Source organism: Eschscholzia californica, unplaced genomic scaffold, assembly GCF_041429995.1.
Source record: "Eschscholzia californica isolate CP2 unplaced genomic scaffold, dmEscCali1.0.p SCAF_4, whole genome shotgun sequence".
Lineage (NCBI taxonomy): Eukaryota > Viridiplantae > Streptophyta > Magnoliopsida > Ranunculales > Papaveraceae > Eschscholzia > Eschscholzia californica.
In genome coordinates this window covers 29,081,290-29,153,378 of record NW_028238461.1, presented here as the reverse complement: position 1 = coordinate 29,153,378, position 72,089 = coordinate 29,081,290, and the positions used below count along the sequence as shown (strand labels likewise).

Genomic DNA, 72,089 nt, shown 5'->3' with positions numbered 1-72,089 from the left:
GACTTAGTCATTCTAAATCTTGTAAGAGTATACAAGAGTACAATTAATCGTAGAAAACAATGTTGGACATGAAAGTCTGCGATTAGTGTGATTAGAATGGACATAAGACTTGATTGTGGAGGAGTTTTAGAAACAAATCCAAAATCGAGAAGTGGATCTGGATGACTAAAGAATATGATGAGATCATGAGTTCGATAGTCATCGGTCTTCCAAAACACAAAGTCTAATACGTAGCTGCCAAACCACTAAAAACCTAAAAGCTATAGTGAATAATTGAGTCCATCCGGATATGGACATCATTTTAGAAGGAGTTCTAAAATTATCAATTATTCCAATGTCTAAAGCGTGTTAGACATAGGTTCTTCAAGAAGAAGAACGGGGTTTTCCTGCCAAACATCGGAACACAATGAGATTGTTGCTCTCGATGGTGTCTTCATTAAAAGGAGGGTCCTTCTAAGAAGACAAGTGGGAGGAAAAATCGAATGGGATTCGATAAAGAGCAACAAGAGGAAGTAAGGAGTTACTTGCCTTAAAACGAAAGAGAGTAAGAGTTACTCGACTTAAAACGAAAGAGAGTAAGAGTTACTCGTCTTACGTGACAAGGGATGTCGACTTGAATGGTTCAAGGGACGATCGCCTAGAAACTTCTTAAGGAGTTAAGAAGGTTGCTAAAAAACCCCAATGAGTCTTGGGAAGATTCAAAAGAACTATAGCAGAAACCACTCTGAAATTGGATCGGAAATCCAAAGAGATAAGAGTAAGAATGGTTGAATCTTGTGAGACAAGAAGGTAAGTGGGAGTGAAACAAGAGTTGTTTCAGGGGTCCTGTATGTGGGAGACATACAAGAAAGGACAAGAAGACGAGGGTGAATTAACCATGGGCATCAAAAGTCTATGGAGATAGACCTTAGATGATAAAGACTCGTTCAAAAGGAGTTTTGGAGAGGTCTGAATAAGAAATTCTCTTGGAGAGAAATTCTACCCAACTCCCGTGATAAACACAGGAGAGACACTTATGTTAGGAAACATAAGAACGATCATGAGATGATTGTTGTTTACCCGTACATCTAAAAAGTACTTGGAGTACGAAAAGATGTCGTCGCCCATACAAGTCAGAAGATTGAAGAAAGTCATAAAAGTAATCTTCCGAAAACAAAGATAGGAATCTTTTAGGAAGGGCTAACAGATGGGAAAGAGTTTTCCATGTTGGGAGTCGTTACTTAACTCTACTAGATAATAAAGTAAAATTAGAACTTGGGAAGTACTAATTTCAGTGGGAGAAAACTGATAATATCATAACAGCTTACGAAGAGTTCGAAAGCAAGATAATTACAAAGCGAAGTGAAAAGGAAACTAAACTGTCACCTTAGAACGATCATGAGATGCTCGGGTCTAAGGAATTAGGATCCAGGAGGAGAATCCTAAAAAGACTTGTAAAATTGAGAACGTGAAGGAGTTCACGCGGGTGCTCAAATTTTACAAACTCTTGTTATCCGAAATAAACTGGGTTTATTTCGTCATCTAAATAGTGGTTTAGAATTTAGACGACAGTCCAAAAGGATGGAGTGTTCCAGGTAGGTTTATTAGATACGTGATCTAATGAAAGAAACCCTACTAAGTGAACATGGAAGCACATCATCCTACTATCCCTAGTCCAGGTCATTAGTTGGACAATAATGACTTATGAAGACTAGCATGAGTGATTGACAAGATAGCGCTGTTTCTTGGGCTATGGGAATAGGAGTATTCAAAGGTCAACTTCATGGGTGTATAGTTGATACACTGGAAACCCGCCGAATGAGAGTACTTCAAGAGTTGAAGTTATAAGATGTCATAACTCTCATTTAAGCAAATTGGAGAGATTCCTCAAAACATGAGTACTCACTCAGTTTATGGAAGGAATGTCGAACTTTGGTACCGTCAAACGCCATCCGTAAAAAGTGGTTATAAAAGCGGCATACTGGGGGAGACAGGATAGACATGAAATTGAGTGGGAGTACAAGAATGGATTATGTTTTCCTGAGTAAAATCGGGATAAAGTATCTCCGGGCCACTTGATGAGAAACAACTGAAAAATGCATGGCCGTGCTCAAACGGATTAAGAGTTAATCGTTTGGATTGGAAGTTGTTCTCGGGATCAAGAGAGTCTGATAAATATGACATATCAGATGAGATACGAAAAAAACATGGGAATCGAGCATTGCACTTGTTCTAAGTACAAGTGGGAGACTGAAGGATATGGTGCCTGAAGTCTGAAGGAATGGTATCCTTCCGAAGGAGTGTCCTTCGACCAAGGATGCAATGCGTGCAATTTGGCTATTTGATGCACCCGAAAAGGTTGCACACCCAAGCGGAGGTATCAAGTAGTAATCCGGCAAAGCCGGGATCGATCCAAGGATAGGAAGGTAGTTTGGATATCGAAGGGTCTTATCCCTCGGTCTAGGTATCACAAACTAACTTAGACTAAAAAGGAGAAGAACAAAGATAAACGGGGGGTTTTGATCGAATAAGGTGATAAGAGAATAAAGCAAACAAGTAAAATAAGCTAAACTAAACAATAAAAGTAAATGGGCGAGAGAGATTCGAGAGAAGAGTCGGAGGAACAAGAGTCGGGAGACGGTAAGACTCGATTCGGGCAACAAATAAGTGAGAGAGGTGTCGAAGTCCGGGAATCCATAATGATAAACCTACGACTATATGTAGTCCGATTTGATGTGTCGAGGTACAACCGATATTCGACTCCTAAAGTGATGTCTATAAGCACTACGTATATCCGGAGATCATACTTAGTCAAACAAACATCATAATCGATTAATCCCGAGTCATCGAAAGTGTCGTCTAGTCGCCTAACTATGTGAAGTGCATGACAAGACACATGAAATTATGACTTAGACTACGATCGATATCGAATACTTCGTTTCGTCTATTAACTATGCGAAGTGCTTGACAAGACACATGAAAATACGATCAAAACGATAATCGAATTAAATGAACATCAATTCATAATCAAAACATCAAATCATATTAAACATAATCACGAATTCATCACATTTCATCTCATATAAGCGACACACTAAAGTTAGCTAACATGGCGATTGAATAAGAAATGGAAAGGAAATGGTGAGAGATTCCCCCTTTTTCGATGTGGTTCGAGGCTAAGATCGTCGGAAAATATGAGTCTTTAAGGTTCAGCCGATCTCCCCTTAGCAAATTCTGGGTTCCCCATAGCGACCACCATCATCTTCTCCATTTAGAACACAACCTCCATTAAAGCTAAACCCTAGCTTTCTCTCTCTAGAAAACTTCAACCAAAATCAAATCAAACCATATGGGAAGCAAGACCATGACATAGGGAGTAAAAGCCCTAACTTTTCCGGCCAAGAAAGTGGCCGGAAAAGTGAAGAAAGGTCCGGCCAAAACAAGAAGAATCCGGCCAACAAATCAAGTAGATCCGGCCACATAGGTGCTGTCCCAGCCGTCCCTAGTGCGTCCCGAGCAAACCCGAGCTGCTGCTTGCTCCCGGGCTGCTGCCAATGGCCGTGAGTGAAGCTTCCTTCCCGTGCCTTTCATGGAACTGCTCGGGCTGTAGCTGCTGCTCCGGCCTGTTCCGTCCCGGTTGCTGGAAGCTAACACGAGCTGCTGTCCCGAGCATAGAGCACCAACCCGAGCTGCTAACATGGCCGCCCCCTTGCTGTCCCGTCCGTGCTGCTCAGCAGCTTCTCCCGAGCAGCTCGAGCTGCTGCCGTGCAGCCCGAGCTGCTGCCGGCCAAGGCTAGGCCGGCCTTGCCTTGGCCGGCACTCCTCCTTCTCCTTCTTCTCTTTTTCTCTCTCTCAAACTCTACTAAGTGATGAAGAACCCTAGCCCCTTGCCTCCTTCTCTCTCTCTTCTTGGTTGTTGAATGATGAAGGAAGAAGATGAATAGTGTATTTGACTCAAACCCTAGACATAGTCAACCTTGACTTTGACTCAAAATTGAGTCCATTGGGTGCCTCCAAAATCTCTTCCTTCTTTCATCTTCTTTGGGCTTGGGTTTTAGACTTCACTTGGAAATCAAGAGGGTGCCTTCTAGAATTATAACCAAAGGAGGGTGCCTTCATAGAATCCTTGTTTTAAGACCGAACCTCGACTTCTTTCTTTCACAACTTCCACGTCCGAACTCGGAATTGACTTCCGTTTTCACCGTTGGGCTCGTCTTTGACTCCTCTTCTCATATGATTTGCTTGAAGTCTTTTTCTCTCATTTTGGGCACATGAAATGATAGTGATAATTCGCCCCCTTTATTCCGATTCCATGTTTAGCTCCAAATATGGTACCTAAACAAGAAAAACACATAAAATATTATTGATAACACTCGAAAATGACTAATTAGTCTAAGTTAGGCTCTCCAAATGTGACATTTTCGTGTCACATCAACATCCCCAAACTTAAACTTTGCTAGTCCTTGAGCAAACAAATTAAAATGAAAGCCTAACTCACTTTCGGAGGAATCCCGGTTGCATTTAGCATATGCAACAAGCCGTTAAACCCCTAGGTTACCCCTAGTGGACGAGTGTGGTCTCGTGAGGGTTTCCATTGATGATACCCACAAACATCGAGTTCAAATGCATAAGGGTTCAAAATCCAAATCATAGATAAGCATGGTTCAAATAGTAAAGGGTTTAAGCATGTCAAAACATAATGAATCAAGTAAACAAGTTCATGTGAAAGCTAAAGACCTCTTCACTAATGAACTTACCCTAAAGTGCAAGTGTTAAACCATAATAAGCAACATCTATGTTCCGAAGTCACAAAGCCTTAATCCCTAGTTTAGTACATTTTGCCTCGACTTTGGCCTCACGGACATACACTCCAAATATGAAATCACTCAAGAATGGTTCGCTCGTATGTGTGAGTGTGATCACTAAACATGGACTCAACACATAAAAAGGGGTGAGGACAACATTTTGGAACGAATGATCTCCTAGAAGGAATTAGCCACTAAATGGAGTGGGGAAGCTCACTCGCCCTTCTCACCTATTCTACCCTCTAAGGATGCCTTCCAAAGGTTGACGGATACAAAAGATGGATGAGATGGTGGATTCCCGAGAATGTCGACCTCTTCATGATGAACCTCTCAAGCATCTTCACATTTGTTTCTTGCTTCGAATACTTATTCATGAAAACAAACACCAACATATATATACACTCACATCACAACACATAAGAGCTAACACATGCTCAAACATACTCATATACAACTTTATTTCATTCATTCTTTCTTTCTCTTTTCCTTCTTTTTTTTCACTTCTTTTTTTTCTTTATTATTTTTCTTCATTCCTTTTTTTTTTTTCTTTTCTTTTTCTCATAACATAAAATCACACAAAACAAAACAATTTCAACTCACACAATACTATATTCTTGCAATCAACTTTCTTTTCGTATTTGCTTTGGAAATTCTTCGTTCTTTTCTTCTCATGTCTTCATTCTCGGGATATAAGATGATAGATGGTGATGGAGTATCCGCCTTCCTCTAGTTAGCATTCTCATTGGGTTTCATAGACTACAAGGGCAAGGTTAATTCGCTATCCTAATGTCACTCCTAATGGCTAAGGAAGTTGAGCACACGAGATCAAATGAGCTCTTTTATAAGTTACGAGGTTGAGTAGCTCTTCATTCTACTCGGAGTTAGCGCGGAAGAGTACACTCGAAGGACATTTTAGGCTTTGAGCTCTCACATGGGTTAAGTCTCCACTAATGACTACTCTAGGTCTCTTAGAGTTGTTTCTTCTTCACTAAGATGTTACTCCCATAGCATAACACAAACACTCAAGGACTCGACTTTCATGCAAAGACCATTAGCAATCACAAAACCCATCAACTCGATACATATGCATCAACATTCTTAAAACTATCACTATAATCACATGCAAACCTACTCAAAATGTTCAAAATTTTTCAAATTTTGGCTAATTTGAACCCCTTTGTCTTTGAAACCCATGGTCATGCATTGGTTATGGTCATATCCCGCATCCCCAAACTTAAAACTAACATTGTCCTCAATGTTCTAAGCATACACTCACCAAAAGATAAAGAGGCACATCAATTTAAAGAGAAGAGTGGAGAGATATTACCATAACCGAAGGAGATAAAGGATGATACTACCAAGGCTCATGTATAAAGAGGTTCCAAGTTGATGTCAAGCTCGCGCCATCCCCAAACTTGGAACAAACCACGCCTTAGAAGTAAAACATATAAGAGATGCTCCTAAAATATCACCAAATATCATGAGAGTGAAGCACATAAAAACATGACCATATAAAGTCTACCACTAACGCGGGTATACACGATTGCATTGAGCTATGCAATTAGCCTTTGATTCTCTTGTTTTCACACAAGAGCACGAGTTATGTCTCGCGGAGGGTTTCCAGAGATGATACCCACAAACATCAAGACCCATCTTAATCGGCTAACGATCATATAGTAAAAGCCGAAAGATTTGGGGATCAACCCAAAAAAAACTATATACAAAAGCTAAAAGTCTCACAAAAATATCAATCCAAAGAAGTGCACGTGAGACAAAAACCGAAAAGAGGCCATCCCCAAATTTAGTGGATGCACGGTCCACTAAGTAAGCATGAATGCTAGGGGCGACGACTAAAAAGTCGTCAAAAGGATCGACATAGAAGTGAAGGGTCAGGAAGTCGGTCGAAGGTAAAAAGTCAAACTCAAGCTTAGTGGATAAAACATCCACTAAGTCCCTAGACATGCTAGGGAAGACGTCCGAAGTGTCCCAAAAGGGGTCAACGACCGAGTCTGAGATCATGTGGAAGGTCGAACTAGACTCTAAGGGTAAGGCAATAGGCTTGGGGACCAAGTCAAGGTCCGTAATTTCCTTAGGTAAATGGTCTGATAAACTATCCATTATGTCTCTAACTACTATGTCATCGACGTCCTTAAAGGCATCGGGAGCCTCAAAGTTAGGCATAACACCTTCCATTCTACATAACTCATCCAAGTAATCACAAGTGCTAAAAATTGGAAAGTTCAATAACGTGTGATCCCCAAACTTGCTAATAGAGCTATCATCCTGAACATTACAATCTAATGTAGTCCGATCATGGTGAGATGACAATGGTCGAGGGAGTGAGCAACAAGGGTCATCGGTCAATTCCATCTCAAAAGGTCTATCAGGAGCTTCTTCGACATTTAACTTAAGACTAGAGTCAGGTGTATTACCCTCACCATCATTCATAGTCTCTTCTTGAGTTTGGGGTGCGCAAACCCCTTCCTCGTCGATGATAGGCTCCGACTCAATTCTATCAACAATATTGAGAATCCATTCCGTGATCTCTTTTATTTCTCGATTGAATCTAGTTTGATACTCTAAAACTAATTGGAGAGTCTCTTCAGACATCTCCTCGTAATAAGGCATATGAGTATAACTAGACGAAGACTCTCGCGGAACACGGTTCATGGGACAATACTCGGTCAAATGGTCTAAGCTCGCACAAATAGCACAAACCGGGCTAATGGTCTCCATGGTCTTTTCTTCACTACCTTCATGTAAATACCTAGACTCGACTCTTTGAGTGGAATCATCGAGTCGGGAATTGTCATCACTAAGTGAACCGTTCATATATGCTTGTCGATAGTCACGAAGACTTCGACGTGGTCGATCAATACTAATAGAACTACGGTCCTCATCAAATGACAAATTCATACATGAAGGTGTGGTCATCTCAAATTCTTGTCGATAGTCTCGAAGACTCTTACGGGGCTGATTACCCTCATGCTCATAATCCCTAAAACCATATTCATGACGAGTCTGACCGACTCCATACATCCGTCGATATTCACCCATGGTTATCCTAGGTCGGTCAGGCTCAACTCGCCTATTCCTATCACTAGTCGGAACATTCCTATGTAAACTTGAGTAGTCCTGATGACTTGTAGATGGTCGACTAGTGTTGGAAAGGGTTCGCATAAGGTCATTCTCATCAAATGACCAACTTGCCATGATATCACAATATTCAAGGATACTAACACACAATCGCAAAAATGGGATAAAACACTTATAGAACTAAACAATCACACACAAGTAAAAAGGATGAGATAGAATGCGATACTATCGAGTGCTCCTCTCGTTTCGTTCGTCTTTCTTCTTAAGCTTCTCGAATCCTTTCTTTTCCTTCGCCTTTATGTCACTTTTGGCTCTTTTCTCGAAAACGGTACCTAAAAAGAAGATAAAAAACTACAAAAATAAATAAAGAGAAAACGTCTAAGAAAGCAACTAACACAAGACTAATGAACAAAACAACAAACGCTATCCTAACTACCAAACCTATCCCCGGCAGCGGCGCCAAAAACTTGATGCACCCGAAAAGGTTGCACACCCAAGCGGAGGTATCAAGTAGTAATCCGGCAAAGCCGGGATCGATCCAAGGATAGGAAGGTAGTTTGGATATCGAAGGGTCTTATCCCTCGGTCTAGGTATCACAAACTAACTTAGACTAAAAAGGAGAAGAACAAAGATAAACGGGGGGTTTTGATCGAATAAGGTGATAAGAGAATAAAGCAAACAAGTAAAATAAGCTAAACTAAACAATAAAAGTAAATGGGCGAGAGAGATTCGAGAGAAGAGTCGGAGGAACAAGAGTCGGGAGACGGTAAGACTCGATTCGGGCAACAAATAAGTGAGAGAGGTGTCGAAGTCCGGGAATCCATAATGATAAACCTACGACTATATGTAGTCCGATTTGATGTGTCGAGGTACAACCGATATTCGACTCCTAAAGTGATGTCTATAAGCACTATGTATATCCGGAGATCATACTTAGTCAAACAAACATCATAATCGATTAATCCCGAGTCATCGAAAGTGTCGTCTAGTCGCCTAACTATGTGAAGTGCATGACAAGACACATGAAATTATGACTTAGACTACGATCGATATCGAATACTTCGTTTCGTCTATTAACTATGCGAAGTGCTTGACAAGACACATGAAAATACGATCAAAACGATAATCGAATTAAATGAACATCAATTCATAATCAAAACATCAAATCATATTAAACATAATCACGAATTCATCACATTTCATCTCATATAAGCGACACACTAAAGTTAGCTAACATGGCGATTGAATAAGAAATGGAAAGGAAATGGTGAGAGATTCCCCCTTTTTCGATGTGGTTCGAGGCTAAGATCGTCGGAAAATATGAGTCTTTAAGGTTCAGCCAATCTCCCCTTAGCAAATTCTGGGTTCCCCATAGCGACCACCATCATCTTCTCCATTTAGAACACAACCTCCATTAAAGCTAAACCCTAGCTTTCTCTCTCTAGAAAACTTCAACCAAAATCAAATCAAACCATATGGGAAGCAAGACCATGACATAGGGAGTAAAAGCCCTAACTTTTCCGGCCAAGAAAGTGGCCGGAAAAGTGAAGAAAGGTCCGGCCAAAACAAGAAGAATCCGGCCAACAAATCAAGTAGATCCGGCCACATAGGTGCTGTCCCAGCCGTCCCTAGTGCGTCCCGAGCAAACCCGAGCTGCTGCTTGCTCCCGGGCTGCTGCCAATGGCCGTGAGTGAAGCTTCCTTCCCGTGCCTTTCATGGAACTGCTCGGGCTGTAGCTGCTGCTCCGGCCTGTTCCGTCCCGGTTGCTGGAAGCTAACACGAGCTGCTGTCCCGAGCATAGAGCACCAACCCGAGCTGCTAACATGGCCGCCCCCTTGCTGTCCCGTCCGTGCTGCTCAGCAGCTTCTCCCGAGCAGCTCGAGCTGCTGCCGTGCAGCCCGAGCTGCTGCCGGCCAAGGCTAGGCCGGCCTTGCCTTGGCCGGCACTCCTCCTTCTCCTTCTTCTCTTTTTCTCTCTCTCAAACTCTACTAAGTGATGAAGAACCCTAGCCCCTTGCCTCCTTCTCTCTCTCTTCTTGGTTGTTGAATGATGAAGGAAGAAGATGAATAGTGTATTTGACTCAAACCCTAGACATAGTCAACCTTGACTTTGACTCAAAATTGAGTCCATTGGGTGCCTCCAAAATCTCTTCCTTCTTTCATCTTCTTTGGGCTTGGGTTTTAGACTTCACTTGGAAATCAAGAGGGTGCCTTCTAGAATTATAACCAAAGGAGGGTGCCTTCATAGAATCCTTGTTTTAAGACCGAACCTCGACTTCTTTCTTTCACAACTTCCACGTCCGAACTCGGAATTGACTTCCGTTTTCACCGTTGGGCTCGTCTTTGACTCCTCTTCTCATATGATTTGCTTGAAGTCTTTTTCTCTCATTTTGGGCACATGAAATGATAGTGATAATTCGCCCCCTTTATTCCGATTCCATGTTTAGCTCCAAATATGGTACCTAAACAAGAAAAACACATAAAATATTATTGATAACACTCGAAAATGACTAATTAGTCTAAGTTAGGCTCTCCAAATGTGACATTTTCGTGTCACATCACTATTAGGATCTTAATGACCTTATTCGGAAGATCATTAGTCCGGTCCAATTAGGGGTCGTAATGCTTAGCTAGAAGCCAACTACGATCGTCGAATCAAGAGTTGATTCGCGGCTAACATAGACCGGATCCTACAAGGGTTACACAACAGAATAATGATTTGAACAGAGAGAATTGACTAGATGGATAATGGCAAATAAGTGGATTGGATCCGTTATTGGTAAGCCCAGAAAGATTCGGAGAAGTCCGAAAGAGATAAACATGTCCGGGCCCAAAAGGGAGGCCCGGAATGGCTTTAGGGAAGCCGGCCATGTGATGGCCGGCCAAGGCAATAGGGCCGGCCATGTGATGGCCGGCTAGGCCCTAAGTGGGCCGGCCAAGGAAGCCCATAAAGGGCTATGTTGGCCGGCCACACTTAAGTGACCCAATGGAGGGTATTTTGGGTGTTGCCTAATAATTAGGTTTATGGAATCCTAGTTTGAGTCTAATACCTCTTCTAGGGAATTCTATATATACCTAATTATACAACCTAAAGAAGGAGGCAATTTCAGAAGAGAAATTCCCAAGTCTGAAAGAGTTTCAGAATATACATCTCAGAGAGAGAGAGAAAAGGAGTTTTCTCATATATCTAGTCAAGAAGAAGGAGTTCTTCATCTCAACCTTCAAGAAGGTCCTAGCTGACTGAAAGGAGGGAGTTCAAGTCATTATTCGGTGTCTCAAGTAGAGGAGCTACACTTGGAGCTCTTATCTTCCGAATACTGATCGGAATTTAGTTCGTGGGAAAGCGATTAAGAGGTAATCTTCTTTCCAATCTAGTTCATTGGTATGTTCATGTATAGATCCTGGAATTAGTGTTAAACATATGATGTTTGAGATTCCGCTACCAACACTAATAGACAATTAGGTGTATGAGATACACTAGGTTATTCCCCTACAGTAGCTTCATTGGCGAAAGATCGGGGTATGGTTTGGTGTATAACGTGTTGTTAAAACAATGGAAATCGAGAAGGGACTTGCAGCTCACGGTGCATGGCAATTCAGCTTACGTTATAAAGTTCTCTTCGTCGGATGATAGACGGAGAGCATTGGAACATGGGCCGGTATTTATTGCGGGGAGACTCTTTGTAGTCCAACAATGGAAACACAATGTTGAACAAGAGCTTCAAGAATTGAAAACTATACCTTTTTTGGGTCTGCTTTTGGAATATTCCACTATTACTTTGGAACACGATAGGGGTATCTTATACTGCTAGTGTGGTGGGTGTCCCTCTCATGCAAGACAGTCGTATGGAATCAAAAGAGAGGATGGCATTTGCACGTGTGTGTGTGGAGGTTAAAGCTGATACTTGTTTACCGGATGAAGTAGATATCCAAGTTAGAGATGGGTTATTAGAATACACTGTTCAGGTGAAAGTGGAGTACTCGTGGAAGCCAGAGAGATGTAAAGGTTACAAAGTGTTCGGCCATGAAGATTTGAAATGTCCAAAACAGCCACGACAGACTGGAAATAGTGTTGTCCACTCAAATCAACCGAAAGGGGCCGACCAACCAGCTCGTTTCCAAAAGAAACAATCTGGTCCGAAGAGTATGACTCCTTTGACAAAAGAAAATCACTCAAATGGGCAGCAATATGGTACACTAAATGTGAAGGGGACTGGGAATGGTCGATTGGCAGGTGGTAGGAAACGACATTCAACATAGGTTCCGGAAAATCAGATAAGCTAAATCAACCTCGTAGGAAGATGGCGAAGAAAGCTATGTATCCCCATTAATCTACTGTTTCGACTGGCGTTCTCTCACGTAACACTTTATCCATTTTGTCTAATGTTGATGGTGCTGATTTCGATGACCCCAACCGAGAGCAAGAAGAGGAGGCTTTGGGAAGGGATCATAACTACCACGAGGAAGGAAACCTTTCTTTGCATAGCCCACGAACTGCTACAGATCCTGACCAAAATACTATGGGTATAGAGAGAAACTTGGAGACCTCCTCGGAGGTCGAAACAACCTCCCAATAGTTTTTATGATTAACTTAGCATGTAGGAATGTGGCTATTTCGGGAGGTTGGATTTGGATTGGCTGGGACCCTAATAGGGTTGATTTTACTGTGTCCCATGTTGGGGGGCAAGTTATTGCAAGTTGTGTTCGGTTTACAGATTACCCGGGTTTCCATTTGGTAGTGGTGTACGGAAGTAATAGTACTTTTCATCGCCGGGAGCTTTGGAGGGACCTTGAGTTTCTTATGACGGGTTTTGAGGCTCCGCGGCTAGCCAATGAGAAGAGGGGTGGTAATAACTCACCATCTCAAGGTTCCAATGAGATGTTTGACTATGTTACCGATTTGGGACTGTTCGATTGCTCATATACAGGTTGCTTCTATACTTGGTCTAACAGGCAGACGGGAGTTGCGAACATTGGTTCCAAGATTGATCGGGCTCTTATTAATAGTAGTTGGCTGACTTCTTTTCCTCTAGCTAAAGCAGATTTTCCACCGACTGGGGATTCAGATCACTTTCCTATTATTATACCACTTGCTGCACCCAACATACACCGACGTACTCCATTTTGGTTTTTTAATGCCTGGACAGAGGATCCCACGTTCCACGCTCTTGTTGCTGATGTATGGAATGTGTCAGTACGGGGTAATCCGATGTTTCGTATGGTGACAAAGCTCAAAGTTTTGAAGGCTCGGCTGAATGAATGAAAGAAAGTTCGGTTCAATGGGGTGACGAACCAAGTAACCGTTAACCGGATTTTTTTACATTCAGTGCAGGTTCAATTGCAGGGAGACCCAGCAAACCCGGTGTTACGGAGGCAAGAGAGAGTAGCTACTGGAAACTATAGTAACGTTGTTCGGGCTGAACCACAATCCTCCGACGACGAGCTAAAGTTGACTGGCTTACTCTCGATGACAGCAATACAACTTACTTTCACAATTCTATCAAACAGCAGAAGTCTCGGAATGCTATTACTCGACTCACTAGGGAGGATAGTTCGGTGGTCGAGGATCCAGCGGAGATAGCTAATATATGTGTGGACTTCTATCGGGATTTATTTGGTCGGGAGGATGAGGATAATGAAGCATTAGATCCCATACCTAATTTTCTCACGTTCGCTTGCGGATGCCGAAGGAGCTATTCTCATTACGAGGGTGACTAGAGATGAGATTTTTGCTACCTTACAGATTATTGGTTCTGATCGATTGCCTGGGCCGGATGGGTTCTCTTCCCTTTTTTTTAAGGCGTGTTGGAAGATCGTTGAAGATGACTTTGTGGAGGCTATTCAGAGATTCTCCAGCACAGGAAAACTTCTCAAAGAGGTAAACTCTACCTTTTTGACTCTTATTCCTAAAATAGATAATGCTTCTTCAATGTCAGATTTCATACCGATATCTTGTTGTAATGTGTTGTATAAAAGCATTACCAAGATTCTTACTATACGGCTGAAGAGAGTTATTTATTCGATGATCAGTCCGAACCAATCAGCCTTCATTTCTGGCTGTACAATTCAGGATAATATCATGCTAGCCCATGAGATTGTTCGGAATTACCACTGACCAGACGTCTCGGCTAGGTGTACGATTAAGATTGACCTTAAGAAGGCGTATGACACAGTCCGCTGGTCTTCACTATTCTCAATCCTTAGTAAGTTTCATTTTCCAAGGACATTCATAGAATGGATACGAGTCTGTGTTACTACGTCTAAGTTCTCGATTATGGTTAATGGTGAAGCCCATGGTTATTTTGATGAGAAGCGAGGTCTACGATAAGGTTGTCCGATTTCTCTATATCTGTTTGTGTTAATGATGGAGGTATTCGCGATTCTTATTGATCGAGAGGAAAGAGCAGGTCGGTTTCTGCTACACCCTAAGTGTCGAGTTCTGAAAGTTACTCACCTTTGTTTCGCCGACGATCTTAGGTCTTCTTTCGAGGAGACGCGGGTTCGACTCAATCTCTAAAAGGTGTGTTAACTGGTTTTCATCGGGCGACGGGGTTGCAGGCTAATGTGTTCAAGAGTACGGTTTTCTTTGCTGGTCTTTCGGCCCAAGGTCAGAGTGATATAACTAGTATTCTGGAATTCGGTACTGGTTCTCTTCCTATCCGATACTTGGGTTGCCTCTTATATCGTCTCGTCTCACCTATAGTCACTGTATTCCGCTGATTGATAAAATCAAGGGACGAATCCAACTTTGGAAAAGTCAATTTATATCGTTCGCGGGGCGAGTTCTCCTCGTAAAGGTGGTTTTGAACAGTATGTTACTATATTGGGCAGCAATGTTCGTTATTCCCAAGAGAGTAATAAATGACATCAACTCCATCTTCAGCAAGTTCTTGTGGTCTAGTGTGGATATGGGGAGTAAGAGAGCTCCCATTGGATGGGAAAGCCTTTGTTACCCCACTGATGAAGGGGGACTTGGTTTTCGTAATATCGAGGTGTCGTTCGAGGCATCAAACCTTTGCCATATATAGGATTTGATTAGGGAAAAGAGGACCTTGTGGGCTGATGGGTGAGAAATAATCTTTTCAAAAATCAGCATTTTTGGACTCTTTCAGCTTCGAGTAACAGTTCTTGGTGTTAGCGTCGGATTCTAGCTAGCAGGCCCACAGCTCAGCGACTCTTGAGTACTTCTTTGGGCGATGGTCTGGATACTACTTTCAGGACTGGCTTATGGCATCCTCGAGGTCTTCTTTATGATGCTTTCGATGAGGGGTATAGAAATGATTCCAACCTACATTTAGATGTACGGGTCTCTCAGTTTATTGGGCAGTCGGGCTGGGCTTTTCCTACTCATACTGCAGCTATGTTATGGACTATCGCAGTCGAGGCTAGAGAGGTGGTGGTAGATAGTACTGTCAGAGATGAGGTAATCTGGATGCCTAGCCAAAATGGAGAATTTACTCTCACGTATGAAGCAATTCGACCCAGAGGAACTCGATTGAGCTGGACTTCCTTAGTATGGTCACTGGGTGGTATACTCAAACATTGCTTTATCACGTGGCTTGCCTTCCGAAGACGCCTCAAAACTAGACCTCTTCTGGCTACTTGGGGTATGGTCATAGACACTACATGTGTGTTATGTAGGGGAGACGAAGAAACGGATTTCCACCTATTCTTTGGTTGTTCGGCTACAAAGAATATATAGGAACCGCTATTACTTAAGATGGGATTTCAGAGAGTATGTGTTGTTGATTGGGAAGAGGAGTTACAGTGGTGTCTTAACCACTTTGGTGGGCCTTCTATTGCTGCTAGGGTGGGTCGTCTGCTTATGAATGCCTATGTCTATCATATTTGGAAGGAGCGGAATAACAGGGTATTTAGAAACAATGTCATCTCCCCGGGGCTGATTGTCCACACCATTGTGATGAAGTGCGGATCAAGCTGAATACTGTTAACAAACGGTTTGAAGATACCGAGGAGAATCGGAAGACCATCTATTGGGTTTTGTACATATCTAATACATACTAATAATCTAACTAGTGTTGTAAGCGGGATCTCAAACATCATATGTTTAACACTAATTAACCAGGATCATATGCATGAACTAATAATGAACTAGAAACTGAAAGTAGAATGCCTGGATTCGCTTTCCCACGAACTAGATTCCATTAACTTTATCCTGAAGAAGATGAGAGCTTCATATGTAGCTCCTCTACTTGAGACACCCGAGTAAATAACTTGATCTCCCTTCTTTGTTGTCAGCTCGAACTCCATTGAAGGTTGAGAAAGAAGAACTATTCTTCTTCTGACTCCATAAATAGATTGGGAGCTTTTTCTCTAAAATCATCTCTCTCCATAAGCTTTATATTGTGAGAGAGATGAAGTTTTCTCTTGAGAAAAATCCACACCTTTTCTGAACATAGAACTGGTCCTTATATAGGCATTACCTTAGTAGAGTCCTACTCAAATAAGGAATCCTAAAAAGTCCCTCAGAAAAGATAAGCACAAGAGGAGTTTAATTCCTCTAGGATTCCCAAATTAGGGAAATACCCTAATTAGGGTTTCCCCTTAGTGTGGCCGGCCATAACAGCCCCTTATGGGCTTGTTTTGGCCGGCCCACTTCTCTTATATGACCGGCCAGGGGAATCCCTTTAAGGGATTCCCTTCCCGGCCCAAAACTGTGCTTTTTCCCTTTTCGGACTTCTCTTTCGAGCCCGATTCTTTTCTATCTTTTAAGCACTATCAGACTGGATCACATCCATCTATAGGCAAGCTCCTGCGAGTCAACTCTCTCTTATCAAGCTACCACTCTTTGGTGTAACCCGTTGTAGGATCCAATCTATGTTAGCAGCGGATTACCGAAGTGATCCGACGATCGTAAGCGGCTTCTAGCTAAGCATTACGACCCCTAATTAGACCGGACTTAGATAATCTTCCGGATAAAGTTATCATCATCCTAACTGACAAGTTGTACGCATTGCCACCTTGGTCGAAGGACACTCCTTCAGAAGGACATCTCCTTCAGACCGAAGGACTATATCCTTCAGTCTCCCACTTGTACTTAGAACAAGTGTAATGCTCGATTCCCATGTCACTTCGCATCTCATCTGATACGTCATATCTTTTCAGACTTTCTTGACCTGGAGAACTACTGCAAAGCTAATGATTAACTATTAATCCATTAAAGTACGGTCGTACATTTTCAGTTGCTTCTCCTCAAGTGGCCCAGAGATACTAAACCTAACCTTGTTAGGAGGACATAATTCAGTCTTGTACTCCCACTTAACTTCATGTTTATCATGTCATTCCCGATAATCCGCTTTTATAACCTCCTTTTACGACGCGGCGTTTGGCGGTACCAAAGTTTGACATTCCTTACATAAGATGAGTGGAGCACTCATGTTTAAGGAATCTCTCCAATCTTGCCTATGAGAGTTCATGACGTATTTCATTACTCATGAAGAACTCTCGTGTTGGGTTATCCAGTGTATATTTCCAATCATACACCCACGTAATTGACTTAAATTCCCTTCCTTTGATATTCAGATTGCTAGAGAAGTATACCCGTCGAAGAGAATTTACACAAGTAGAAGTGAATATGAATCGAGTGATAGTTTTGATGTTGTTCGGTTCTGTAACTTAACAAGAGAGGAGGCTAAAGGATCTAGGATTGGTTGGTGAGCAAGGAGATATCATATTTTGGGAGACCAAGTAAGATTGTCCTTCGGGACATGGCCATCCGAGGGACCATAAGAAGATCTCGAGTTCGAGACCATGATGACATTTTAAGTTAGTAACAAATGTATTTCAGTTCTGTTATTGTACCAATTTATGTAACTTCTAAACTTAAGGTGGTCAACTATATGATATTTAACATTCAAAACATAACCACTTATAAGCTATCTTGAGCTACTTAAGTTCTTTTCTTTCTTGCACTACTTGTGTAACTTCTAAACTTAAGGTAGAGTTTTTATTTCCTAACAGGATAATGGATAATCTGGTTTTGGTTCAATCTACAAACTCTTTCAAGAAAACATGAAAGTCATCTGGGTCAAACAACTTTTTATCGATTCATAAAATAAGTTATAAATACACATTATTTGGTCCCACTTATTCGAACATTTCGTATCACAATATACACATAATTCTTCATCTTCCTCCTCACTATCTGTGGTTGCTACTGATACCCTAGCACCAGTTGGATCAAGAGTTCGGACCACTGTTGAAGCTTTCAGATTTCCCTCCTTCAAGAATGCCTCCACCATTTTATCCCCATTTTATCAAAGAGAAGAGAATGAAAAGAACTTTCCTTCCTTGCAATAATTGTAATTGTACATAACCTTGTATACTTCAATTAAGAATCTAGGGAAACAACTCTGTTGTGTTTGGTTTGAATTCGGCAGTTGCACTTGAATCTATTGTTTCTTTCACCACCTGAGCGAGCTATACATTGTGAACTCTTCTGCATTGCGCAGGTTATAAGGTCCAACATGTTCACCTCCCATTAAAGCTACAAGTCCAGCTACTTGATATGTTTACATTACGCAGTCGGTAGTGTCATGATCTATTTGTTTTAATTGGCAATCATAATAGCTCAATCTATGAAATGGCAAGTCAGACACGTGCATAAAGCTTCTTGTGTGTTTCCCATCACCATAAACTACTGAAGTATGTCTTTGCCATCAAACGGTTAACTTCAAATCTGTGAAATATGGAACTCCAATGAACATCACATTAGAGAAAACTCAACATAAACATCACATTACCAAGAAATACATATATGAACTAATTAGGAAATAATTTGAGACTTTTTTTTTTGATGAAATAATTTGAGACTGATTAAACCATATTCCAGACAAATTAGACCATATTTCAGACCAAGTAACCATATTTCAAAACAATCACACCAAAATTAGGGCAAATTTTAGCCAAATGAACCAATTTGAGCCTATTTCAGACCTTTTCGAGCAAAACCTAGGGCAAAATCTGAGCAAAATCACCTAAATCAAAAGCTAGGGTAAAATCGCCAAAATTAATTGAACCAGTAACCTAACAAAAATCAGTAATCTAACCTAAACAAACATAAATAAATACAACAATGAGCAACCTAACAAAATTACTACTCCAACATAAGAAAATCACTAATCAATAACAGTGGACAGTAGAAGTTAGGGCAAATTCGCACAAGAATAGAGAGAGACATAACCTGAAAAAAAAATAACAAATATATAGAGAGGGATCGGATCGGTTGATTAAGGAACGTCTTAATGATTCAACTCCTTTGAAGAAGAAGAAATAACTTGTTGAAAAAACATGCCGAGTTGTTAGTTGAAGAAGCCCAAAAGGAAGTCGAGTAGTCGACTGAAGAGAGAAGATGACATAGAATGATTTTACCCATTTTTGTAAGGGAAACCCTTGTCTATAGTTAAAGTACTTTTAAGGGACCATTTTTGTAAACCCAGAAAATCCATTCCTCTTTTATCCTCCTAGGAAGCTATGCCCGGTGGCCGCGCCAAGTCAGCGTGCCGGGTTTGGGCCGGGATTGGCACCGGGCATAGCACCATTTGGGATAAGAAATTACTTGTGGGTCCCACGGTGTATTTAGAGGTGCTATTCTTCTTGTGACATTAATTGGCTTTCTCCCTCTAGGACAATAGATGTCACGTGGCCATGAATTTAGTGGTAACTGAGGTTGGTGTTTTGTTTTAATTATTTGATGTCATTGGAAGACAAATATCTAACTCAGGCCTTTATCCAACTTGTTGATTTGGCACCAACAGAAATGGAATTAAAACCAAATGGGAGTTGTAACATGCACTTGCCAGCTAGTTGATTCGGTTTCTTCCACATAGATTACCAACTTGGTTCATGGATTTCACCGTCATTTGTTAACTCGATCTCTTGTGCAAGGTAAATCAGTTCCAAGTTTTTGGAATGCTCCAAATTCCACTTGAGCATCCAAATCCGGGTCGATACCAGCAAAAACATCTCCACCGGTACTTCGGTTTTTCTTGTTAACCAACGAGAAGTTTAGAGATTTGCTCTTTCGAATCGAAGAGAGGAGTTTTACCAAGGTAAGGTAAGACAACTGTCGGGTAGTCTTGGCATAAATTTTTAATGAGGCGGGCTCAGGAGGCAAGGTATTTGTCGGGTTGTCCTAACATAAATTTTTGAATGAGGCGGGCTCATAGGGTAGGACTTCAAATCGAGGCAAGACATCTGCCGGGTTGTCCTGACGTAAATTTTTAAATGAGACGGGCTCATAAAGCAGGACTACAAGCAAGGTATTTACCTGGTTGTCCCGACACAAATTTTAAATCAGATGGGCTCATAAAGCAGGACTACAGGCAAGGTATTTACCTGGTAACCCTGACTTAGGATTTGGATGAGGTGGGCTCATTAAAATGGTGGGACTATCGACCAGGACAAAGTATGTGCCATGTAGTCCCGATACAAAATTTCAATGAGGCAAACTCATTAAAATGGTGGGGCTGTGGATTCGAGGCAAAGTGTGTGTCATGTAGTCCTGACATAAATTTTTTAATGAGGCAGACTCATCAGGCAGGACTACATATCCGGACAAGGTATTTACTGGGTAGTCCTGACATATATTTTTGATGAGGCAGATCCGGAGCTCTTAGCGAGGCGGGCCTAGTGTTCTTGTCAAGGCACGTTTTGATGTCGTCAAAGCAAGGCTTATATGCACTTGGCGAGAGGGTAGGACTACCGATTAAGGCAGGGTGTCTGCCTGTAGTCCCGACCTAAATTTGTTAATGAGGCAGATCCGGAGCTCCTGGCGAGGCGGACCTAGTGCTCTTGGCGAGGCACGTGATGATGTCGTCAAAGCAAGGCTTATATGCACTTGCCGAGAGGGTAGGACTACCGATCAAGGTAGGGTGTCCGCCTGTAGTGCCGACCTAAATTTGTTAATGAGGCAGATCTAGAGCTCCTGGAGAGGTGGATCTAGTGCTCTTGGCGAAGCACGTGATGCAGGGTTGTCAATTAAGGCAAGGCTTATACGCCGAGTGCACTTGACGCAGACTTAGTGAAAGCTACTCAAATCGAGGCAGGATTGTGGAGTAGGGCTACTGACCGAGGCATGGCTTAAAAGCGGAGTGCTTATCGATCTTAGACTTTTAATGAAGCCTGCTGTAATCAAGGAAGGCTTGCAAAGCAGGGCTACAAATCAAGGCAAGGCTTATACGCCGAGTGCTTTTGATCGTGGACTTTTAATGAGGCAGAGCTGGTGTGCTGATCGAGGCACGGGCAAGCTTGTCGTTTCAAGGCAAGGTGAGTTTGCCGAGTGCTCCTGGTGTGGATTTAGCTGTTTTGCCAGGGTGTAGCTCCGCCGATGAATGCCTCATATCCATAAGGGTAAGGGTATTACCCTTTACAAATATATATTGTTTGCCTCTTTTATCCATAAGGGTAAGGGTATTACCCTTTACAGATAGTTTATATCATACCTGCATTGTGTTTGGCGTGGCCAAAGCTTGGAGTGTTTTGGCGAAGCGTGGGTTGCCTTGTTCGAATACCCGAGTCAGTGTATGTTGACTGTCATGGCGTTTTAAATTCGTGGAGGATGACTGTCCATTTGTCCCCCTAGTCTGAGCTTAGAGCTTGAGAAGGTCTAGGGTTAGACTAAATTTCGTGGCGTTGATACCCTTAGCTTGCTTTGCACAGACAAAATATAACTCGAATTGAAACATCATTGTATTTGAAATAGTGTATTACAAGAGGAATAATCATTTGGTACGAGTAGTGTCATTTGACTAAAGAGCCTTTGACATCAAGACTTTTGCATGTACCGACGCGAGTAGAACTAAAGCCTGAAGCAGTGCGAAACTGGCTTGCAGAATTGAGTCGACTTTAAGCAGAGTTGGGGCCTGAAGCGGAGCGGAACTGACTTGCAGAGCTGGGCTGACTTTGGGCAGAGTCAGGGTCTGAAGCAGTGCGGAGCTGGCTCGCAGATCTGGGTCGTAGGCAGAACCGGAATCAGAAGTAGTGTGGATCTAGCTTGCAGAGCTGGTTGTCTTCAAGTGGGGTAGATTCGGAGTTATTTTTATCCTTGTTTATCTCTTGGAGAGATAAAGTGATGTCGTCGACTTTCGCTTTGAAAAGGTGTGGTTGCTTCCTTCTGCTTGTCCCCCAGTCGAAGCTTGGTTTGCATGCACGTCCCTTGTGGGTGGGAGGTCGATGGCATAGCCATCGACCCTCCGACGCCCAACTTAGGTGTCTCGCATTCCAACTGTTGTTGATGTCCAAACCTTTCCGTGAGCGGAGCTTGTATGCTCCCTGTCCCACTACATGGGTGATCAGGTAAGGGCCTTCTCAAGTGGAAGCCAGTTTGCCTGCTCCTGTTTGCTTGGTGTTTTGAAAGACCTTTCGAAGTACCAAATCCCCAACTTTGAAGGATATGATTCAAACATTTTTGTTATAGTGAGAGGTTGCTCTCTGTTGGCAGACAACGTTTCTAATAGCTACCTTGTCTCTTAGTTCATCAATTGTGTCGAGGTTGTGGTTAAGCTCGACCCAATTGCTTTCTTCTTCAGTCCACTAGTACCATGCAGTAGGGACTCCTGTTTCAGCTGGGATTACAGCTTCAGAACCATAAGCTAATGAGAAAGGGGTTTCACCTGTTGGCGTGCGTGCGGTTGTTCGATAAGCCCATAGTACTGCCGGTAGTTGATCTGCCCATGCTCCTTTAGCTTTTTCCAGTTTCTTTTTTAGAGAGTTCATGATAGTTTTGTTAGAAGATTCGGCCTGGCCGTTGGCTTGAGGATACCTTGGGGTTGAGAAGCTAAGCTTTATGCCCCCAGTCTTTGCAAAAGTCTTGAAAGGCGAAGCTAATTAGTTGAGATCCATTGTCGGTGACTATCTCCTTAGGTACTCCAAACCTTCTTCTGGAGTGATGCACTTGAGGTAAGGGTTTGAATACGACCTCCTAAGTAGTTGACCGTCGAGTATACAAAATCTCGCAGCCTTTGCTTTTAGTCTTCTCGCTTCATTTTTGTCTGAGGGAAGGTCGTCATTGGTCAGGTATTTTATGATAGGAGTCATCCAGGTGCCAGCTACGTCTGTAGCTGTTATTTCTGGTTGTGGATTCTTCCAGATGGCTGGCCATTGGAGGAAGACTGGTATGTCCTGAGCTATCTTTGTCTATATGGACGAGCCAAGGTTTGCCAAAGCATCTGCATGCCCATTTTAAGCTCTGGGTACCTGCTCATACTTTATCTCGTGGAAATATTTTTGTATTTCCTTGACATGGTCCAAGTAGGTTGTCATCCTAGCATCTTTGGCTTGGTACGTACCTTGAAGTTGGTTGATCACTAGCTGGGAGTCAGACCTTACATCAAGGGTCTGGATCCCCAATTCTTTTGCCAAGGTCAGACCTGCAATGAAAGCTTCGTACTCTGCCTCATTATTAGTTGCTTTAAATTCGCACCTGATTGCTTGCTGGACTATGTCCCCCTGCGGGGAGGTCAGGATGACAGCAAGACCAGCTCCGTTCATATTACTTGACCCATCCGCGAACAAAGTCCACTTTTGAGGGTCTGGCTCAGTGAGACAGAGCAATTCTTTTTGGGCATGCGCTAGAGAGTCAGGAGTAAAATTGGCAATGAAGTCAGCTAATACCTGGGATTTGATCGTTGTCCTTGGTTGGTATGTGATGTTGTACTCACTTAGTTCGACCGCCACTCAGTCAAACGTCCAGACATGTCTGGCTTGTGCAAGACATTCTTCATTGGAAAGGCAATGACGACCACAATGGAATGACATTGAAAGTAGAGTCTCAACTTTCTAGCGGCCGTCACTAGAGCTAATGCCAACTTTTCTAGTTGACTGTACCGAGTTTCAGCATCAATTAAGGACTTACTGACATATTAGACTGAGAGTTGCTTACCGTCCTCTTCTCTCACCAAGACGGCGCTGACAGCTGTTTCAGACACTGCCCAAATAAATGTAAAGCTGCTCACCTGGCTTGGGTTTTGAAACCAATGGAGGTGAAGTGAGGTACTGCTTCAATTGTTGAAGTGCATCCTCGCATGCCGGTGTCCAATTGAAGTCTTTGGGTTTCTTTAGAGTAGTAAAGAAGAGATGACACTTCTCGGACGACCGAGAAATGAATCGGCTCAGGGCTGCTACCTTTCCTGTTAATTTTTGCACGTCTTTCGCACACTTGGGAGAAGGGATGTTTATTATCGATTGTATCTGGTCCTGATTGGCCTCGATCCCTCTGTATGTGACTACATATCCTAGGAATTTCCCTGAAGATACATCGAATGTACATTTATTTGGATTTAACTTCATGTTATACCTTTTTAGAACCTCAAAGGCCTGCTGCAAGTGGTTGATGTATTGTGCGGCTTCCAAGGATTTGACCAGCATATCATCTATATATACCTCCATTGTGTCGCCAAGCATGTTGGCAAACATCTTGTTCACCAATCTTTGATAAGTAGCTCCTGCATTCTTTAGTCCGAATGGCATAACTTTATAACAAAAAATACCCCTCTCGGTTATGAAAGAGGTTTTTTCTTGATCTTCGGGGTGCATAAGGATTTGATTGTACCCCAAAAAGGCATCCATGAAGCTGAGAAGCTCATGGCCAGCAGTTGCATCTACTAGCATGTCTATATGAGGTAAAGGGAATGAGTCTTTTGGACATGCCTTGTTCAGATCAGTGAAGTCGATGCACACCCTCCATTTCCCATTTTTCTTCTTTACGACCACCACATTGGCTAACCAGTCAGGGTAATGGACTTCCCTGATAAACCCTATGTTTAGTAACTTTTCTACTTCTTCGTTGATTACTTTGTTACGTTCAGGTGCGAACCTTCGCCTCTTTTGTCTAACAGGCGGGTGGTCTGGGTCGACTTGAAACTTATGCGTTATGATGGACGGGTCTATGCCTGTCATGTCAGTGTGTGACCAAGCAAAACAGTTGTGTTGTGTGGTGAGGGAGTCTGTGAGCTCTTTTCGAAGAGCAGGACTCAAATCAGACCCTACCTGTACTTTATGGTCAGGGTAGTCTGGATGGATTTGTACTTCATCCAGCTCCTCTATGCTAGGTTGGTGAGGGTCAGCATTGTGTGGCTGCTTAGTCTGTAATTGCTATAACGGGGTCTTGGGAGATTTCATTGTATTTTTATAACAATTACGAAAGTCCCCTTGGTCTCCTTTAATCTCCCTGACTCCCTTAGGTGTAGGGAACCGTACTACCTGATGGAATGTTGAAGGTACTGCTCTCATTGCGTGGATCCATGGTCTGCCTAGGATCATGTTGTAGGCCGACGGAGAGTCCAGCACCACGAATGTAGTTGGCAAATTGAGTCCTCCAGCATAGACAGGTAGAGATACTTCCCCCAAGGTCTGCTTCTGTTCACCACTAAAGCCAATGAGTACAGTTGATTGACGACATATGCTTGTCTCGTCTAAGCCCATACCCTGTAAAGCATGTAGAAACAATACATTAGCGGATGATCCATTATCAATTAAAATTCTCTTTACCAGAACGTTAGCAATTGTAAGAGATAGGACGAGAGCGTCCTGGTGAGGGTTGACGAGCCCTGTGACTTCGTTGTTTACGAAGCTGATGATCTGATCAGTACAAGCTGGTGAGGGAGCATCAGTTGAGTGCGTTGCAGGTCTATGAGCTATCCTTGCGCTCCTCTTAGCGTCTGAATGGCTGACTCCGCTTACTTCCGAACCTTCACTGATCATCGAGCATGTCCTTGTTGGGATTGACGGCTCTGGCTCCTTCATTTGTTCGTCCCTAAGTGCTAGCGTCCTTTTTCCTTTGTCTGTTAGCAAGTCCGTGAGGTGCTCTCTTTTCAACAGCTCTGCCACCTCCAAGCTCAAGGCTATACAACCTCCAGTGGTATGTCCGCGATCTGAATGAAATTCACACCACTTGGAGTTGTCCTTTTTGTCACTTGGAGTTTTGGTCATACCTGGCCACCTCAAGGTATTGCCCATACCTTTCATCACGGCCACTACCTCGCTGGGTTCAACATTGAGGTTATACTCCTGGAGTCTTGCCTTGGAAAGAACATGGACCTTCTCCTTAGGTCGTCTGGATGGAAAATCTAGAGGTCTTCTGTTCTCCTTCAGATTCAGGCGTCTTGGTGGGGTATGGGTCCCTGTTGCCTCGGTGTTCCAGCCTCCGATCTGGTCTCTTGGATTGTCGATCACTGGGCTGACCGTCGTAGGAATATCCTTTACTTCGGTGGGTCTTATCTTCTTCCCACCTTATCTCCAACCAAGCTCTGGATAGTACGTCATCAAGGGGTTGTACAGTTAGACTTGGTCAGCTCTTTATACAATTCTCCGTCATGTAGGAGCCCCTTCTTGAAGGCGTCTACAACAGTCTCGGTGTTGCAGTATGGAATAGACACTTTTTCCCTGTTGAATCTTCCCACGTACTCTCTAAGAGGTTCGCCTCTCCTCTGTTGTATTCTGTATAAGTCGCCAGACAACTTTTCTATCTTCTCGCTACTGGCGAACTGCTCAACAAAGGTATCGGTAAGTTGTGCGAAAGATGAAGTACAGTTGTTAGGAAGATTAGTGTACCACTGCAGGGTTGGTCCAACGAGGCTTGAGCCGAAGCTCTTACACATGCAGACCTCTCTTTGGTGTCTGGGTATTGCAGCGGTGAACATACGTTGCTTGTAAGAAGCAATGTGGTCAGCTGGGTCAGATGTACCATCATACATCTTCATATTCGGGAAACTAAACTTCTTGGGCATTTCAATAAGAGCGATGGCATCTACAAATGGTGAGTCGGCATAACTTTGGGGCAGACTCTTTTTAAATAGAGTCAGAACCCCAGGTATGCGTGTAAGTAAAACCTCTAGGTCTGCTAGCCTTTTAGCCAAGCTCTGCTCTAGAGAATATCTCTAGGGGAGTACGAGTTTGTAGGGATGTAAGTCCCATTAGCCTGTAACATAGGTATAATATATAAAGGAGGAAGAAAGAGGAGTGAGGCGCAGTCGTGGTCTGCACTGTTGGATGTTGGTTGTCATCCAGGTCTGGTTGAGTGACTGGTCGGCTTGAGGTACCACCTACTGCCGTCCGGGTTGACTACTCTGGAGCTGTCGAGCGAAGGAGGTTGGTTCGCCATGCCCCCTGCTTCAGTGATCCTTTCAGCACGTTCTTCGAGATTCAGCTCTGTCTGTCTAGAGGCAACTAGCCTTCGAGGTGGTACGGCTACAGACAGCTCTGTGATTTTTTCATGTAGTAATTGATTCTCGGCTCTGACCAGGATGTTCTCCTCTTCCAAGGCTTTGTACGTTACGTGTTCTCTTGCATTTGAGCTGTTAGCATTGCAAGTTGGGATGCTACGTCGAGTGGAGTGTTGGCCATCTCCTGTGCCATTGGGATAAACTCAGTAATTAGTTGTCGAGCCCCTCCTTCTAGCGCCAAACTGTGAGGGTAAGAAATCGCGGGTCAAGAAGTCAACTGGACCGAGCCGTTGATCGAAAGTCGAACCTCCAGCTGTTGATATTTTTGCAGGCACCGACGACGTCTTTGGGCTTAACCTGTGACAACAGAGACAAGAACACACGTGACCAGAGCTTAGGCACGGCTCGTAGAGTGACCAGAGCTCGCTCTCTACGGATGACTGACTTGATTGGAGAGTGACTATGACAGCGTATGAGGTCTGTCCTTGAGTAAGGCAACCGTGGAGTGGTTTGCCTTGTCCAGGGGTATGTATCATATAAATAAGTGAAGAGCTTTAAGGGTCTGACCTAGTAATTAATCACGTGGGTGGTATGTTAAGGGTCTGACCCCTAAGAGAGATAAAGTGAGCGAACCCTTGTTGATTGTCACGTGGGTGATGTGGGGAGGTCCTGACCTCTTGAAAGTAAGCGAACCCTTAAAGTAGACGAACCCTTGTTAGAGGTTATAGGAGAGAGAAAGTAGGCAGACGCTTGATAAGCCCTGTACTTGTACTTTCTCGGAAAAGTATGTGTTTGTTTCCTCAAAGGTCCTGCACCTGATAAGATATGCATGTATTTGATAATGTCTTGTATTTGACAAGGCCCTGTACCTTGATAAATGGTGTAGAGCCTCGTATCTTCTGTGCGCAGTATCTTATGAGGTCCTATATATGGATGCAAGGCCGTAATAGTGCCTAGGTGAGAGAAGGAAGGCAAGACTATATGATGATGCGGGACTCTATCAAAAGCCAGACTCTATGAGAGAAAAAATGTGTTGATGATCCTCTGTGTGAGAGAGAAAGTATTGGGTGTGCTCGGTGATCACCAGATGATCCGTATCATCTTCTTCTTGGTCCTTTTATAGTGTTTGTGGTCGACCTTCACCTGTCGTGATCTGTCGCCTTCAATGGGGTCACGCTTGGAGCTGTCACCATTAATACGAATATTGTAGCCCATTAACAGGTATATTCGGGATCTTCAATAATCGTAACGTCTACCAACGGATATGCGAAGGGAGGTCTGCTGGTGAGGACGAACCTCTTCTTCCAGGGCTGGAAGCGGTTACGTATTTCAGCCTGGCGAGGGCGGATCTCTTCCTCCAGGGCTGGAAGTGCTTCTTTACTTTGGCGTTGCTTCCGGGTGCCCGAAGATAAATGGGTCGGGCCCATTAGTCATTAATCACGGACTTTATCACCGTGTAGGCCCATTAATCATGGATTTATAGGGGCGCTCCTGGTGACGTATTTTGGCCCATATAAATATTTGTATCACGAGCACTTGGCAAATCGGCTGACGACCTTGTCTTGTCATATCTCATCCAGAGTACTGCATAGCAATCGATCAAAACATAACTGGTAGGCCTGTCTCACGAGCACACCTCATTGACTAAGTTGAAGCATTAGAAACAGGAGTTTCCAAAAAGCATTTACAATAAGGAAAGCACAACTGGCACCCTAGCTAATTGCTACGAGCACTCCTCCACATGCATATTGAGCCACTTTACTAAATCAGGTGGAAGAGGAAAACTTTGAATAACCATCCCTTGGCATATGGCGGGCCCCATCATTATGTGGGACCCAAAGGCACTTTGGCTTTTTATAAACCCTACATATGCTTTCTAGGTTTTGTTCAACACAAGGAAAGTTTATTGCACAACGTGCCTATACTAACGCTCGCTCAAGTATGTCATAGCGCTCACTCAACAATGCTTGCTCAAATGTACCAATTGTCAGTACACTTGCTCAAGCTATCAAACATATCTACTATCAGTACGCTTGCTTGCACCAGGTACACAAACGGTCATCTCCTTTGTACATTTTTCCAAATTATATTTTTATCAAAATATCTTCGATCAAACAATTGGCACTTCGCCATTCTTAAACTATCTTGGTAGTCAAACATTTTGGGCACATAAACATATTTTACTAACCAATTAATTGGTTGAATCAGTTTTATTTTCGACCGAGTGCACTGATGCGTTTCACCTAAAGTGTGAGTATGCAGTGACTGTAATGATCGTAACAAGATAGATAGAAAGATCCGGATCACCACACTTTGATAAAGTTGCCACCACAATGTGATAAAAGAACCAGTTGAGCTAACACCACACCTGGATAAAGTTGCCACCACAAGATAATAAAGACGCTCGAATCCACCACCAATGGCTCTTCCAAAAACCAGAGGATAAAGGAAAAGATCTAAACAGATTACAAAGTCACAAAAGATTCTTTAATTTCTCAAATTCGTTTCTGATCATTCCATTGATAATAAGCTTCATTGTATAGAGGAAATACAGTAACAGGGGTAATAAAAGCTAGTGTACATGCATAATAACTAGATACACTGGAAACAGCTTAGTTGAATGCATGAATGTAAAAATAAAAGACTAAACTTAATGCAGTTTGACTAAAAACGAGAATAACTCTTCAAGTCTATGAAAATCCACTTTGTAGAGGCCTATAACCCATATTTATTCGCTTATTTGATCCATCTTCAGCAAAGTAACACTCATCCCATTGGTAGGAGTGTTTTCGTGTTGCAGCATCGTTTGCTCCAACCCCGATTGTTCCAGCACCGTTTGCTCCAGCCCTGGTGATTCTAACACCGTTTTTCCCGCATCATGCACTGACGTCAGTCGAAAAATATTTACGGGGTTACTTCCATCACATTCGCTAGACTTTTTCGCTAAATGATTTCTACTTACTATTTAATCCGGTTATATTCTTGTTCTCCATCATTCATGTATCGCCAACCTTTGGGTTGACCACCGATCCCCACTTGTGCCAACACAAATAAAGTAAGACTATCTGCTGGCTTATTTGGTTAATTGATTATTGTGGGGTCCAAAGTACTACAGCTCATCCATAAACCCTAACAATAGAAAAACCAATGTGACTTGGTCAACCGTCCATTCATTGGTGGCATAATCCCTATCAACACAGTGAGAAAGAGAAAATCTTCCTTTAATGTGCTTTTATTTTGTCAACAAACACACGGTTGACCCTAGGTCAACTGGCGCTGACCCGGTTAGCACATAAGTAACTTCGAGTCAGCCGACGTTGACCCAGTCAGCGGTTTGTTGACTTCGGGTCAGCAGCCAATGACCTTGTGTCACGGCCTTTTTGTCCCGTTAGGTCGACCCGGCATATTATGCTCAAAGACACGGGTCGATAGTGCAGAATGTCAAATCCTAACGTGCCGTGCGGCGTCATGTACTCCCTCTTAGTACATAACCAGCCTTCCCGAACATATTCGGAGCATCTCGACTATCAAGTCACCTTGGTTCCCAACCAATAATGCGGCATGACACCAATGTGTCCCAACCTACGAGCATAGCTCGAGCCGTCCCGTATAATGCTTCCTTGAGTCATAGACTCTCGCCCACTATAAAGGATATCAACATATGTGCGGAGCACACCAAACCGCATATGCGGATCTTGCCATCTAGTCTCAAGCATCCGGCACCTTATCATCTCGGCTTACCATCCTGACATTGGGCATAGGAGCATCCATCTCTAATAAGCTACCTCATGCCCAACATAGCACATCAAGGCTTGGCCCCTTGAATAGCTCAATCCTCCTTATGGAATATGCTAGCACGACGCACGCCTCGCCATGGCATGAGAACATGTAACACGTCTTCCAAAGGAACCCGCAGTAACCTATCTCCAGGTACTATCCTGAGCCATTTCCTATGACAAGGGAACCCGTGCAATATGCTTCTCTCGCATACGCTAGGCCGGCCTCATGGGTTGAGCCACGAGGATGCTCACTTTCGTGCATACCATGCTAAGATGGGCGAGCTCCCATCCACGAGGTCTTGGCATATGCTGGATGCATATGAGGAAGAGAGACCACCTCTCCTATAGTGCAAAGTTCTTGTTTAGCCTATTTCCACAAGGAAACATCAATCTTTCAACCAAACATACTCGCTCTTGGCAAGACATGAATGCACCTCCGTGCATGGCTCAAGAAGCTTCTGGCCCCAACGACCTCGTCTTTGGCCCTCCGGCCTATATGCTCTTACGTGCTCTCCTAGCACTCGTCACGTCATATGCATGCTCAAGAATATGCACGTGACATACTCCCCCACTTGTAATGTCGACGTCCTTGTCGACTAAGTTTGGAGTACTTCAATCTTCTGCCCCAACTCCGATGCTACCACTGCACCTTCGTGTCTTCGGCAGACCGCACCTCCGTGCAAACTCAACTACGCAGTCTCGTCGCGCAGGTTCCCCTTCCGGGTTAACTCAATCCTCTGCAATGCATCCTCCGATGCGTTAGGATAATGGTCTTCTCTACCATTCATCCATGCTCAATGTTGCCCTCTGGCCTCAAATGTCGGCTCCCCCTCTGGTTCGCCTCTTCGTTGCAGCCTCTGCCGCTCCTCGAACTCAAGTACCTCACCTCCTCTGCTTCACCTCGAGTTGGCATCTCGATTGTCACCTCTCGCCTCTGCTTTCGTGACCAATCTTGCCATGCGTATCGCAGTGAACTGCGACACAACTCATCACCCTGGTACCTCAACAACCGTTGCCTTCACCCGAGTTAGCATTTCGACGCCACTGCGTCTTGCCATGTGCCCGCAATGTTGCCATCGCAAAGCAACTCGTCTTCAATGTCACTCACCTCTGGATCAGACCCTATGTACCCATGTACTCCATGTTCTGACTCCTTGGTTTGCTTGTTCATTGAGACCCTCATTACGCCCTCCGGCTTCTCACATCAAGTGCACTCTAGTACCTAAGTACCATTACTTGCACCCTTGAGCGTATACCACTTGAACTCTTCGCAATGTCGCCCCTCTCTCGACGACCCTTGCCTCGGTTGTGCCTCTGCACCTGCACCTCTGTGCAACTCAAACAAGCCTCTGCTTGTGCGCCTCCGCGCTTGCGCCTCGTGCGCTCGGCATCCTCCATACCATCCCTTCCTCGGGAATTTATCGTGTTGCCTTCGATGTCCACTGAAACGAGCACGGTAGCTTCTCTCCACGAGAACTACATGGTACCAAACCATCCACCACTGGCATACTCTTGGGAACGTCCTCTTGACTACATCCAGACACACACTTGCCATTTAATCATTGGCGATGCTCCTTAACCCGAGCATCTTGGTAGGCTCGTGTCCCTCTTGAACTCGTCCGAACGTACCACCGCATAAGTTCCAACACATCTCATGCAGCACCATACGGCTTACAACTCGCTTGCAAACTCGACGTCTCCATATGTATCTGACGATATGAACTTAGTCCCAACTATCCTCAGACTTGAACGATGCTTAATGTCACCACGACACATCATTCTGAAATTCCATAACGTGAGCTGATCTCTTCTCAGTCACCACGTACTCATTGCACACTGTAGGCTTGAACTCGGTTCCAACTTACCTCCAATGCATAACTCAAACATGGGCCGATCCACTTCAGATACAACGACCCTCATATTACTTGACGGCTTGAACTCGGTTCCAACTACCATCAGTTTTATCTTGATCTCGTGAATCTGTCATCTAGACTTCACACCAATATGACCATAAGCTTCAATGTTGGTTTCGACTTATAGTACTCATGCGACATACCTCACACAACTGCGCTAGCATATCCATGTCTCATCTCAAGTGAGTTCATTGTCTTTGGAACTCAAATGCGCTTACAATACACCGTGCCGAACTCTATCATGCACCATCCCACATAAGCACAACTTGATCTAGCACCAACTTGCCCAACGATGTACTCTGTCCATCTATCTTACTCTTGACCTCTGTCTTCTGTAAGAAGCTTGAACTCACAACATCACAAGTCACTCGATGCTACCTTCGGCTTAAGCATAAGAGAGTATCCTTCAACACCTTGTTGCCATACCCTGCTCTAATGCTCAAGTATCACTTGGATCAACATAGCTCCACTCTTGGATGCCAATCCAACAAGCTTACTCAGACTAGCTTACCACAAGCTCTCAGGCCGACTCTACTTGCCATCTTGGTACACTTCATACCAAGCATGTTGTCCACTCAAAGGACCCTAACATATGATGTACCCAATGCGCACCAAATCGTACTGAGCATTACTGCACTAAGCTCGCACACGACTCACCGTGCCATTCTTAGTTCATCCCATTTCTGCACTTGTCCTTACCTCTAACGGACTCAAGTATATATGGTACCTTCTTGTACACCAAGTCACCCTAAACTCTTGCCACTGAGCTTGCACATGACTTCTTGTGTCAATACGGTTCCATCTCATATCTAGCATATGTCCTTCGTCTCAAAGGAACATAGACCCAAATATAGCTACCACCGTAGCATCTGTGCACACGACCTATTCCTTCCATCGGAACTCTCGTCGCCTTATGCACTATGCATCCCTTAACAAGGTCCCCTTCTAGCATCATAGCTTCAGAGACCATACCATCTTGAATGCATCTCGCTCTGAAAACCTTCTCTCGGAATCATGCTCTCAACGCAGCTCTTCATACACACTCCAGTATACCACATACCATAGTGGGAGAATCACTAAGCTCTTCGTCACACTCTTCGAGCATAGTTACCATCTCTTGAACCTGCCATCCAGGCTCTAGAAGTATGCTTCCAAACATACCACATGTTCTTAGGCATATCTCCTTGCTTGTCCTCTCAAGCTCCCAAAACATATCCATTTGCCACTATCACTAGGCTCTTGGAACACATCTTGTAAGCTATCAAACTCTAAGTCCATCCGTCACTAGGACCAGAGCAACATACTCACTTGCCTATCCCATAGGCTACAATATCAATTGTCAAATGGGTATCAGGATGTAATATATTTCCAACTTGTACATCTTCATCCTGTAGCTCAGGCTCTGACGTCCATTTCTCATATAGGATCAGAGCTCCATACTCTTAAGTTTGACCAATCAAGCTCTGATACCAATTGTCAAATAGGTATCAGAGTGTAATATATCTTTAGCCTGCACCTCTTCTGGCTCTGATACCAATTGTCACGGCTTTTTTGTACCGTTAGGTCGACCCGACATATTATGCTCAAAGACACGGGTCGATAGTGCGGAATATCAAATCCTAACGTGCCGTGCGGCGTCATGTACTCCCTCCTAGTACATAACCAGCCTTCCCGAACATATTCGGAGCATCTCGACTATCAAGTCACCTTGGTTCCCAACCAATAATGCGGCATGACACCAATGTGTCCCAACCTACGAGCATAGCTCGAGCCGTCCCGTATAACGCTTCCTTGAGTCATAGACCCTCGCCCACTATAAAGGATATCAACATATGTGCGGAGTACACCAAGCCGCATATGCGGATCTTGCCATCTAGTCTCAAGCATCCGGCACCTTATCATCTCGGCTTAGCATCCGGACATTGGGCATAGGAGCATCCATCTCTAATAAGCTACCTCATGCCCAACATAGAACATCAAGGCTTGGCCCCTTGAATAGCTCAATCCTCCTTATGGAATATGCTAGCACGACGCACGCCTCGCCATGGCATGAGAACATGTAACACGTCTTCCAAAGGAACCCGCAGTAACCTATCTCCAGGTACTGTCCGAGCCATTTCCTATGACAAGGGAACCCGTGCAATATGCTTCTCTCGCATACGCTAGGCCGGCCTCATGGGTTGCGCCACGAGGATGCTCACTTTCGTGCATACCATGCTAAGATGGGCGAGCTTCCATCCACGAGGTCTTGGCATATGCTGGATGCATATGAGGAAGAGAAACCACCCCCTCCTATAGTGCAAAGTTCTTGTTTAGCCTATTTCCACAAGGAAACATCAATCTTTCAACCAAGCATACTCGCTCTTGGCAAGACATGAATGCACCTCCGTGCATGGCTCAAGAAGCTTCTGGCCCCAACGACCTCGTCTTTGGCCCTTCGGCCTATATGCTCGTACGTGCTCTCCTAGCACTCGTCACGTCATATGCATGCTCAAGAATATGCACGTGACACTTGGTCACATGTCCCCAACTTTTGTCAGTGTACCGCCACACAACAATATGTCCTACCCAGCAGCCGGCTCCCCCAACATCTCAAGTGATTAGGCGGGGACAGGATTTGAACCTCCAGTCTTCACGTCATGGGCCTGATGGGTCCCATCACAATAGGCAAGAGCATATGCTCATCATGCTTACACAAGTAAATGACCTGGTCAATATGTTCAAAACTCCACTCTTTAGAAGTCAAAAACCACTTTACCTGAAAGTGAAAACCACCATTAATGTCTACACGTCACTACCAGGTGCTTTGGAAAAAAGTCATTTCTAAATTAAGTGTCATCTTTAATAAATGCCATTTTTAAATGTGGCGACTTCTTTCAACATTTTCTAGTTTTCGTACTAAAATACTTTCTGACTTTTACTTCTCTTGATTTTTTTAGGGAATTTCGCTCAAATGTCCCGTTTTGGGGTATAAAAAGCATTTTTGCCCCACCTCAAGAAGTTTTTGCAAAAATACCCCTTTTCTATGTTTTCCGATTTTTCTTGATATCTGAATTTTTTCCTTAATCAGAGAAATAAACCGAGTTCTTCATCTCTCTCTTATTTCCTCTCAACCAAAGTTCGAAATCACTCCTTAAATCAACTATCACTCCAAATTTTTATCTCAATCTAGTCTTAGTTCTCAAATATCTCGGTTGATTTATCTTTCAACTCCTCATTAAGCTAAAGTGGATCCTAAGAAACCTTTGAAGCTCTCACTCTCTCTCAAAGTCAAAATTTTCCAAATCATCAAATCAATCGACCTTATGAAGCTCACACGAAAAGGGGCATTTTTGCAAAAACTTCTTGAGGTGGGGCAAAAATGCTTTTTACACCCCAAAACGGGGAATTTGAGCAAAATTCCCAATTTTTTATATAGACTGAAATATTCTCGTGTCTTCTTTTCTCTTGACCAAAATATTCTCTAGGTTTAAAATGTTTTTCCGGCCGCGTTATTTTTTCTGAACGAGAAATTTTGTTTAGTGTGTCTGTTTCACTGAAATAATTTTTATTACTTATATTAATTATCACAATGTTTATCTGAAAGCCAGCTAAGGTTGCAATACTTATAGTGCGACCCAAAAACCGACCATCTTCATCAGTCAAACCGTCAATCAGTAATTCGGATAATGAAGGAAACTTGAAATCTTCATCAGATCACTCCTATATGCCATCTCTAGATCAATTCAAATTTTTATTTTTTGAAGTTAACCTCATAAAACAATAAGAGTATTACAAGTAGGACCAAAATAAGGATACATCAAAATAATGGCCTAAGTATAAAGGATGAGCAACAAGGGGTAAATGTGTTAAATTAAGGGCTAAAAAACCACACTGCCACACCATGGGCTAAAGAATTGCAACTCCTGGGGACGTGAGAGTAAATAACTTGAAACTTTTCTGCCAGGTCACGTATCTCCACGAGATCTGCCTAGATACGCCATGGGGCACTCTCAACACCGTCTGCTAGAAGGTCTACTAGGGTTTGCGATCTCCTTCTAATATAAAGGAAACTTTCTCTAAAGCTAAAAAAAACCTAGTCTGAAGGCGACAAGCTCACTGTGTAATGGAGATTTTGGGGAGAACACCAAAGTTTGAACACCAATGGTAGATCCATTAGAAGTTCTTGCTACAGCAGCAACTAATGCTTTATCTTCCTTATAGGCTCCATCAACATTTATTTTAATCATGTTCTCTGAGAGGAGATGCCAAAAGTTTACCTGCATGTTAGAATTAGAGGCAAAAGAAGAGAAAGAGATGAGTCGTACCATAATGAATTTTTAGTATTTAGCCATACTCGCCGAAGATCGATGGGGATTTTCCTAAATATCCAGTCGTTTCTCGACTTCCACCATTCCCAAAGCAAAAAGGTGTAAGTTTTCCACTCAAAAATCTCTGTAATACCTTTATTTAACATATTAGTTAGGTTGATTTTTGGATCTATGTCTAGGGATTGTAAGAAAACTTCATCAGTGAGTTGGAGTAGCTCTTGGAAGCATCGACAGGAACCGAAGAGATGCAATATTGTTTCCGTTTCACTCGAGTTGTATAACCGACAAATCTGAGGTACCGTTTGTATTCTGCTTCCCACAATACTTAAGGTAGGTAGAGCATTATGTATTATTTTTCACATAAAATTCTGAATCTTTGGGCTAGATGAAGATAACTTCCAAAATTTCTTCCAAGGAAATGATTGTACAACAGTAGTAAGAGTAGGTAACCTTTTGATATCCGAATAATAAGATTTAGTACTAAATCGACTTGATTCAGTAGGCTTCCAAACAAGTTTATCCTCGGTATGCTCTTCTAAAAGATTAATATCTGTAATCGCATTAACAGTCAAACCTTGGAAGTAGACCTGTAGTAAGCTTTCATTCCATCTACTAGGATTACGAAGAATCAAGTTAGAAACCTTCTTAATATGGGTAGGTAAATCTTGGATAAGAGTTGGAATGTGTCCTTCCACCTCTGGAATCCATGGATCACTATATAGTAATATTGATTCAATTACCATTTCCCAGTTGCCATAATGTATTATCTTTTAAAGTAGACCCAACCTTTAAGAGTGAAGACCAGAATGGCGACTGATTAGACATTGGTTGGACAATCCAAAAATCAGAGTTCCGACAATATTTTGACTTCAATAGTTGTACATATTAACTTAGATTCTGTTAAAAACCTCCATCCCATTTTCGCTATAAGGGACTCATTTACCTCTTCAAGAAAACATATCCCTAACCTACCATACTGTTTAGGACTGCAAATAATCCCCCAATTTATAAAGTGAATTTTATGTTTGGATTGAGCATGTCCCCACTAGAATCATCTTTCAATTTTCTCTAAATTCTTGATAACCTGTTTTGGTAACATTTGAAAAGTAAAATGGTAAGTGCAATAAGTTGAGAATAGATTTAACTAATACTGTCTTCCCTGCTTGAGAAATTAATTTTTCTTTCCAACCTGATAAAGAATTTCAGAATTTTTCTACTAACCAATCATATGTATGAATTCTATTTCCAGGTTCTAAGAGAAAAGCTCCTAGATATTTAGATTGGATGTTCATAAGGGGAGCATTCAGAGAAGAAGTAAAAACAACTCTTATATCCATTGGGACACCTGTACTGAAGAAAAATGAAGATTTCTCAAAATTTACTTTTTGGCCCGAAAATTGAGAGTAATCATGCATCATTTCAAGAATAGCATGTAAGTTAGTAGTAGTACTTGCCTTACCAAATAAGATTAAATCGTCGGCAAACAATAGATGAGTAATAGAGGGGTTGACGGTATTAATCTTATACCTAATGTAATAGTTTTGAGCTTCATAATGTGAAATCAACAGGGAGAGGGATTGGGTGGTGGCGATGAAGAGGTACGGGAAAAGGGGACACCCCTGCCTCAGACCCCTAGTTAACTTGGAGTCCCCATAAAGACGACCATTAATTTGGACCTTTAACCGCGGAGTGGGAATACAATTCAGAACTAGGTCGAGAATACGACCTCTCAAACTTATGGCCTCTAGTATAGTCAGTATAAACCCCCACTCGACCCTATCGTAGGCCTTGGCCATGTCCATTTTTAGGGCAAAGGATCCTTTCTTGGCTTCGAATTTGTGCATAGAGTGCATAAGTTCTTCACTCAAAACTATGTTGTCTAGTATTTGGCACCCGGGACAAAGGCGTTATGGGTCCACATGATGCAACTCTCAAGGGAAGGTTGAAATCTATTGGCCAGAATTTTAGTGATGAACTTATAGATAGAGTTACACAAGGAAATCAGACAAAAATCTGAAGAGGAACTCGGATTCCTGATTTTTGGAATTAAGGCAATTGTAGTTAAACTAATGCAAGGATCGATATAACCTGATGAGAACGCCTCTTGAATATATGTTGTTAACTCATCACCGAATGTCTCCCAGTGATGTTGAAAAAAGATGCATGATAACCTGTCTGGTCCAGGGCTTTTAAGTGAGCCCATCTCCATAACCACCGTCTTTATTTCTTCCAATGAAGGAATCCTTGAGATGTCGTTGATGATTTCGTCCTAAAGTACATTAAAATTGTGTAGAATCTCAATTGGGAGCTGACATAACGATTCCGCCATAAATAACTTCTAAAAAAAATAAGTAAGGTCGTTAACAATTTCATACTCTTTAGTAGAAATAACCCCTGATTGTAAAGTAAGTTGACTAATTCGATTCTTTTGACGACGGCTAGACATTGCCGTATGAAAAGCTTTTGTATTGCGATCACCGTTGAGAGCCCATTTTGACTTAGTTCTTTACTCTGCCTTCAATTTTTCAATTTCCTTTAGATGAAGAATTTGTTCTTGAAGATTGTTTTCAATCAAAAGGGTCAGTTCTGATGGAGCAATAGTTTGTATGTCCACAAGCCGTTTCCGTAAAGTCCACAAGCCGTGTACATGTAGTGTGATTTTCCTGAACCACAGTGGTGATTGAGATGATGATAATAAAGCAATTGCATAAGAGAACCAGAAGAGAAACCTTGATTTTGTTCTTCATTTTCTTTTTTCAAAAGTAGTTATTTGGAGCAGTGAATCCATTTTTGAGGAGGCAATTCTCAAAATTAAAGTTCCTAGAAACTATTAATGGAGGGAGAACAAACTATAAAGGAAGGATAAATGGGTTCCGGCAAAGGGATGAGCAAAAAAACTCAGATATGTACCTAGTTTAAGAGAGAGAGTGACGGTTACAGGGAGAGGTTAGAGAGAGAGAGAACAAACTTTGTTGGAATATTTTCTTATTATTATATTACAATTATATTATATTATAATATAATATATTCTATTATTATATTATATTATGTTATATTATTATATTATATTATATTATATTATATTATTGTACTATATAATTCAAACCTTTATTTTGTGTGTGGTTTATGTTCATGACTTGACTTCTATTTAATTCAAACTTCTTATTCACCAATGTCCCTTCAATTACAATTATCCATATTGTTTTTATTTTATCCAAAATAAGTTGTTCAAGTCCGAAATAGAAGAAAAGTTCAAACGTTGTAAATTTAAGTAGCAACTGTAACGTACTTGAGCAAATACAAAATAAAAAAAAGTTACTAACCGAAAAACAAAAGTCAGAATGCAAATTAGTTGCATCTAGGGATTCTGGCTTTTTCTCAAAAGAAAAAAAAACGATTATGCCAGATTTTCGTCGCAATCTGTTATGCCAATTTTTCGTGGCAGACACACGAAATTAGCTAGTTAGGTGTTCTGATTTACTCTCAACTTTGCCCTCTCATTGTACAGAGTTATCATTGAAGCAAGACTTGCTGAGTTATGTTTTTTGAGAAGCAACAAAAGTTCTTTAGGTTGCACTCCAACTTCTGTCATTTTCCAAACAAGTTCTCGTTCGACCCCTTCAACCGAGAAACAAATGCACAACCTTTGAGATTTTGCGCCAGTGCGTGCTTTTGACGTCCGTTTACTACTTCAACACACCACCTGCCGTATTCCAAACATTTTACTCTGATAGGATAAGGACAATCACACTTTGAAGAACTTGTGAGTCTTTTTTTTGGCGGGGTATGTGTTGGACTTGAATCTTTTTTTCCTTGTGACTTGCATATGTACCATCACTAGAACATCTTAGCAAACTCAACGACCTTTTGCCTTCTTTGTTTTTGTTTCTTCCGGATCTTTTAACTAGGACGAAGAGATTTTTCTTCGCTTTCTCCGTACACCAGTCAACAACTGACTCTCTTGACTCGAAAAATTGTAAAATTAGAGAAATATTTCCTTGAATTCGTACAAATGAAGAATTAAAAAAGTATACGAAGCGTAAGTAAGAGAAGCATACCCTCTCAGTTATGAAGTGTTCACTAAAGTCAAGAAATTCAGCTCTTAAAGGTATGGCCTCGTCTCCAAGCCATGATGTTTGTGAGTCAAATTGGGTGCTCTATAAGACAAATTTAAAGTATAAACAAGTAGGATTGGAAAAAATAGATCATTATGATTTTAAAAGAAATCAAACCAGAATTTCGTGGAAAAACCCCAGAAAAGGTAAGGAATTTTGTAGATTTCCCACGAAATTCTGGGAGTTTCAACTTCCCCACGATTTTTTGCCATGAAATCATTTTGTATTCTTCTAAATAACCTAAACGTAAACACAATCAAATTATAAAAGTTATAGTTTTACCTCATCAATGTCATTAATGCCTATTATAAAAATGCCCGGATGACCTTCTTCAGGTGGAGATTGAGGGGTTTTATGTTTTCCATCCATCTAGGGTTTGATAAAAAAAGCAAGAAAGAAAGAAAGTGGTAGAAACTATAGTTTACCTTTAGTAGCACTGAAAAAATAAGAGTAAGACTAAGAAGCCCGGATGACCTTCTTCAGGTGGAGATTGAGGGGTTTTATGTTTTCCATCCATCTAGGGTTTGATAAAAAAAGCAAGAAAGAAAGAAAGTGGTAGAAACTATAGTTTACCTTTAGTAGCACTGAAAAAATAAGAGTAAGACTAAGAAGAAGGAATAAGAAGAAGAAGAAGAAGAAGAAGAAGAAGAAAGAAGATTAATTAAGAAGAAAAAGAAGAAGAAGAAGAAGAAGAAGAAGATGATGAAGAAGACAGTTTAGGTTTTTAATTTTTAACTATTATTTTTGTTAATAGTCCACAAATTACTAACTATTAGCAGGGGCAGAGCTATGTGTAGACTAACCCAGGCTATAGCCTGGGTCAAGTCTTATAGGCTCCGCTCAAAGATACTAACATTTGTATGAGGTAGCCCGGCTGGATGACGCATTGCCTAGCACACTTGCGACAAGGGTTCGAAACCATCCTCCAACATGATTTATTTTATATTTTTTCACATAGGATTTTTTTAAAGAATAATCCTCGTCTGGTCCTCAACTTATAACGAAGTCCTGACTTTAGCCTTAACACTTAACTAACTGATTTTTGACACTCAATTATGTCTACACTTTTGTTTCGGCGTCCTTCCTCTCTTCTCTTTATCTTTATTTTTCTTCATTCTTTTTGCATCTTTTTTTATTCTATTATCACTTCAACCTCCACCATAAGCCTCTCCCATACTAAGGGAAATTATCGTGGTATGTCTACCATATTTCATTTCAACTACTTGGTAAGACAAAATAGTTGACGCCCTTGATTTGTGTTTTTGTCACAAATGTAACTTCAAATTTTTCTCTCCTCAAACTTTGGGTATGTCTATCGATAGAAAGTAAAAAATTTATTGTAAAATAATAAAATAAGCAATTGTGTTGCACAAAAAATGCCATCATCTTTCACAAGTAGTAATGACTTAAAATTTCATACATAAAACTCTATTTAAGCCAGCCCTGCCTAAGACGAAATCCTAGCTCCGCCCCTCACTATTAATATTAAAATTTTTATTGAGTTGTCCCCTTATTAAATCAAAGCCAACTAAGTCAAACATAGTTGACTTGCACCGTGTCCGAAAATAGTTGTGCATATAAGAAAAACGATTGTCCTCCTATTGACCACCATTCATATGTGAAAATTGTGACTTTCTTTCCATGAGATAATTTTGGTTTTCACATCACATCAACCTCCACCATAAGCCTCTCCCCTACTAAGCGAAATTATCGTGGTATGTCTATCATATTTCATTTCAACTACTTGGTAAGACAAAATAGTTGACGCCCTTGATTTGTGTTTTTGTCACAAATTTAACTTCAATTTTTTTTCGCTCCTCAAACTTTGGGTATGTCTATCGATAGAAAGTAAAAAATTTATTGTAAAATAATAAAATAAGCAATTGTGTTGCACAAAAAATGCCATCATCTTTCACAAGTAGTAATGCCTTAAAATTTCATACAAAAAACTCTATTTAAGTCAGACCTGCCTAAGACGAAATCCTGGCTCCGCCCCTGAATATTAGTATTAAAAATTTGGGTTATTTCCCAAATGGCCCCCAACTTTGTGACCAGCTTCCTGCCTGGCCCCCTACTTTAGCAATAATTCCCATATGGCCCCCTTTTTCCGTTATCTTTAACGGTCCGTTACTCTCTCTCCTCCATCTCATTTTCTCTCTCTGCCAAGTCACCTATCACGCCACATCATCATCTTCTCCGACATAAGTCGTCGGCGGCGACCTTCAAAATTTTTTTTATTCTCTCTCTCTCTGAAATTTTTTTTTTTTTCATTTCCTCTCACATCTCTCTCTCTCTAAACTCCGGTGAATGGAAACCCCCTTCGCCGGAGTTTAGAGAGAGAGAGAGATATGAAAGGGAAAAAAAAAGGAATTTTTTTTAGAGAGAGAGAATAAAAAAAAATTTAAGGTCGCCGGCCGGAAATTTGACTTGCCGACGACCTATGCCGGAGAAAATGATGATGTGGCGTGATAGGTGACTTGGCAGAGAGAGAAAATGAGATGGAGGAGAGAGAGTAACGGACCGTTAAAGATAACGGAAAAAGGGGGCCATATGGGAATTATTGCTAAAGTAGGGGGCCAGGCAGGAAGTTGGTCACAAAGTTGGGGGCCATTTGGGAAATAACCCTAAAAATTTTATGGAGTTGTCCCCTTATTAAATCAAAGTCAACTAAGTCGAGCATAGTTGACTCGCAGCGGGTCCGAAAATAGTTGTTCTACTTATCTGCTCGATGTATCGACTGTTACATCAGTTGTATTTGTGGACGAGGTCATGAGATGTTGCATGTATCGTTGTGAGGTAATCGGTATATATGTTTTTCATTCTCGTTGATGCTTATATTTGGTTTTTATTATTAGATGAGGTGACAAACTATCTGTAGGGAGCCGCTTAATTGTCAAAACATGTTTAATTTTCTAAGAAATTAACTTCTTAGGTATACATCATTTATATTTAGTTTGTTTTCTCAGCTGAGGTCAAAGAGATGCTTGTTGGGTGGAGCTCAAGACAGGTGCGGATGACGTTCTTGAATGCCTAATTTTCAGGAAGTACAGTCACAAATTTTGTCGATCTTGCATCAGATTTGAGGAAGGCCTAATTTACTAATGTATGTTCATTTAATTCGACATGCCGATTCCATCAATAGATGATAGTTCTATGCGTAGTACCTGCCTTTAGGTTACATCTAACACATTCCTTTAGAGCACGTGCAACAATGTATCATGTTCACAGAGCCTTCTGTTTTTTTTTTCCCGTTTTTGTATGTTCGCAGAGCCTTCCGTTTTAGATACTCAAGTTGCACCATGTCGTCATTGTGCAGTCTAGGATTTGCACATTGGAACTCGTTTTATTCAGACTCACTTTTGGTGAAATACTTTGTATTTATATCCTTATATGTTATGTTTTTTAAGGTTTAACTTTCAATCTTCACATTTGTGAATTTAAGCATGCATAGGTTATACTTTGTATTTATGTCCTTTAAGACCTTATATTAGAATGCTTGGATTAGTATTTTGGAATTTGTTTTATTACGGGCTGAACCTTAGGCATGCTTCTCATATTATATGGTAGTTTTTTTTGGAAAGAAAACAATTTTATACCCAATGTACTATTTGGGTGTTCTTAGGCATGCTTGTGATATGTATATACGCTATATGTCTGAAGTTATCAACTTCTTGCTTCACTGTGGTTTTTAGTGATTGTATCCAATTTTTTTACATGACTTGACTCGTGTCTACTGCGCGTTGGACATTTTTTAGGATACATTCCTACAGGTAAAAGCATATAATCTTTAGCAACATTCGAGCTGCATTTTTGCTGGAGTTACATGTTTGTGGTCAAAGACTCAGAATGTTCTAAAATATGATGCAACAAACATTATTGATGATAAGGCCACGCTGATGAGTCTGTTAGACAGGTGATTGTTTCTTAAACAGTTCATGGTAGTAAGTTCTAATTTTGCCTGAACATCTCTTTACCCACGGCTTGCTTATGAATTCCAATTTTGCCAGAACCTTGTCACAATAAACTTTTACGAGTACTAGTTAATCTTGTGGAAGTCGATTTACTCATCTTATATGGTTTATAATTTAGATACTCAGGTTGCACCATGTCGTCATTGTGCAGTATAGGATTTGCACATTGGAACTCGTTTTATTCAGACTCACTTTTGGTGAAATACTTTGTATTTATATCCTTATATGTTAAGTTTTTTTAAGGTTTAACTTTCAATCTTCACATTTGTGAATTTAAGCATGCCTAGGTTATACTGATATATACTCTATACCTTTGTTGTCTATTAGCATTGATGTCTTTCTCTTCAATGTTAATAGACATTTGTTCTATCAGATGTAGACTTCTAGATTCTTGTTCAGAGCGAAGGGTACAGTGTGGCAAGAAAGGAACTGCTATGTTTAGAATAAATTGAAATTCAACTTTATCCTCTATCACCCTTCTAATTTTTAATCAGTTAATAAATTGAAATTCACTTCATTATAGCAATACACCCAATACCCGCCCTAGACGCTGCACCTAGGGAGGTGTCATTGACTCTATCTCTCTATATTCCGTTCTGGTTGATCTATATTATTTTACTTCAGAGAAGAAAACAGGTATGTTAAATCTTTGTTCCATTTATTCATTTATAGTTCATCAGAGAATTATCTAATGAAGAAAAGTTGGAAAGATGATTATACATTTAAATAGGTTTCTTGCATCAGAATATAATAATAAACATATTCAAAGGTACGCATTTACTTTGCACGTTCATCTTGAAATCTTGGTATAAGCTCCTCTTGGTCTTGGATCCCTGCCCCGGATCTAATAATGCTGGACGCGTATAAAATAATAAAACTGCCCAGGGTTCGAACAAATTTATCAAGTAGTTCGGGGCAAGAGAACAAGAATTGCGGATTAATGTGATTGAGTTTGACATCTAGTTACATGCAAGGTTACACTTTGAGAACTGATCTAATCATTAAGTTCTATTACGAAAAAAATAATAGAGATGAGGAGACATTATGTTGGAAGGATATAGGTAAGGTCATTTCGTCAGGATCCTCTATTAGCTTGAGTTTCTCTTTGTCTGTATTTTGTATCTTTCCAAATGACTGTTGAATATAAAGAACAGTTTCATCTTGTATGCAGTTGCTAGATTTAAGGAAGTACATTTTGGAGCAAAAGGTTGATGTCGATAATCCAATAAGAAATTTCATTCTCTGGAATTGGATCGGGGGAATTCACTGCTCAAATTGGATTGCGGTGTCAATAATAGGGTACGTACAGTCTAGGTGATTGCTTAAACTTTAATCTTCGACCTTTTTTATTAATCTTAACTTCTGCCTTAAAATTTGTCACAAACAAATTCGTAGACCCCTTCTTGTTCTTTTCGTTTCTCAAATTTCGTTGTCTACTAAAAATAGGGGAAATTTTGATCCATCATGGAAGTAGGACTTTTGTTTCAGGAATTATGTTGCTCAAGTTTATGAAACTTGGACCTAGGTTTAATCTCCATCTTAAGGAAATTAAGTTTATGGTAAATCTATTCTTAATTGTGATTTAATCATAAAAGAAATTGATGCCAGAAAGTACATCGAGTGTTGGAGGATTAAGTAAAGATCGGGCACGTCCACTCTTTGTTGTGAGGAAAACTCAAGACATCAACTTCTCAAAATAAGATATTCATTTTTTTTTTGAAAATTTAAATTTACATATTCATTCATGACCACTGTTCGTTCAGGTCGGTTTGGAACTAGTCCTTAATTCTGTGATCTTTTCGTACTTAATCAGCCAAGGATACAATATGGAGAAGGCTTGGAGAAAGTGGTGATTTTTTTTTGTTCAACTTTGGATGAATATATTAAAAAAAGAAAAACTTCGTATTACGAAGGATAGGGGTTAAGACATGGATTCTCTCACCACACCTCCCAATTTAGTACCATCTAAATATGAAATAGATCTGAAAGGTCATGAGATGTTGCATTTTTTATTACGAGGAAATCTGTGTTTATCTTTTTCTTTCTCTTCGGTGCATATATTTGGTTCTTATTTTTAGATAAGGGTGACAAGATGTCTTTACGGAGCTCATAACTTTGAGGGATAATAACTAAACCCATCTTTAGCTTCTAAACTGGCAAGTTATATTCAACGTACCATATGAATTATTTTTAGCAACATTTGCGAGTTATATTTGTTTTCCTGCAAGGATAAACCCTGCTCTCCTCAAAGAAAAGCAACACATGATATTCAAAGGGTAGAGTTACTGAAATCTTATGCAGAGGCATCAACTCATAAGGTTTCAATGTGAAAAGTAGGATCAATAGTTTCACCTACTTGTTCAACTTTTTTAAAAAATTAACTTCGCAGGGAATGACTGTTTGAGTTTCACCTACTAAATATTGTGTGTAATTCACTACGTGTCGTATCTTCCTTTTAGGTCATATAAGCCGCAACCATGCATTTTGTTTATGTGTTAGTGTGGGGTACTTGTTGCCTAATTATACATAATGCATAAATGATAGTAGAGTTTCACTATGTGTTAGTGGGGGAGGAGATCAAGACAGGTGCAGCTGAGGTTCTTCAATGCCTAATCGATAATAAATAGTTGAGTTTCAGGAAGTCCCTTCATAAATTCCGTTTATCCTGCAATAGATTTTCAGGAACATTATATTCTCAGACCTAACCTACTAAATAATGTGTGTTCACTATGTGCGACATCTTCCTCGTTCGTTCTCTAAGCTGTAAGCATGCATTTTTTATGTGTTAGCAAGGTGTACATGTTGCCTAATTATGCATTTCCACTTAGCGAGATGAGACTATCATAGTGACTCAAGACCATGATTAGTTGAGTTTGATAACAGGAGAGAATAAAAGTAATACAAATATGCCTAAGTTGTATTCAGCTTAAAATTCCTGCACTCTGAGTTAGATCTACATTTGTGGAATTTATTGAAGCGTAGGGAAGAAAGTATAAAAAAAAAAAAATGAAATATCAGCTTTTAGGAGAAGCAGGAACCCGGTGAAAGCTTAAGAATTTTACCGCGTGAAAACTCTGAAAGGTGAGATCTCTCTTCTTTAGCTATGTTTATAACTAGAAAACTTCATCTGAATTGCATCTTTGGCCAGTCAAGAGGGTTAGATTATGTCATGAGTCGAGGAAAAAAAGCATGAGATTCTTATACACGCATCATAGCAGGCTTTATTCTAGAATCAGACTTCTTTTAAGATGATTATTAGTTATCGTTCATGTCTCGAGGTAAGAAAATTATATTAGCAACAGGGGGTTAAGCATTTGAGTAAAAATGTTCCTCCCTACTTCAAAATACCTTGTTTTCTTTTATGACTTTGACTTCTCTATCGAGGCAAGTGGTTTGGTATTTGATGGTAGTTGTTTGCAACAGATTAATTAATTACCATGTTGAAGAGATCATTTCAAGTTTAATTTTTTGTGAAGAGGTTACATAGTCTCTCTGTTTTGTCCTTTAACAACTGATATTAGATTGCTTATTTTTACGGTTTGTTTTGTCACAGAATCGGAACGTTATCCTACTCAAGGATTTAATTTCTTTTTCTTGTTTTGCTTGTTTATATTCCATATATATGATGAATATGAGGCTCCTAAAAAATGCCATTTGGGTATTTTGCTTGTAGAACTGATGTTCTCATTGTTTACAAATGTAAACAACAAATGAGTTAGTTAGCTAAATCCATGATGAACTCAACTTTTCTATAATAGGGTAGTTTTACATATTCTGGGTTCATGAATTATGGTGAGTTCCGAGTTAGTATCGATTTCTCTTCCTTATTAAGTTTCAGTCTCCTGAGCGAAGTAGTACATGTATCTGTTCACGATGAAGACCCCCAACATATATGGCGGCAGGTGCATGCATGTTACTGTACTTGTTTGTGTGCTTCCTTGTAATTGTTCCTGGATGAGGTGCATCCATGTGTGTATTATTGCACTGCTTGTTTGTGCATTTTCTCGCCGATATGACCATTACAAATGTTTGGCTGCCTCCAACATTTGTTCTTAATTTCTTTTGTTGTTGTTTAGACTCACTCTATTATTTTTTTCCTTCAAACATGAATTCTTTCACTCATACATGCAATCACAAGTCTGTTGCTTTTTTAATTGTAAAATCCTACAAGGAAATTGATTGGACTGCGTAGCTTTGAAATCATCTTTTACTGATTTACTGTGTAGCTTTGAAATCATCTTTTACTGATTTACTGTGTAGCTTTGAAATCCCCTTATGTTGATCGACTGCATGGATTTGACATCCAATTGATTTTTATTTGTATTCTTAAGCATGTTAATAGATCTGACTCCTTTCAGCTCTTGCTGCGCAGGTACGTTCTCATCTAGTGAAATATTTATAGGTTCTATTGTGCTTGTATATGCTGATAATTTATCTGTGTTTCGGACCCCATTAACACTATGTAGAGCAGAACAATTTCATATTGGGAACTGGAATCAGTTTTTTTACTTCTTTCTTGAAGCATATATGTGTTGTTATTGAATGTCGTGGTCGTATAAACTTTTCACACTGTCTTCGTTGTTAGGGAAATTAAGGACATTTTATTTTATTCGTGTATCTAAAAATTTGCCGAGTCCTATCCTACAACTTCTCTAAAGTGAGTTATTTATGTAAGTGTAATCAGTGTTCTCTTACTGATGTAAGAATGTAAACTCACGTACTCGACGCTTACAGGAAAGTCGCAGAAACTGAGGTTGATTGTGTTGGTTTCGGTGTACCGATTCAACGAGTTGACTCAGCGAGTCTATAACCGAATCACTGGTGAAACTGGTTACTACTTCGATTTTATTTGTAAATTAATCAAAAACACTTTCTTTCCAAATTAATGGAGAAAAACTAAGGAATAAAACAACTCAATATCTTTCGTATTTCTAACCGATAATGTCTGTTATCCAGAACAGATGATTCGTAGTCGAATCTCACTATCGATTTAAGATCGGAAAAAGGAATTGTATCCTTCTGTGTTGACTGATTTATTACTTTAAAAAATCAACACACTTCTGATTTGGAAAATCAGAATGTCTTTGATTAAGAAATCAGATAGACTAAAAAGAAAAAGAAAAATCGGAGGATAAGAAGAAGAATATTTTTTTTTTAATCGAGGCGAGGTATTCCTCTTTCCTTAAGACAATTGACGCCCTATATAGTACCAAACAGTTACCGGTGTTTGTCTCCCAGGATACAACGATTAACCTTTCGATTCAATGGTACTTCGAATCAGAAAGCAGTCGAACTTGAAAGTATACTAACCTCTGACTTAATGCAAATGGACCAAACTTCTTGCTTATGAAACTCCTTGAAAACTCTGCTAAATATTTCTCTTAGATACTCTAATATGATCTTCTAACAATGCTTGACACTCTGGAAAAAACGGATTGAAATTTGGAGTTGATTTGGGTCCTATAAATAGGTTTCGAATATATGCATTCATAAGGGACACTTCTGTTGGGTTTTAGGGACGCATCTGTTGAGAAATAAAGTGACGCATCACTTCATTCCCTACAGTTCGTGTCGGTTGAGATTTGGACCATCAGATCTCGCTCAAAAGCGCGGAGAAAACGCCCTCCGTTAGATCTAATGGACTTGTACCGAAACTATACCGAAATTGAAGGAGATCCACCGTTGGATGGGGTTTCGGGATGATCCCACCTCGTGCCCGACACGGGCTTAACCAGATCCGTTGGATCTTGCGCATTTGCGCGGAGCGAACGCCAGCCGTCTGATCTAGGCGTGTTCGCTTTGCGTAAATGGTCCCCAAACCAACTTTTCCTTATTGCGATTTAGTCCCTAACTTAACCATTTTCCGTCCAAACTTCAGACTCGAATATCTCATTCATCCGGAATCGGATTTGAGTGATTCTTGAGTCTAAACTTAAGAGCTCGACGAGACGAACGCAATAGTGTGCTTCGTTTCTGAGTTTGACGACTTGAACTGATCCAAAATCGGCTCCGATTCCAAAAATCCCCCACATGAATGAATATTCGAGATTTCCTATCATGCAGACTTACTAGACTGACACACTGACACTGACAGAGGTTAGAGGCGGAATTTCGCTGCATCGGGATAGATAGCTTGCGGCTTTGAATCTTCCGTAGTGAGTAGCCATCGGGTTTACAAAGACCTTAGTGAACTATGTCTTGAACTGGGTCCCATGAGTTGTAAACCAACGAGTAACTATCACACAGCTAGTTCCTTACTTTCAAAAGTTCTCGGTTGTGTTTATTTCGGCCCTGAACAACCTGGTCTTCATGTGTGCTCTAGAGAAGTCGGCCATTACGACCTTCTCATAGAACCGGCATCAGTTCGCACACATATAGGTTATCCGTAATAAGGTATTCTGCTATACCTCACGTTAGACTCAAGTTCTAAGTTTTGGGATTCATTAAAAGCTTAACGCTTAACCTCTCATTGCAGACAACACTGATGTCATCCTAGGAATGGGTAAGGGATAAATCTCTTTCAGTGTTCCGTTCGAGTCAGTATATAACTTCAGTTTTCCCGTTGAACCTACATCTTGGGATCTCCAGTCACATAGGTTGGGTTTCCGTTATGACTTTACTCATTTACTTTAGGCAAAAGTCCCATTCCCCTTGATGAAGCAATTACTAACTCTCTAGGTAACCCTTTTGTAAATGGATCCGCTAGGTTATCCTTAGATTTGACATAATCTACTGTTATGACTCCTTCTGAGAGTAATTGCTTTACGGTGTTATGTCGTCGACGAATATGTCGTGACTTACCGTTATACATTTTACTATGTGCTCTTGCAATAGCTGCCTGATTATCGCAGTGTATTTTTATTGCAGGCACCGGCTTAGTCCATATAGGAATGTCCTCCAGGAAGTGTCGCAGCCACTCTGCCTCTTCTCCTGCTTTATCCAGAGCAATGAATTCTGAATCCATTGTCGATCGAGCTATGCATGTTTGCTTTGAGGATTTCCATGATATGGCAGCCCCACCCAGTGTGAATACGTATCCACTGATTGACTTGGTATCATCAGTATCTGAGATCCAGTTGGCATCCGCATATCCCTCTAATACTTCTGGATATTTGGTATATAATAGCCCATACTCTTTTGTCTGTCTCAAATACCTGAGTACCCTTACTATAGCCGTCCAATGTTCTTTACTTGGATTGCTAGTAAACCTACTCAATTTGCTAACAGAATAAGCTATGTCTGGACGTGTACAATTCATCAAGTACATCAGACTTCCGATAATCTGTGAGTACCTTAACTGGTTTACTCCTTGACCGCGATTTTTCATCAAATGCACAGTCGGATCTATCGGTGTCCGAGCTAAACTCATATCATTCTTGTTGAATTTTTCTAGAATTTTCTCAACGTAGTGAGTCTGAGATAATTTTATCCCAGAAGAGCTTCTGGATATTTTTATTCCGAGAATGACTTCGGCCCTACCTAAGTCTTTCATGTCGAAATTCTTCGACAACATTTGCTTAGTTGTTTTTATGACATCTATATTATCTCCCATAATAAGCATGTCATCTACGTACAGACATAGGATTACACATCCTTTAGCAGTGACCTTAGTGTAGACGCACTTGTCACACTCATTTATTTTGAACCCATTTGATAACATTGCTTGATCAAATTTCAAGTGCCACTGCTTAGGAGCCTGCTTTAAACCATAAAGCGACTTTACTAACTTACACACTTTCTTCTCTTGGCCGGGTACCACAAACCCTTCTGGTTGAGTCCTATAGATCTCTTCTTCCAGTTGTCCATTTAAGAAAGCTGTCTTTACATCCATCTGATGTATTTCTAGATTGTGGATATATGCTATCGCAATTAGCAATCTTATTGACGTGATTCGAGTAACAGGAGAGTAAGTGTCAAAATAATCTAGACCTTCTCTCTGCCTGAATCCTTGAGCCACAAGTCTGGCTTTGTATTTGTCGATTGATCCATCTGTCTTCAATTTCCTTTTGAAGATCCATTTGCAAACTAATGGTTTGCAACCTATCGGGAGATCTACTAACTCCCATGTATGGTTATTCATGATGGACTCGATCTCATTGTTCACTGCCTCGTTCCAAAAAGGAGCTTCTGGAGTTGACATAGCTTCTTTGTATGTCTGAGGCTCACTTTCTAACATATAAGTTAGAAAATCAGGACCAAAGGTTTTTTCTACCCTTGCCCTTTTACTCTTTCGAGGCTCTTCCGACTTGTCCTCTACTAGATTTTTATCTCTTTCAGAGATTTCTGTATTTTCTTCATTTCTGACTCTCTTTAGAGATTTTTCCTCTGATATAGATTTACATGGAAATATGTTTTCAAAGAATTCGGCATCCCGTGATTCTAAGATTGTATTTATATGTATATCTTCAATATCAGACTTGTGAACCAGGAATCTATATGCACTACTATTTTCTGCATATCCAACGAAAATACAGTCTATTGTCCTTGGTCCTATTTTGACCCGTTTAGGTAAAGGCACCAGGACTTTGGCTAGACACCCCCACACTTTAATGAATTTAAAGGATGGTTTTCTGCCGTTCCACAACTCATAAGGTATCTTACCTGTTTTCTTGTGAGGTACTTATTCAATAAGTAGTTGACCGACAATATTGCCTCCCCCCACAAGTTCTGAGGTAATCCAGAATTGAGTAATAACGCATTCATCATCTCTTTCAGAGTTCGATTCTTTCGCTCTGCTGCACCATTTTGTTGAGGTGTATAAGGAGCAGTAGTCTGATAAATGATGCCACTTTCGGCACAAATTTCAGCGAAAGGGGATTCATACTCTCCGCCTCTATCGCTTCTCAAAATCTTAATTTTTCGATTAAGTTGATTTTCAACTTCATTCTTATAGATTTTGAATTTCTCTACTGCTTCATCTTTACTTCTTAGCAAGTAAACGTGACAGTATCTTGTACTATCGTCTATGAAGGTGATAAAATACTTTTTACCTCCTCTAGTCTGAACCATTTTTAAATCACATATGTCACTGTGAATTAACTCTAATGGTTCTGTATTTCTTTCCACAGAATGAAAAGGGGTCTTTGTCAATTTAGACTCTACACACGTTTGACATTTTTCCGAAGAATTAATATCAAACTTTGGGATTAAGTCCATGTGCATTAACTTTCTCAAAGAGTTATAATGAACATGACCTAGTCTCTCATGCCAAATATTACAAGAATCAACAACATAAGCTAATGCTTTTTCTTTATTAATAATATTTGGAGTTACAGTTGCAACATTCAATTTAAAGAACCCCCCACATAAGTACCCTTTTCCCACATACATTCCGTTTTTGGATAAAACAAAATTATCGGAAACAAATACAAGTTTGAATCCGTTCTTGCTAAGGAGCGATCCAGACACAAGATTCTTTCGAATGTCTGGTGCATGCAGGACGTCATTTAGGGTTACTTCTTTTCCTAGAAGTGAACTTCAGGATAACTTTCCCTTTACCCTGAACTTGACTTGTTGCGGCATTTCCCATAAACAGTGTCTCGCCTTCTTCAAGTTTGGTATAAGTGGAGAACATGGCTCTATCTGCACAAACGTGCCTCGTGGCTCCAGTGTCGATCCACCATTCTTTCGGATTTCCAACTAGGTTAACTTCAGAAATAACCGCACAGAGGTTCATATTCTGAAACTTTTCAGCCACATCTTCGATTCCAGTAACCATTGCACACAGGTTCTGGACATCTTCATCTTCAACAAGAGAAGCCTGATGCTTAGCTTTCTTTCTCTTGTTGATCTTGTCATTTTTAGAACGACAATTTTTGGCAAGATGCCCCTTCTTGCCACAGTTGAAGCAGTTGCCGTCGAAACTCTTCTTCGTCGGCTTTCCTGAGCCCACTTCACGGCCCGAGCGTTTCCGCTTTAGTTTTGGTCCCCCTTCGATGACGTTTACTTTTGGAGCATTTGAAGACTTCTCTGTCTTTTTCTCTACAGTACGACTATCCTCTTCTATTCGAAGTTTGAGGATAAGTTCTTCAAGGCTCATATCTTTATTTTTATGACGAAGGTAATTCTTGAAGTCTTTCCAACCCGGAGGCAATTTTTCAATCATTGCTCGGACTTGAAAGGCTTCATTTGTTACCAATGATTCGGCCTTTAATTCCTGAAGAATTATTTGGAATTCTTGAACTTGGGTTATGAATGGTTTAGAGTCAACCATTTTAAAGTCCAGAAACCTTCCAACGATAAATTTCTTCACTCCTGCAGTTTCGGCTTTATATTTATTGTGTAGTGTGTTCCATAATTCTTTTGCATTATCAATCACACAATACACATTATAAAGCCCATCATCCAACGAATTCAGAATGTAATTCTTACATAAAAAATTACTATGTTTCCAGGCCTCTACAGCCGAAGTATGTTGGATATCTCCATCTTCTCGAAGGATCGGTTGGTCTTCAGTCAGATATTTTGCTAACCCTAGAGTGGTTAGATAAAACATCATCTTCAGTGCCCATCGCTTAAAATCAATGCCCTTAAACTTCTCCGGTTTTTCGGCATGGACAGGACCAACACTTTTCGTTATGGCTTCACCAGTTGTTGCCATCTCTATTTCTGTCTTACACAGAAAATTAGTTCAGTATACCGAAGTAATAAATTGTCTTAAGATTGTTGGTTTCGGTGTACCGATTCAACGAGTTGACTCAGCGAGTCTATAACCGAATCACTGGTGAAACTGGTTACTACTTTGATTTTATTTGTAAATTAATCAAAAACACTTTCTTTCCAAATTAATGGAGAAAAACTAAGGAATAAAACAACTCAATATCTTTCGTATTTCTAACCGATAATGTCTGTTATCCAGAACAGATGATTCGTAGTCGAATCTCACTATCGATTTAAGATCGGAAAAAGGAATTGTATCCTTCTGTGTTTACTGATTTATTACTTTAAAAAATCAACACACTTCTGATTTGGAAAATCAGAATGTCTTTGATTAAGAAATCAGATAGACTAAAAAGAAAAAGAAAAATCGGAGGATAAGAAGAAGAATAATTTTTTTTTTTTAATCGAAGCGAGGTATTCCTCTTTCCTTAAGACAATTGACGCCCTGTTGATGTGACACGAAAATGTCACATTTGGAGAGCCTAACTTAGACTAATTAGTCATTTTCGAGTGTTATCAATAATATTTTATGTGTTTTTCATGTTAGGTACTTATTTTGGAGTTAAGCGTGTAAACCGGAATAAAGGGAACGAATTGTCACTATCATTTCATGTGCCGAAAACGAGAGAAAAAGATTTCAAGCAAATCATATGACAAGAGGAGTCAAAGACGAGTCTAACGATGAAAACGGAAGTCAATTCCGAGTTCGGATGGGGAAGTTGTGGAAGAAAGAAGTCGAGGTTCGGTCTTAAAACAAAGATTCTATGAAGGCACCCCCCTTGATTTCCAAGTGAAGATTAAAGCCCAAGTCTAAAACCCAAGAGCCTAGATATAAAGGAATAAAACCCAAGCCCAAAGAAGATGAAAGAAGGAAGAGATTTTGGAGGCACCCTCTTTATGGACTCAAGTTTGAGTCAAAGTCAAGTCTTGACTAAGTCTAGGGTGTGAGTAAAAAGGGAGGGTCAGGACACTATTCATCATCTTCTTCACTAAGCAAGGGAGAAAGGAGGCTAGGGTTCTTCATCAAGGGTGTTAGAGAAACTAAGGTTTCAAGAGCTTGAAGAGGGAGCAAGAGAGGAAGGTGGAGGGCCGGCCAAGCATAAGCCGGCCAGCACACTAGGCTGGCCTAGCTTGGCCGGCCGAGCAGCAGCCCGAGCTGCAACACAGGCAGCAGCTCGGGATTGCTGCAACACAAGATCGGCATGGTAGCTGCTCGGTTGGGACAGTAGCTCGGAACGGAAGTGCCTTAGCACGGGACGAGCAAGAGCAGGCCGGAACAGCAAGTTTAAGAGTAGCTCGGTTCTAAGGTTGCACTCGGTTGGAGCAAGGATTCACGGCTATAGCTCGGGCCGGACTTAGGGAACTCGGGACGGCAAGGCAAACATATGGAACAGCACACTTCTGGCCGGATCTTCAAGTGCACATTTTGGGCGGATTCCTTCATTCTTTGGCCGAGAGTTTCTAGCTTTTCCGGCCATTATTTTAGCCGGAAAAGTTAGGGCTTTTGTTCCCCATGTCATTGGCTTGCTTCTTATGTGTTTGATTTTGGTTTTGAGCTACAATTTCTAGAGAGAGAAAGCTAGGGTTTAGCTTTAATGGAGGTTGTGTTCTAAATGGAGAAGATGATAGTGGTCGCTATGGGGAACCCAAAAATTTGCTAAGGAGAGATCGGCTGCACCTTAAAGACTCAAATTTTCCGACGATCTTAGCCTCGAACCACATCGAAAAAGGGGGATTCTCTCATCATTTTCTTTCCATTTCTTATTCAATCACCATGTTTAGCTAACTTTAGTGTGTCGATTATATGAGATGAAATGTGATGAATTCGTGATTATGTTTAATATGATTTGATGTTTTGATTATAAATTGATGTTCATTTATGTCGATTATCGTTTTGATCGTATTTTCATGTGTCTTGTCAAGCACTTCGCATAGTTAATAGACGAAACGAAGTATTCGATATCGATCGTAGTCTAAGTCATAATTTCATGTGTCTTGTCATGCACTTCACATAGTTAGGAGACTAGACAACACTTTCGATGACTCGGGATTAACCGATTTATGACGTTTGTTTGACTAAGTATGGTCTCCGGATATACGTAGTACTTAGAGACATCTACTTTAGGAGTCGAATGTCGATTGTACCTCGACACATTAGATCGGACTACACATAGTCGTAGGTTTATCATTATGGATTCCCGGACTTCGACACCTCGCCCACTTATTTGTCTCCCCACTCTTGTTGCCTCCCGACTCTTGTTCCTCCAACTCTTCTCTCGAATCTCTCTTGCCCATTTACTTAGATTGTTTAGTTAGTTTTGCTTGTTTTCTTGTTTTGTTACTCATTCAATCTAAACCCCCCATTTATCTTATTTCCTTTCCTTTTTAGCCTAAGTTAGTATTTGACATCTAAACCGAGGGATAAGACCCTTCGTTATCCAAACTACCAACTTATCCTTGGATCGATCCCGGCTTTGTCGGATTACTACTTGATACCTCCGCTTGGGTGTACAACCTTTTCGGGTGCATCACCTGTATAGTACCAAACAGTTACCGGTGTTTGTCTCCCAGGATACAACGATTAACCCTTCGATTCAATGGTACTTCGAATCAGAAAGCAGTCGAACTTGAAAGTATACTAACCTCTGACTTAATGCAAATGGACCAAACTTCTTGCTTATGAAACTCCTTGAAAACTCTGCTAAATCTTTCTCTTAGATACTCTAATATGATCTTCTAACAATGCTTGACACTCTGGAAAAAACGGATTGAAATTTGGAGTTTTAGCACTGTAAACTTGACAAAATAGGGTGTAAAACTGTGATATTTTCCCGAAAAACTACAAATTCTTGTAACAAACTGACTAGAAAGTGGTCCATACAGCGTAAGACTATGAATTATAAATCGTAAGGGGTTATGGGTCAAGATATTTAAAGTAGACGGTTACCTGCTTTAGGGCTCCAACATCATTGGTTCCATCTCCACACATCAAAGTCATCCTCCCCACTGTCTTAAAAGTGGTCATGATTAGTTCCTTTTGCTCAGGGGCAACCGTAGCAAAAACCTGCCATAGTTGTTGTTATTCAGATGAAGCAATAATCTTCTTAGATATTCAAACTTGTATTGTAAATTATTACCTTCACATAAGGGATTTGGGTCCTATAAATAGGTTTCAAATAGATGCATTCATAAGGGACACTTCTATTGGGTTTTAGGGACGCATCTGTTGAGAAATAAAGTGACGCATCACTTCATTCCCTACAGTTCGTGTCGGTTGAGATTTGGACCATCAGATCTCGCTCAAAAGCGCGGAGAAAACGCCCTCCGTTAGATCTAATGGACTTGTACCGAAACTATACCGAAATTGAAGGAGATCCACCGTTGGATGGGGTTTCGGGATGATCCCACCTCGTGCCCGACACGGGCTTAACCAGATCCGTTGGATCTTGCGCATTTGCGCGGAGCGAACGCCAGCCGTCTGATCTAGGCGTGTTCGCTTTGCGTAAATGGTCCCCAAACCAACTTTTCCTTATTGCGATTTAGTCCCTAACTTAACCATTTTCCGTCCAAACTTCAGACTCGAATATCTCATTCATCCGGAATCGGATTTGAGTGATTCTTGAGTCTAAACTTAAGAGCTCGACGAGACGAACGCAATGGTGTGCTTCGTTTCTGAGTTTGACGACTTGAACCAATCCAAAATCGGCTCCGATTCCAACAGATTGATCGTGACTACTGATTGCAAAGGTAAAGGAGTTGTTATTGTGCTTACATCTCGCTTTTTCCTTATCCCGTCAAATCATTAAGAACTCATGCGTTTGTAATGTCTGGGGCTTGTGACAGAGTGATACTAATGGAATCTCGGTTGTAAGCCCCAGACATCTCTTAGTTACCCCGAGATTCCATTAGTATTTAATTGATAAGTTATTTTCCATGTGCAATAACATTAGTTTATGATAACAATGTAACAATGTGGGTAACTAAGAGATATCTGTTAAGGAGATTCTTTTCATGTTTAGTTAAGATTGAACATTTTATTGTAGCAGTGTATTCTAATAATTTGATATTAGAATCTACTGGGAAGAATATATGCTTGTATCTATATATTTTTCTTCATATGGATTTTTCTAATTTTAATTGTCATTTTCTCATCATAAGCCTTAACTCACGTATCAAGATTTAATGTACAAAGAGTTACTCTGACCAAGTATGCTTCTAGATTTACTCCAGTTTATTATTTGCGTTTTTCTCGTCTGCTTGCTAATATCACATTCTTACTTTTTTTTTTCTGTCTCGTATAAAAATGGGTACATTGCTGGTTGCTTGGGGGACTATGGTTGAGCTATATAAAGGTAACTAGGAAAGTATAAACCATGACTTTGTTATCACGATCCCAGAGCTTTCCATTTTATGAACCTGTAGTGTGAGAAGAACTGCCTATATGGCAGTATTTATTTTCCATTTATTCTATATCAAAATTTCCTTAGTTCAGGATAAAACTAGCACACTTTGCTCCAATATTGCCTAATTATCCATGTTTGAAGAATGATCAACAAATTGTTGTCATATTACCTATATGAGAAATTGAAAAAATTTAATGAGTGCTACTTTTATTCTTCGAGATATATAAAATTCATGCGATTTTTGTTCGCCAACTACACCCTTGTGTCAAAAGGTTGCGAAAACATGATTTTTTAAATTGGAAGTAGTTCCGTCGACATTGAAGCACTAATTGTTGAGTTATTGGTAGACAGTTAATTTTGGTAATATCATGTATATGATAAAATATAATTTTCACAAACAAACCTCTTATAAAATAACCACAAAATTTTGTAAAACTTTTTTTGCAACTATGTCGCGAATCACCATATAGAAATATTTTGATCACATAAAATGTCAAATTATGATGCACACGACAAGAATTTAAAGTATGACTTGCCAATGTTATGTGTACACATATAACCCGTAAAAAGAATAACATATGAATAACAAAAAGGGTTATTTCCCAAATAAGCCTCAACTTTGTGACCAGCTTCCTGCCTAGCCCCCTACTTTATCAAAAATACCCAGATGACCCCCTTTTTCAGATTCCGTTATAACACCGTTAACTAGTCATCATCCCTCTCTCCTCCATTTCATCACCTCTCTCTGCCACCTCATCTTCTCGCCACCTCATCATCTTTAATGACAGAGGTCGCTGGTCGGTCAATTTTTCGGCCAGCAACCTTCAAACACAAAAAGAAAAAAAATTCTCTCTTACCGTCTCTCTCTCTCTAACAGTCCGGCGAAGGTTCCCTTCGCCGGAGGTCTGGTCTGTTCCTGAACAGACCAGATGTGTTCACGAACAGACCTTCAAGGTAATGTGAATGATGAAAGAGTTCAACTAATCATGCAACCTTGATCCTTTCATCTCAACACAAAAAGTTAAGGTAATTTAGAGTTTATTATGAAGTTTCTGATCTGATTTTCAACTTTTATTCTTGTTATGTCAGTATGATCGATGAAATCATGAAACATCTAACGAATCTACAAATTTCAGCATGAAAAACCATGGATTTTAAGGCTTTTATCCATTTCTTGCGTTTCTCTTGCTGCGAAGATGAAGGAGATTGAGTTTTCTCTCACTAAGTTTCAGGTATATTTCGCATTTTATCAAACAAATCAATTGAAAAAACTAGTCTAAGTCTACTGTTTGAAGATCTTTATTGTTGAAAAATCTTGTTTGATTCATCTCTTAATATACAGAATGAAGAAGGATTTATCTTCGATTCACAAACGATTGAAATAATGGAGTTTCAAATTTTAGGAGCTCTAAAATGGCGTATGCGTTCAATATCTTTTGTCTCCTTCTTTTATTTCTTCCTTTCTTTGTTCAAACTGAAGGACCGCCATTATAAAACAAGCTCTTAAAGCTCGTGCTACAGAAATCATTTTTACAATTCAATGCGGTAAATTCCATTCCATGTTTCACTCTTCTTAATTACTAAACTATGATTATTGAAATCAAATTGCTATAGATTTTCTCTTGATTTTCATAAATCAAACTTTTAAAGTTCAAGGCATCAATAATTGCAGCTTCAACACTATTGGATAAGATGCAAATTCACTTAAGCCGCTCAAGTAAGAAAAAGATAAGGAACGATACCAAAGGTGGCCTTTATTACCACAATTTGATTGTCTTCCCGTTTCTAGTCCCTCGCTTAAGATTACCAAACTTGTAAGATTTCGTTCTTTAGAGCTCCTAAGATGAGTACCTTAGAGAAAATAAAAAAAAATTAAGAAGAAACTACGAAAATAAACAAAGAAAACTTCTAAGTAAACAAATAACACCAAACTAATGAAAAACACGACAAACGATATTCAAACTAATGAGTAGCAAAAGAAAAAAACGAGTATTACTTAACTAAACAATAAAAGTAAACGGGTGATGTGACACTAAAATGTCACATTTGGAGAGCCTAACTTAGACTAATTATTCCTTTTCGAGTGTTATCAATAATATTTTATGTGTTTTTCATGTTAGGTACCTATTTTGGAGTTAGACATGAAAATCGGAATAAAGGGAGCGAATCATCACTATCATTTCATGTGCCGAAAATGAGAGAAAAAGACTTCAAGCAAATCAAATGACAAGTATAGTCAATGACGAGTCCGACGGTGAAAACGGTATTCAATTCGGAGTCCAGACGGGGAAGATGTGGAAAAAAGAAGTCCGAGGGTATTCTAGTCCGTTGTAAGAATTTGAAGATGTAGAGACAAGGATGGAGGCACTCTCTTTGTTTCTAAATCAAAGCCCAAAACCAAGTCCAAGCCCAAGAAATATTAAGAGAAGAAGAATTGGGTAGAGATTTTATAGGCACCCATTTGTGGTCTAAAGACTTAGTTAAGTTTGACTAAGTCTAGGGTTGGACTCAAGTTAGAGTAAGGGGTCAAAGGCTACTATTCATCTTCTTCTTCATGGATCAACTACACAACTTGGAAGAGAGAGAGGCAAGGGGCTAGGGTTTTTGGGTGTTCTTGAGCTCTAAGCTTCTAGGGTTTGAGTGGAAGAGAGGAAAAGAGAGAAGAAGGAGGTAGGAGTAGCCGGCCTTAGCTTGGCCGACCAAGCTAGGCCGGCCAAGCAAGGCCGGCACTACAAGAGCTCGGGCTGCCATGGAAGGATAGGCATGGGACAGCAGCTCGGGACAGCACTCATCAACAGCCCGAGCTGCATCTTAGAAGGTGGAGCACGGGACGCGTCCAAGGAGCAGCAGCTACCGGAGCGACCTGCAGCAGCGACCGGAGCAAGGACGCGTCCACGGGAAGCTTCCCATGCTCCGGGACGCATCTGCAGGCGCGCACAAGGCTCGGACAGCACTCATTTGGCCGGATCTTGATTTTTGGCCGGATTTCTTCACTCTTTGACCGGACTTTTATGAGTTTTCCGGCAACCTTCTTGATCCGAAACCTTAGGGCTCTTGCTCCCCATCATCTTGGCTAACTTCCCATGTAGTTTGATTTGGTTTTGGGCTAGAAATTGCTAGAGAGAGAAAGCTAGGGTTTAGCTTTAATGGAGGTTTGTGATAAATGGAGAAGATGATGGTGGTCGCTATGGGGAACCCAGAAAATTGCTAAAGGGAGATCGGCTGCAACTAAAAACTCATATATTCCGACGATCTTAGCCTCGAACCACATCGAAAAAAGGGGATTCTCTCACCATTTTCTTTCCATTTCTTATTTAATCACCATGTTTAGCTAACTTTAGTGTGTCGATTATATGAGATAAAATGTGATGAATTCGTGATTATGTTTAATGTGATTTGATGTTTTGATTATAAATTGATGTTCATTTATTTCGATTATCGTTTTGATCGTATTTTCATGTGTCTTGTCAAGCACTTCGCATACTTAATAGACGAAACAAAATATTCGATATCGATCGTAGTCTAAGTCATAATTTCATGTGTCTTGTCACGCACTTCACATAGTTAGGCGACTAGACAACACTTTCGTTGACTCGGGATTAATCGATTATGATGTTTGTTTGACTAAGTATGATCTCCGGATATACGTAGTGCTTATAGACATCACTTTAGGAGTCGAATATCGATTGTACCTCGACACATCAAATCGGACTACACATAGTCGTAAGTTTATCATTATGGATTCCCGGACTTCGACACCTCTTTCACTTATTTGCCTCCCGACTCTTGTTCCTCCGAACTTTTCTCTCGAATCTCTCTCGCCCGTTTACTTTTATTGTTTAGTCTAGTTTCATTTGTTTTCTTGTTTTGTTACCCTTTCAATCATAACCCCCTCATTTATCTTTGTTTCCTTTTCTTCTTAGTCTAAGTTAGCATTTAATATCTAGACCTACGGATAAGACCCTTCGTTATCCGAACCGCCTTCCTATCCTTGGATCGACTCCGGTTTTACCGGTTACTACTTGATACCTCCGCTTGGGTGTGCAACCTTTCCGGGTGCATCAACGGGCGAGAGAGATTCGAGAGAAGAGTCGAAGGAACAAGAGTCGGGAACAACAAGTGAGAGAATTGTCGAGGTCCAGGAATCCGATGTGGTGAACCTACAACTATGTACGGTCTAATCGAATGGATTGATACAAACCTAGTCTCGATTCCTAAGGTAGATGTTCATAAGCACTACGTATGTCCGGAGATAATACTTAGTCAAATAAACTTCCTAAACAAATAAAACCGAATCATCAATCACATTGCCTAATCGATTAACTATGCGAAGTACTTGATAAGACACATGAAAAACGATTGAAACAACTAATCGAAATAAGAGAACATCAATTTATTATCAAACACATTAAATTATCACAAACACAATCACAAATTCATCGCATTTCATCTCATAATCGACACACTAAAGTAAGCTAGACATGGTGAATGAACAATAAATGAAAAAAAAATGAGGAGAGAATCCCCCTTTTTCGGTGTGGTGCGAGGCTAAGATCGTCGGAAAATGTTGGTCTTTAAGGTTCAGCCGATCTCCCCTTAGAAATTTTTAGATTTCCCCTCAACAGTGCATAATGGGTGTCCCTAAACAAAAGTCAGAGTTCCCATAGCAATCAGTCATCTTCTTCCTCATTTCTATTCAAACTCCATTAAAGCTTAATCCTAGTTTTATCTCTCTAGAAATTTCAATCCAAAATCAAATCAAAAACATAGGTAGCTAGCCATTGATGTGGGGAGTGAAAACCCAAAGTTTTACGGCCCAAATGATGGTCGGAAACCTAAAAATTTCTGGCCAAGGAAAATGAAAGAATCCGGCTAAAGGAGGTGTTGTCCCGTGCTTGCTGCGCACGTCCCGAGCTACTGGTTTGCTGATCCGAGCATTGTACGTTCGTCCCTTAGTGTTGGCCGGCCTAGCTTGGCCAGCATCCTTCACCTTCCTCTCTTTAACTCTCTACCAAGTCAAACCCTAAAAAGTTTGATGAAGAAAACTAAACCCTATCCCCCTTTCACTCTCTCTCTCTCTCTAACTTGTGTTGTAGAAGATGATGGTTAGTAGATACTCTTTTGACTACTCAAAACCCTAAACTTAAGTCTTTAGACCATTTTGACTTGGGCCATAAAGAGGTGCCTCTAAAATCTCTACTCCTTTCTTTCTTCTTCTTTTTCTTTGTGGGCTTTTGGCTTGTCTTTGGGCTTGACTTTGATTTCAATTAGAAACAAAGGAAAGCGCCTTCAAATAAATACTTTGGCTTCTTAATTCCATATCTTCCCCGTCCGAACTCCAAATTGAATTCTGTGTTCACCATCGGACTCGTCATTAACTCCACTTGTTATTTTATTTGCTTAAAGTCTTTTTCTCTCTTTTTGGGCACATGAAATGATAGCGATTAATGCTTCGTTTTATTCCGAATAACACGCTTAACTCCAAAATAGGCACCTAACGTGAAAAACACATAAAATATTATTTATAATACTCGAAACGAACTAATTAGGCTTAGTTAGGCTCTCCAAATGTGACATTTTCGTGTCACATTAAGGTCCCCAAACTTAAACGTTGCTAGTCCTCGAGAAAACAAAACAAAATAAAAGCCTAACTCACTTTCGGAGGCATGGCGGTTGCATTTAGCATATGCAACAAGCCTTTAAAACCTTAGGTTACCCCTAAAGGACGAGTGTTGTGATGCGGGAGCATCTGAGCTAGATCAACCCGAGCTGACCCAGACAGCTCTGGATCATGAAACAGGTCTGGAACAAGCAGCGCTGGGATACGACGATATTCCTACCCGGAGTCCGAGCGTTACTTTACTGAAGTTGGACCAATCACATGGATAATTATGGTCTTTAAAGAAGATTCTCGAAGACTTAAAGAGTCATTTTTTGTTTTATTAATCAGTATTAAGTTTAGTCTAGTCTTTCTATATTCATGCATTTAAACTAAGTTGTTCCCAATGTATCTAGTTTCAATGCATTTAGACTAACTTTTATTTCCCTATTTAGTGTATTCTCCTCTATATAAGGAGGCTTATTATGAATGGAAAAAACAGAGAATATTGAAATGGAAATTATAGAGTCTTTGTGACTTTGGATCTGTTTCGATCAACTCCTTTATCCTCTGGTTTTGGAAGAGCCATTGGTGGTGGATTTCGAGCGTCTTTATCATCTGGTGATGGCAACTTTATCCAGGTGTGGTGTTAGCTCAACCGGTTTCTTTATCACTTTGTGGTCGCAACTTTATCGAAGTGTGGTGATCCGGATCTTCCTAGTTACTCTGTTACGATACTCCCCTTTTACTCCGTACTCACGCTTCTGGGAAAACGCATTAAGTGGTATTAGAGCTCTAATTCAGGTTGGTGGAGTGAAATTATAATTCAGAAGCTTATAATTCAAGTGGTATGAAGTGAAATTATGAATCCCCTGTTTTTGATAATATGGAATTTCCAAGAGGATTGACTCTCGACCAATCATACGCTGAGCTTATTGGTAGAAAAATGGAGGAAATAAGGCAGCAAATGCAAAATGGTTCAGGCTTTTATTGGCATGAATGTGCAAGCGCAGCCAAGAAGACAAAGAGTTGGAGATAACCATTCATCTTCTGATGAAGACGGATGTGTTTCTCTTAGTTCTAATGATGATCATAGTGTTAGTTCTGGACGTGGGAGAAGAAGAGATAATCGACCACATCAACACACTCGGCAAGAAGAATTCAAAGTTGATTTTCCTGATTTTGAAGGTAATCTAAATCCAGATGATTTTCTGGATTGGTTAAGATCAATGGAACGTGCATTTGAATATAATATTTATGATGATGAGAAAAAGTGTAAAATAGCAACCTTAAGGCTAAAGGGTTATGCTAGCCTTTGGTGGGATACTCTTAAGTCGCAGCGTTTAAGAGAAGGCAAGACCAGAATCAGGTCTTGGGAGAAGCTAAAACGACTTATGAAGAGGAGATTTTTACCCGATGATTACAAGCAAGATTTGTACCTAAAGCTTACACACTTGTAGCAAGAGAAGAGGACTGTAGAAGAATATACAAGGGAGTTTGATCTTCTGCAATTACGTTGTGATATTCAAGAACCACAAGAGAGGACGATTGTACGCTTTGTACATGGTTTGAATAATGAAATTTCAACCAAGGTAGAGTTGCAGCCTTTCTGGACTCTTGATGACGTAAAGAAGCTTGATATCAAGGTGGAGAAGCAGATCAAAATAAGCAAGAAGCCATATAACAGACCCTACACTCAAGTTTCTTCTTTGATTCCAAAAGGAGCTGTGAAGAGTGATGTTAGTAGTAGCAGCAAAAAGCCAGAAATTCAGAATTCAGCAAAACCTATGGACTTGAATTTGAAGAAGAAGTGCTTTAAATGTCAAGGGTTTGGGCATTTCCAAGCTGGATGTCCTAATCAAAGGGTTATGACAACTCAAGAGATTGAGGAGATTGAGGAAGAGCTAAGGCAGGATTCTCATGATTTAGAAGTTGTTGATCAGAAAGTTCATGAGGAAGATGATGAAGTCATTGAACAACCTGATCGAGGAGAATTGTTGGTGATTCGAAGGGTGTTGCATTCTGTTCCTAATACGGAAGAAGAGCAACAAGAAGCCATTTTCTAGAGCCGGTGCACAATCAAAGGAAAAGTCTGCAGTTTGATCATTGATATTGGAAGTTGTACTAATGTGGCATCTAGTACACTTGTGGAGAAGCTGAGATTGCCAACTATAAAGCATCAACAACCTTACAAACTGAAATGGTTGACTGATGGAAGCAAGCTGCAAATTTCTAAACAGGTTGCGATTTCCTTTTCTATTGGGAAGAACTACCATGATGAAGTAATCTGTGATGTCATTCTAATGGATGCTTGTCATCTATTGCTTGGCAGACCTTGGGAGTTTGATAGAAGAGCTGTACATGATGGGTACAAGAACACTTATTGTTTTCATAAGGATAAGAAGCATGTTACATTGACACCTTTATCACCTACAATGTGTGCTAAGTCTGCAACAGAGAAATGCAAGGAGAACATGTTTTTGGGTGAAACCAAAATCATGAAGAAGATGGATAAGGGCAAGGAGGTCTTTGCTTTGCTGGTGGTTGACAAGAATGAGGGAGCTGAAGTGATTTCTCATCTAGTGATGCTGAAATTGATGGAAGAGTTCAGTGATGTTTTTCCTAAAGAGTTACCACCTGGTCTACCTCCAAACAGAGGTATTGAGCATCAAATTGATTTACTACCAGGTGCACCTTTGCCAAATCGTCCTGCTTATAGATGCAATCCAGAAGAGGTTAAGGAGTTGCAAAAACAAGTGCAAGAGCTGATTGATCGAGGGTATGTCAGGGAGAGCATGGGTCCATGTTCTGTACCAGCTCTGCTTCTACCAAAGAAAGATGGTTCGATGAGGATGTGTGTAGACAGCCGAGCTATTAACAAGATAATCATCAAGTATCGTTGTCCTATACCCAGGTTGGATGACATGCTAGATGAGCTGAATGGATCAAAGGTATTTTCGAAGATTGATCTAAGGAGTGGATATCACCAGATCTGAATGAAGGTGATGAGTGGAAGACTGCATTCAAGACGAAGAATGAACTGTTTGAATGGCTAGTCATGCCATTTGGATTATCCAATGCACCCAGCACTTTCATGAGACTAATGAATCAGGTTCTGCGTGATTTAATTGGAAAGTTTGTTGTGGTTTATTTTGATGATATTCTTGTCTATAGCAAGAATGAAGCCGAGCATGCTATACACCTCAGGGAAGTATTCAAGGTGTTGAGAAGAAACAAGCTATATGCTAAGCCAGAGAAGTGTGAGTTCTTTACTTCTAGCATTGTGTTTCTTGGTTATATTGTTTCAGATAAGGGCATTTCAGTAGATGAAAGTAAAGTTGAAGCTATAAGGAGTTGGCCAGTTCTGGCAATCCAATCTGATGTAAGAAGCTTTCATGGACTTGCATCATTCTATAGACGCTTTGTGAAAAATTTCAGCACTATCGTAGCGGCAATAACTGAATGCTTGAAGAGTGACAAGTTCGAATGGAGCAGTGCTGCACAAAAGGCATTTGAAGTGGTGAAACAGAAGTTATGCGAAGCACCTATTTTAGCACTTCCAGATTTTAATCAAGTATTTGAGGTTGAATGCGATGCTAGTGGAGTGGGAATTGGAGCTGTTCTTATCCAAGGACAACGTTCCATAGCTTATTTCAGTGAGAAGCTTACAGGAGCACAGAAAAACTACTCAACCTATGATAAGGAGTTTTATGCTATTGTGAGAGCTTTGACCCATTGGGAGCATTATTTAAGGCCAGGTCAGTTCGTTTTACATTCTGATCATGAGGCACTAAAGTTTATAAACAACCAGCACAGGCTAAACCACCGACATGCTAAATGGGTAGAATTTCTATAATCCTTCTCGTTTGTGTCAAAGTACAAGGCTGGGAAAACTAATATTGTTGCTGATGCACTCTCAAGGAGGTATGCTTTAACCTCTATTTTGGATTCTCGGATTATAAGATTCAATTTGTTGAAGACTTTATATGATGAAGACTTAGACTTTGCTGAAGTCTATAATGAGTGCAAAAGGGGAGTAACAAATCAGTACCATTTGCAAGATGGATTTCTATTTAAAGGAAACCAGCTCTGCGTGCCAAGAAGTTCTGTTTGGGAGTTGCTGATTCGTGAAGCACATGGCGGAGGTCTTTCTGGTCATTTTGGGATTGACAAAACATTGGACATGCTTCAGGAGCATTTCTTTTGGCCCAAGATGGTAAGAGATGTTCATTCAATCATAAAACGATGTGCCACGTGTCAAAGGATGAAAAGCCATTTTCAACCAGGTCTGTACACTCCTTTACCCGTTCCAATGCAGCCTTGGGATGATGTGAGCATGGATTTTATTGTGGGGCTACCAAGAACTCAGAGGGGGAAAAGATTCTATCATGGTGGTAGTTGATAGGTTCAGCAAAATGGCACATTTTATTCCATGTTACAAGACTGATGATGCTAGTCTGGCTGCTGACTTGTATTTTAAGGAGGTTGTACGCCTTCATGGTATTCCTATGACCATTGTTTCTGATCGCGATTCAAAGTTTCTGAGCTATTTCTGGAAGATTTTGTGGAGGTTACTTGGTACTAAGCTTCTTTTTAGTACTTCTTGTCATCCATAAACCGATGGTCAAACAAAGGCGACAAATGGAACATTAACTACTCTTTTGAGAGGCTTGATAAAGAAGAATTTGAAGGAATGGGATTTGAAGCTAGCTCAGGCTGAGTTTGCTTACAATAGGTCAACAAGCTACACTACAGAACGTTCACCTTTTGAGATTGTGTATGGTCTTAATCCACTTACTCCTATTGATTTGATTTCCTTACCTTTGGGGTTTAAGGTAGATTGTGAAGCACAAGAAAGGGTAAACATAATGAAAAGGCTACATGAGTCTGTTCGGGAAGTAATTGAAAAAGCTAATGAGAAGTACAGGAAAAAGGCTAACAAGAATAGGCAAGCTAATTCCTTTGAACCAAGTAATTTGGTCTAGTTACACCTAAGAAAGGAGAGGTTTCCAAACAAACACAAGTCGAAGCTAATGCCAGAGCAGAGGGTCCTTTTAAGATACTTGAGAAGTTCGGTGATAACGCTTACAAACTAGAGCTTCCAGGTGACTATGGTGTTTCGGCTACATTAAATGTAGGTGATCTTTCTCCATATTTTGAAGATGAGGAGCTCTCAGATTTGAGGACAAATCCTTTCCAACCCGGAGAGTCTGATGCGGGAGCATCGGAGCTAGATCAACCCGAGCTGCCCCAAACAGCTCTGGATCATGAAACAGGTCTGCAACAAGCAGCGCTGGGATACGACGATATTCCTACCCGGGGTCCGAGCGTTACTTTACTGAAGTTGGACCAATCATATGGATAATTATGGTCTTTAAAGAAGATTCTCGAAGACTTGAAGAGTCATTTTTCGTTTTATTAATCAGCATTAAGTTTAGTCTAGTCTTTCTATATTTATGCATTTAAACTAAGCTGTTCCCAATGTATCTAGTTTCAATGCATTTAAACTAGCTTTTATTTCCCCATTTAATGTATTATCCTCTATATAAGGAGGCTTATTATGAATGGAAAAAATAGAGAATATTGAATTGGAAATTATAGAGTCTTTGTGACTTTGGATATGTTTAGATCAACTCCTTTATCCTCTGGTTTTGGAAGAGCCATTGGTGGTGGATTTCGAGCGTCTTTATCATCCGGTGGTGGCAACTTTATCCAGGTGTGGTGTTAGCTCAACCGGTTTCTTTATCACTTTGTGGTGGAAACTTTATCTAAGTGTCCGGATCTTCCTAGTTACTCTGTTACGATACTCCCCTTTCACTCCGTACTCATGTTTCCGGTAAAACGCATCAAATAAGGTGATGATCAACATGTGAGAGACTTAAGTATGTCAAACATATGAGTTAAACCAATAAACACAAAAGCATGCTAAGAGTCTCCTCACTAATAGTTTTATACTCAAATGCAAGTGTCCCATCATCATGAGTATCATGCAAGTGTCGCCTCGACTTTAGCCTCACGGTCATACGCTCTTAAACATGAAATCACTCAAATCGAATCGTAATGGTTCACTCTCATGTGTGAGCATGGAATAAAGTAAACTCAACACATACAAAATTAAATGAGGATAACAAGTTATAAAACGAAATGATCGCTTAGGAATGGAAATAACCACTAACGGAATGGGGAATCTCACTCACCCTTCTCACCCACTCTACCCTCCAATAATGTCTCCTAAAGGTCAACGGATACAAGTGATGGAATGGAAGATGATAGAATTCAG

At 40.6% G+C, this 72,089-nt stretch overlaps 1 protein-coding gene and 3 long non-coding RNA genes across 5 annotated transcripts; 3 read left to right on the top strand and 1 right to left on the bottom strand.

Moving 5' to 3' along the window:
• Positions 1-12,461: 12,461 nt before the first annotated feature.
• LOC147544033 (uncharacterized) lies at positions 12,462-13,142 on the top strand. The gene has a single exon (XM_086635570.1). It carries the CDS (start codon positions 12,462-12,464, stop codon positions 13,140-13,142), a length of 681 nt encoding a protein of 226 aa, XP_086491696.1.
• A 4,781-nt stretch (positions 13,143-17,923) lies between these two features.
• LOC147544032 (uncharacterized) lies at positions 17,924-19,299 on the bottom strand. Its single transcript, XR_015224344.1, has 2 exons — positions 19,083-19,299; positions 17,924-18,578 (listed from the first exon to the last, which is right to left on the bottom strand). It is a non-coding gene; the product is annotated as an uncharacterized LOC147544032 (long non-coding RNA).
• Positions 19,300-36,696: 17,397 nt separating this feature from the next.
• Positions 36,697-38,611, top strand: LOC147544031 (uncharacterized). The gene is made up of 3 exons (XR_015223540.1): positions 36,697-37,163; positions 37,242-37,357; positions 38,312-38,611. It is a non-coding gene; the product is annotated as an uncharacterized LOC147544031 (long non-coding RNA).
• Positions 38,612-45,686: 7,075 nt separating this feature from the next.
• Positions 45,687-49,884, top strand: LOC147544030 (uncharacterized). Of its 2 annotated transcripts, XR_015223976.1 has the most exons (4): positions 45,687-45,784; positions 45,879-46,209; positions 46,320-46,447; positions 49,521-49,884. It is a non-coding gene; the product is annotated as an uncharacterized LOC147544030 (long non-coding RNA). The 2 variants fall into 2 exon arrangements; XR_015223975.1 differs by having other exon boundaries at positions 45,693-46,209.
• The last annotated feature ends 22,205 nt before the right edge of the window (positions 49,885-72,089 follow it).

Coding starts and splice junctions, on each gene's coding strand:
- LOC147544033 (XM_086635570.1), top strand. CDS start 12,462: ATGATTAACTTAGCATGTAGGAATGTGGCTATTTCGGGAGGTTGGATT.